The 60,948-nt window shown below is 36.6% G+C and overlaps 1 protein-coding gene across 1 annotated transcript; it reads right to left on the reverse strand.

The window, feature by feature from the left end:
* Nucleotides 1-26,222: 26,222 nt before the first annotated feature.
* On the reverse strand, nucleotides 26,223-52,166 carry LOC110613453. Its single transcript, XM_021754592.2, has 16 exons — nucleotides 51,939-52,166; nucleotides 50,839-51,558; nucleotides 50,110-50,316; nucleotides 49,700-50,005; nucleotides 47,785-47,910; nucleotides 40,587-40,675; nucleotides 38,767-39,104; nucleotides 37,941-38,643; nucleotides 36,385-36,523; nucleotides 36,118-36,277; nucleotides 35,089-35,252; nucleotides 34,347-34,432; nucleotides 33,869-33,968; nucleotides 28,685-28,746; nucleotides 27,491-27,650; nucleotides 26,223-26,536 (listed from the first exon to the last, which is right to left on the reverse strand). Exons 1-16 carry the CDS (start codon nucleotides 52,113-52,115, stop codon nucleotides 26,396-26,398), a joined length of 3,678 nt encoding a protein of 1,225 aa, XP_021610284.1. The 5' UTR covers nucleotides 52,116-52,166; the 3' UTR covers nucleotides 26,223-26,395.
* Nucleotides 52,167-60,948: the final 8,782 nt, after the last annotated feature.

Consider the following 60,948-nt stretch of genomic DNA (forward strand, 5'->3'; position numbering starts at 1 on the left):
TTTGAGCAGTTAAGGCAGACTGAAGAGATGAGTGTGGATGAGTTTACAGATAAGTTCTTGGAGCTGTTGCCGTTTGTGGAGCAAACTTATGATACAGATCAGAAGAAGGCCAAGAGGTATACCATGAGGCTCCACCCTAGGTATTCCTCCTTGATTCTTACAGCGGAGAGGGAGAACTTCCACACTATTATGGATGCGGCACGGAAAATGGAGGCTAGTGCCATCATTCAGGGGACAGTTAATCAGTCTGTGGCACAGCCTTCGGGTTCTAAGACCCCAGGTGGGGGAAAGTAGACCCTTCTTCTTTGAGTGCAGCAGCTTCAGGCAGTAAAAAGTGGGGCAAGCCCAAGCAGAAAAAGAATAAGTTCTGAAATCGCTTGAAATCAGGTCTAGGACTCAGTGGTGGCTCGAGCTCGGGTTCAGATGGTGCAGAATGTTTGAGGTGTGGTAAGCTACACAAGGGAGTGTGTTAGTTTGGGACCACAGCCTGCTTCAAATGTGGGCAAGAGGGGCACATGGCACGAGAGTGTCCTAGGGCACCTTTTATGGCACAGTCCCAGTAGACAGCTTCTGACAGTGTGGCTCAGCCAGCAGCTCCAGCCATGACACAGGGCAGTGGCAGAGGCCGAGGGAGAAGGGCAGCCTCTTCTTCAGTAGGTTCCCAAGCTGAAGGTCCATCAGCTCCAGCTCGGATCTTCACTACGACACAATAGGAGGCGAACACATCCAACACCGTGGTGTCAGGTAATCTCATCATTGGTTGTTCAGATGTGTATGCTTTAATGGACCCTGGTGCATCTCATTCTTTTATTGCTCCGAGAGTCGTAGAGAGGTTGGGTTTGATAGTCTCTGGGTTAGAGTGTCCCCTCTAGGTCAATGGACCCAAGTGTGACCCATTAGTGGCAGAGTCAGTCTGCCGATTCAGTCCAGAATTTGTTGAAGGTAGATGCCTTCCAGCTGACCTTGTGGTTCTAGATTTGACGGATTTTGATTTCATTCTAGGGATGGATTGGTTATCTACTCATGGTGCTACCTTGGACTGCAGAGACAAGGTAGTCAGGTTCAGAGATCTGGATGGGTCAGAGGTTGTCTTCAGAGGAGACAGGAGGGGTACGCCTAGAGGTCTGATATCAGCCCTACAGGCTCGTAGGTTGCTCAGGAGAGGTTGTCAGGGGTTTCTAGCTCATGTGAGAAAGCTGGATAGTCAGGTTAGGGAGCCCGCCTCAGTGCCCGTGGTCAGAGAGTTTCCAGATGTCTTCCCAGACGAGCTTCCAGGACTACCACCTGCTAGGAAGATAGAGTTTGAAATAGAATTAATGCCTGGAACCAGACCAATCTCTATCCCTCCCTACAGGATGGCACCAGCAGAGTTGAAAGAGCTGAAGGAGCAGTTACAAGAATTAGTAGACAAGGGCTTCATCCGCCCGAGTACCTCACCTTGGGGTGCTCCAGTGCTGTTTGTAAAGAAGAAGGATGAATCCTTGAGACTTTGTATCGACTACAGGCAGTTGAACAAAGTCACTACCAAGAATAAGTATCTGTTACCTAGGATTGACGATCTATTTGACCAGCTAGCAGGAGCAGGTTGTTTCTCCAAGATAGATCTGAGATCCGGGTACCACCAGCTGAGAATAAGAGAAGAAGATGTGCCGAAGACGGCTTTCAGGACCAGATATGGGCATTATGAGTTCCTAGTAATGCCATTTGGGCTGACCAATGCTCCTGCATCATTCATGAATCTCATGAACAGAGTGTTTAGCCAGTATCTGGATCACTTTGTTATTGTCTTCATTGATGATATCTTAGTGTATTTCAGAAATGCAGAGGAGCATGCCCATCATCTGAGGTTAGTTTTGCAGACCCTGAGGGAGCACGGCTTGTATGCCAAGTTCTCCAAGTGTGAATTTTGGTTGAGGAGCATTTCATTCTTGGGGCATGTTGTATCAAAAAAAGGAATTGAAGTGGACCCCAAGAAGGTGGAAGCTATAGCAAACTGGCCTAGACCCACTACAGTTACAGAGATTAAGAGCTTTCTAGGCTTGGCAGGTTACTACAGGAGGTTCGTTCAGGACTTCTCTAAAATTGTCGCTCCTATGACCAAATTGACTAAGAAGAACCAGAGATTTATGTGGTCTGATCAATGCGAAAAGCTTTGAAGAGCTGAAGAAAAGGTTGACGTCAGCACCGGTGTTAGCTCTGCCTACCAGTAATGAAAACTTCACAGTATTTTGTGATGCATCCCGTGTGGGACTAGGTTGTGTGTTGATGCAAAATGAGAGGGTAATTGCTTATGCTTCTAGGCAGCTCAAGAAGCATGAGTTGAATTATCCTACACATGACCTAGAGATGGCAGCGGTGATCTTTGCACTCAAGATGTGGAGGCATTACCTTTTATGGGGTTAAATGTGAGATCTTTACAGATCATAAAAGCTTGCAGTACATCTTGAGTCAGAGAGAGTTGAACCTGAGGCAGAGAAGATGGGTAGAACTGCTCAGTGACTATGATTGCAAAATTCAGTATCATCCGGGTAAGGTAAATGTTGTGGCAGATGCCCTAAGCCGGAAATCACTCGGCAGTCTATCCCATATTACAGCAGAGAGAAGATCGGTGGTGAGAGAATTCTATAAGCTCATTGATGAAGGGCTGCAGTTGGAGTTGTCTGGTACAGGTGCTTTAATAGCTCAAATGAGAGTGACATCCGTGTTTCTGGAGCAGGTAGCTTAGAAACAGCATGAGGACCCAGAATTGGTGAAAATTGCCAAGACTGTTTAGTCAGGCAAGAATGAAGAGTTCAGATTTGACAACAAGGAGATCCTCCGCTATGGGAGTAGATTATGTGTACCAGATGACGTGAGTTTGAAAGGAGACATTATGAGGGAAGCTCATAATGCCAGGTACAGTGTTCACCCTGGAGCCACCAAAATGTATCAGGATCTGAAGAGAGTTTATTGGTGGCCAGCTATAAAAAGAGAAGTGGCACAGTTCGTGTCCGCCTGCGAGGTATGTCAAAGGGTGAAGCTGGAACATCAGAAGCCGGCTGGAATGCTTAACCCACTACCGATTCCAGAGTGGAAATGGAAGAATATAGCTATGGATTTTGTGGTGGGGTTACCGGCAACGTCCAACAGATTGGACTCCATATGGGTGATTGTGGACAGATTGACCAAATCTGCTCACTTCATCCCTGTCAGGAGTGGCTACTCTATGGATAAATTGGCGCAGGTGTTTGTTGATGAAGTGGTCAGGCTGCATGGGGCTCCCGTTTCAATTGTGTCAGATAGGGGACCCCAGTTCACCTTCAGGTTTTGGCAGAGTCTGCAGAATACTATGGGTACCAGGTTGGATTTTAGCACTGCTTTCCATCCTCAGACTAATGGACAGTCAGAGAGGACCATCTAGACAATTGAAGATATGCTCAGAATGTGTGTGCTAGATTTTGGCGGTTCTTGGAGGCAGCATCTACCCTTAGTGGAGTTTGCCTACAATAACAGCTATCATGCTAGCATCGGGATGGCTCCTTATGAAGCTCTTTATGGGAGGAAGTGCAGGTCACCTGTTTGTTGGGAAGAAGTTGGAGAAAGGGCCTTATCAGGGCCTAAGCTAGTAGAGATCACTAGCAGGGTAGTGCCCATCATCAGAGAAAGGATCAAGACTGCTGTAAGTCGGCAAAAAAGCTATGCAGATGTCCGCAGGAAGCTTGTAGAGTTTCAGGAGGGAGATTTGGTATTGCTCAAAGTGTCTCCTATGAAAGGGGTGATTTGTTTTAGGAAGAAAGGTAAGCTAGCTCCACGGTACATCGGACCCTTTGAAATCTTGCAAAGGATCAGGAATGTATTGTACAAGTTGGACTTACCTGCATCAATGGAAAGAATCCATCCGATTTTCCATGTTTCCATGTTACGGAAGTTCGTGTCAAATCCGGGCAAGGTTCTTAGTGAGCCAGATGTGGAGATCCTAGGAGATCTCACTTATGTTGAACAGCCAGTGCGAATCCTAGACACGCAGATCAGAAAGCTGAGGAACAAGGAAATCCCGATGGTGAAAGTTCTTTGGAATCACCACAACATAGAAGAATGTACCTGGGAGACACGGGAGTCTATGCTTCAGCAATACCCTCATCTCTTTTAAGGTTAGTATCTATGTGTTGTTTTGTGTTATGCCATGTTATGCTTGTTTGGTGAACATTCGGGGATGAATGTTCTTAAAGGGGGGAGAATGTAATACCCGGCAAGACCCCGGCATCAAAATTCCTATTTTCCGGTGGAATCTCGGATGTCGGAAACCTCTAGAAGGGTAAAATATGTTTTTCTAAAATGTTTTCATGTGTTTTAAGCTTTTAAGTAAGAAAGAAATTGAGTTTTTGAAAGAAAAGCACCAAGGAAGAAAATCCAGGTTCGGCCGCCGAACCTCATGTTCGGCCGCCGAACATGGTACAATTTAGGGAGCACCTTTGGCCCCCGAAGGTGGTCTGGCCAGCCACCTATAAAAGGCCCCATGTCCGAAAATGGGCTAGTTTTCTTCTCCATTTTCGGGCAAAGGTGAGTCCATGCCCTTCCATGGTTAGTTTTGATGTTTTCCTTCAAATCCTTCAAGTTTTAACAAGTTTTAGCTTGGTTTTGAAGACTTTTAAGCAAAAAATCGAAGTTTTGAAGCTTGGAGACCCCGGAGCTCGATTTCTCCCATCTCCGAGTTTGGATCACCTCTCCTCTCGTTTTTCAAGAGGTAAGTGGAGATCCTACCCTTCTTTTATGTTTTTAGTAAGTTTTGAGGGGTTTGAAGGGAGTTGGATGCATGATTAGGTTAGTTATAAAATGTTAGGGTTTATGTGTGTTTAAAGATGAAATGTATGATAAATGTGTTGCTATGATAATATTGTTGGGATATAGGATAGTTTGAGACCCCTATATGCTTGTGTACATGTTTATGCATGTTTGGGAGTGTTGTGCATGAGTTTGGAAGGTTTGGGAGGCAAATGTGTGAGTGAGGCATGAGTTCTGCCATTCTGGAAGAACTCAGGTTCGGCAGTCGAAGCCATGTTCGGCCGCCGAACCTGCCTGGGGAGGCAGTTTGGCTGTCGAACCCTGCACCCGAAAGTTTGGACTTTCAGCTCTGGAAGGGAGTTTCGGCCGCCGAACCTGCCCCCGAAGGTTGTTGAGTTTCGTCTCTGGAACCACTTTCGGCCGTCGAACCTGCCGCCGAAAGTGGCTGAGTTTCAGCTCTGGAGGGACTTTCGGCCGTCGAACCTGTCGCCGAAAGTGCCCTATTCAGCCTTCCTTTGCATGTTTTCTATGATTGTTTTAAGGTGTTTTAGGGGGTTTTTGGGGAGATGTTTAGAGTCATGTTGATGTTTGTTTGGTCCCTCATTTGAGTCCACCTGTGTAGGTTCGGACCCGAGGAACCGAGGACCCCAGCAGTGAGATAGCTGCTTCAGAGTCTGTTCAGAGTCAGCCTGAGGTGAGTAGAATGGATCTTTATGTTTTAAAGTAAAATAATTTTCGAGCATGTTCATGCATCACGAATGCCGTGTTATATATTAAGATGTTTGCATTAGAATTCACGAATATGATGCATTGCATTAATTACTGTTGATGTGGATGGTTATTGGATGATCCATTAGTCCTCGATATGATATGATATGGTATGGTACGGAAGTCCAGGTCGAGGCCCATTCTACGCCCCTAGCATATTGGAATGTTATGTTATGTTAAGGGAAAGACCAGCGGCCCATTCTACGCGCTGGCACTATTGGAATGTGTAGAGGGCTATTGGTGACAATTCCATCCTTGACGTGATTTGTTTGTGATGTGATGCATTTCATGAAAGCATGAATTTTAATATATTATTTTCCTATTCTGCTCACTGGGCTCTTGTAGCTCACCCCTTTCCCTTAACCCCCAGGCTTGCAGGTTCGGGATAGACCAGGATGTCAGCAAGAGTAAAGGTTCTTTGGATGTAATAGTTAGTGGTGGACATGAGAAAATAATGAAAGACAATGTAATGTAAAAGTATTGTATTTAAATCTTATGAGGTTTAGTATTGTGTTTGACCCTAATGTTATGTAAATCCCCTTTTGTACATGATCGTTATAAAACGTTTTAATGTTAGGAAATGTTAGACCAAGCTTGATGTATGATATGATGTCCCTGCTCATCACTTTTAAAAACAGAGAGGCCAGCCCTGCTCATCACTTTAAAAAGTACATGGTCCATTTCACTTTGATTACACGACAATTATATATCCGATCTCAAATCATGGGTTAATCAACAGAATAAAAAATCAATAAGAGTGCCTTTGCGAGAATAGAAAAACTTATAAGTTAGAAGTTCAACCAATTATTGGAGTTTCAGGCCTGATCAGCTCTAGGGCAAGAAAATTGCTAACTGAACTGGTCAATCCAAGGTGGCTGATATCTTTGAAAAATCACTGAATAAGCGTATAGCTTAAAAATTTTATCCTTAATTTATTGGCAGATTGAGCAAGTTAGGCTTTTCACAGATTGAGCAATTTGGTGAAGTCAGAAAGATAAAGAAAAGCAAAAATAGTTCAAAGCGTAAACACAAATAAAAGGTAGATTTCATTAATCAAAAGAAAAATAGATTACAACCTAATCTAATCATCTATAACTATAGGTGGAAAAATTGTCCGTAAAGGACTTACACTCCTAGGAACATCATTATTTACATTATCAATATCTACATTACTATCTTTGGGGAGTCCAGCACCTTTCTGCTCTGACCCCCCGGGGACCACATAGGGCACTATCTCACCCCCAGCACCTTCTCCTTGAGGCCCGGCATCATCTTCTGCAGACTTCTCGTCCTCCTCTCCTAGCTCGGCATCTTCTTTTAGAGGTCCAGTGGCAGTGCGAGGAGTCCCTTTGGACAAGGGTCTGTCATCCTTCCCGTAACGCACCTCCTCGCCATCAGAGTCTACCTCAAGAGCTCGGAGTTGAGCTAGCGGGGTGGAAGGGGCATGCCTGGCTTCCCTCAAGCCCCGATTGAAACCAGAGATGAACATGCGGAAGCCCTTGTGCCATATTGCATTCTTCATCTCGTCGGAGGCTTTGAATTCCACAAGTCGCGCCTCGCAGGCCTCAGCTATCTTGGCCTTCAACTCAGAAGAGTCCTTATAACTTTGGAGACGAGCTTCACAGGCCTGCTCAATCTCGTTTTTCAACTATGCCGACTCCTTATACTCCCTCAGTCGCTCCTCACACGCCAACTGGACCCTGTCTTCTGCGAGCCTAGCATCCTCGAGCAGGGCTGAGCATCTCTTCTCCAAAGCTTTAACTTCTTAGCAGAGTTGTTGATTTTGAAGTTTAGACTCCTATGCCGCCAAGGTCAGGTCTTTGATACTATCAGCACGCTTGCTCAGCTCCTGCTCAAGAACCACTATCCGAGCTAGGGCTTCCTCTCCTTGGGCCATCACAGTATCATAACGAGCCTGGGCTATCTCAAAATCTGCCTTTAAGGCCTCGTATTGATGCCGGACCTCGTCCTTCTGGGTCACGGCCTCATCCCTCTCCCTCCGGATTTCCTCCAAGGAGGACAGCTGCTCCACTGCCTCATCACGGCGAATCTCTGCAGCAGCGGCCCTCTTATTAGCCCTCTCAAGAGCCTCTCTGGTATAGGCCAACTCCTCCCTGAGGGACTTCAAATGTTCCTGGGCTGCAGCGAGGTGACCCCAGGCATCACTGGTTACAGCCAGGTTCTCTTCAAGGCACGCCTCCGCGATCCAGTGGTCCACTGTGCTCCGAGTAGATTCGTCGCGGGCGTCTACCTCCATGAAGAGGCCCATCAACTGACACAAAGAGAGAAACATCAATGCATAAGGTGATGGAAACTAAGAAGAAAAAACCCCAAGCTAAGAAGCGCAGCTTACCATAAGAAGCATCTCCCTGATCGTGTCTCCTAGCCCCTCTCTGGTTCGAGCTCGGAAGGCCACCTGCTCTCGAGTAAAGCTGGCCAAGAGACCAGTAAGAGCCAACAGGCGAGGATTTGAAGCCTCCGTGACCCTACCAAACATCCGCTCTCGGAGTATCTCCGCAACCACACTCGCAGGAGATTGATGGGTGATGTCCTCTGCATTCAGTATGTCGTTGTCCGGAGCAGAGAGCAGGGGCACCACTGGAGTCTTCTCTTTTTCGAGAGGAGGCAAGGCTGGAGATGGACGCCTGGAGGCTCGAGACTTCTTGGGAACAGGGGCAGGAGCGTCCAAGGGAAGAGGACGCTTACTCGCAGCCCTCTCAGCAACACTCTCAGAGACGTCTGAGACCTTCTCCGAGGGAGGAACGTCATCAACCGGCCGAGACTCACCTTCCCCCCTAGGGATGTTCTCAGTAACAGAAGCGACCTCGACAACAGCTCCTGTGATGCCTTCGCTGGCTGGGGCGACCTCGACCCCACTCTCGGGGGCCCTTCCATCAGCTAAAGAGGCCTCAAGCCTCCTCTCAGGGGCGTCCCCGAAAGGCGAAGCAGTATTCGCCCTCAAGAGCTCGGAACCCTCAGCTGGCCTATCAGTAACCTGTGGAGCAACTACCGTCCTCGCGGAGGTGGTCTGACAAGACCCAGCGGTGCGAGAAGATCGAGGAAGTGTGCTCGAACTGCTACGGCTGGAGGGCTTGGAAGACCGAATGCCTCGGGAGCTTGGCCTGAGAGCTCGGGAAGAAGCTGAAACAGGATGAGCAGACTGACCTGCCGACCTGGAAGAGATGACCTGGGCCACCTCCTGAGTGGCTTCCGACACAGACCTCCCAGCTCGAAGGGCATCTAAAACAGCATTCATACTCTTTCGAGACAGGGTGAAGTTCCTAGGAGCCTTAATTTTGTCCATATCTACTTGAGAAGCTGCAAAAATCCAAAATCAACACAAGTTAGAAAAAAGCACATAAGGAAAATCAAGGGGGAAGGAATCATGCAATTAAAACGAGGGGAAATACCCGCAGCCCTGCAGTCCTGAAGACTGGACACAAACATACACTTTTCAACGTCATACTTCTTTTCAACAGAAGTCAGTCGAAAGTATCCGACCTGCTCGGAAATACTTAGCTGTGGCAAGTCGTTGCAGCCTAAAGGGACATCCTCCCAGGAGAGCTCCACCTCCCAAGACAACCCGGAGTCCTTCTTCAGCTCAAGCACAGCGAATCATTCCACCCAGCCCTTTATCGAGTCCTTATGACCCGAGAAGATGGACAGCCCTCCACGAGGGGCAAAATAGTAAAAGCTTTGGCTTGCCCTAACCAACCTAAAAAAGGTAACAAAGAGAAGCGTCGTGGGTGTGAACCCCCAACTCAGATAGACAGATTCGAAAGAACACATGAAAAGAATGGAATTAGGAGCCAGCATTCGAGGGGTTATCTCGAAGTACCGGAAGACCTCAATGAAGAAAGGAGAAAAGGGGAAGGTTAGACCGTATTCTCGTTATTTGACAGAAAAGACTAGACTGAGATCTTTCTGGGGGTCTATTAAGCCGGGAGGAGGAGGATCGGGAAGAACGATCCTCTCGTTTCGGTAAGGAGCTCGAATATGATAAAAGGGAGTGTCCAAATACTCCTGAGAAAAGAAATTTTTTAAAGTAGAAGGGGTGATGCTAGACTCTAGATTAATGACGTCAGGAAGCTTTGGGCTATCCATGGCGAAAGGAGAAGCGTACCTTGAAAAAGTTGGGGGCAGGAAGACAAAACAAGCAGAACGCGCAGATAACAGAGGAGAAGAAGGATTCTGTAAAAGCTAAGAAAATTCGAAATTTTGAAATAGTAAAGAGAAAGAGAGAGAAGAAAAGACATTTTAAGGGAAGCAGTCCTTAGGTCGCGCGGTCATAATGAGTCCTCGGCGTTTACCCTCCCATCATTCATGTAATAACTGATGAGAAGGTAAAGGAGCAATTAATGACCGCTGGGTTTCACTACCCTGGTGAGAGGCCGAGTCCACAGTGACAGGGCCGGCCCAGGACCCGCAAAGTCTCACGAGTGAGAAGGCCCAGCCCATTCACCCTTGAGGTCAGACTTTTCTCAGGATCCAGCCTTCTCTTCCGGAGCCAGGCATGGACACTTAGCAAAATGAGAATCACTGGCCCAGCCCCGAACTGCTCGGTTAATCCGTGTGCTAAAAGGGAGAATTAAATGGCCGTTACGCATGGAGCAGATATCTGATATTTTTGTACGACCGTATCCATATGGCAGAGACAGGTGGCCCAATGGCAGTGAGGCCATTACACGTCACTGACAAATCAAGAAAAAGAATAAAAGGAGAGGAGCACCCTCTTCTCAGACCAAGCTTACAAACCCCTTATAAAATCCTATTTTCTGGATCTCAAATCATTAATGTGGATTATTTTATTATATTTATATATTATGTTGATATGAAATATGATTGATTAGCCTCCGTAATGAGTTTTAACCAATAATTTTTTGCTAAGACAAAATTTAGAAAATGAAATGTTAAAAACCGAAATTTCTTATTGAATTCTTGAAAATTGAAAAGTATCTCAAATAGTTAAGGAAATGATTATTTATAATAACAAAAATCCTAATATGAAAAATTATAAAAAAAATCTAAAAAAATAATTAAAATATAAAATTGACCCCTAAACGATAGAATTTTATGAAAGTCGTGCGTCTTGAATTTTCTTTTCGAAAAGCTATCGTGGACCTCCAAAGGACGTCGGCAGCAGAAGTTAATCCCGGTCCAAGTCTGTCATAAAATTAAAGCTAATTACTCTGCATCATTCCCTTCCACTTGTAAAAAACTCGACCTCGAGTTGTAATTAGTGGGGTAATACTGAAATAGATCTGCCACGTCAAACGTTTTGAAAATTTTCATATAATTTGAAAAGTCAAGAATATAGGCATTATCATTAATCTTCTGAATGATCCGGAATAGACTAATCTTCTTTGAGTCAAACTTTTTATGTCCTTCACCACATTCCTTGCACAAATATACCATAACTTGATCACCGACATTGAAGGTCTTGAAACACCTATATTTATCAACTGCAACTTTATACTTGTCATTGACTTTCGTAAGACATTGTTGTACCTATTTGAAAACGTCCACATACTGATTTGCCAAGTTGGTTGCTATAATACTATTATGAAAACCTATAGAAAGAGCAATAAGATCAATTATATGAGCAAAATTTTCCTATACACAATTGCAAAGGGTGACATCTTTGTAGAGCTATGAACAGAACTATTGTAAGCAAATTCTACTTGGGCAAGAGCAAGATCCCAAGCAGTTTTTTTATCACTGTAGATGCAACGCAGAAGATTGCTAAGAGTACGGTTCACCACTTCAGTTTGGCCATCAATTTGGGGATGGGCAATACTACTGTATCGAAGTTCAATCTCAAAACGCTTCTATAAAGTCACCCAAAAGTGAGTTAGAAACTTCACATCTCTGTCAGAAGTAATGATATTAGGAATATCATGTAAACGAACAATCTTCTGTCTCAAAACACTTCCATAAAGTCATCCAAAAGTGAGTTAAAAACTTCACATCTCTGTCAAAAGTAATAATATTAGGAATATCATGTAAACGAATAATTTTATGGGAAAACAGTTTTGCAATATGAGAAGTATCATTAGTTCTCTTACAATGAATGAAATGCACCATTTTGAAGAACCTGTCAACAACAACAAAAATGGAATCAGATCCACATTGAGTACATGGAAGGTCAATAATAAAATCCATAGACAAGTCCTCCCAAGGATATTCTGGAATAGACAATAGAGTGTATAAGCCCGTATTCTGCGAATGACTCTTCTGAGTTTGATAAACTGGGCACTTCTGGACCATCTAATTTGTATCATTTTTCAATTGTGGCCAATAAAAATGCTCATCTAAACTAGCAATAGTCCTATTACATCCCAAATAACCACTCAAACCTCCTCTATGGACCTCTTAAATTAATTTTTTTTGTAGAGAAGAGAAGAGAATGCATAACTTGTTCTCTTTAAAAAAAAATCCATCATGTATCAAAAACCCATTAGCAGGCTGGCGAGCCTAGACCTTGGTCCATATATCAGCAAAATTATCATTTACAGCATATAAATCCTTCAGAAATTCAAAACTCACGACCCTCTGACCAACTATAATCAACAAAGCAGCCCTCTTACTCAAAGCGTTTGCTACCTTATTACTATGACCAACCTTATATTTTATAATAATATAATGAAAAGCTCCAAAATAAGTTACCCATCGAGCATGCATCTTATTTACATATTTTTTAGTCTTAAAGTGAATTAAAGATTGATGATCTGTAAAAATTCCCCATCAAATACTGTTTTCAAGTTTTAAAGCATATAATTTTGGCTCATAAGTAGACCACTTCTTCCTAGCATCATTCATTTTCTCACTAAAGAAAGCAATAGGCTATTAGACTATGATAACACACCACAAATCCCAACTCCACGAGCATCACATTCAACCTCAAATAGTTTATCAAAATTAGGTAGAGCAAGAATAGAGGCAAAAGTAAGTTTATCTTTAATCTCCTCAAAGCTCTTATTGGAAGTGTTAGTCCAAATAAATTTTTGCACTCTCTCTTTCTTCAAACAATCTGTGATAGGTGCAATAATACTGTTAAAATTTCTAATAAACCGCCGATAGAAAGTAGTAAGTCCATGAAGGCTACAAACTTCTAAAATATTTTTGGGAATGGGCTAGTTCTGTATAGCTTCTACCTTCTTCTCATCAACATGTATCCCTTCTGCACTAACAACAAATCCTAGAAATAGAATATGCTCCGTCATATAGATATATTTTTTTTAAAATTAATAACTAGCTCACTTTCTTGCAAGGCTGTCATGACTTGACGAACGTGCTGTAAATATTCTTCTTCGCTGCGACTAAAAATCAAGATATCATCAAAATAAACAACCAAGAATTCGCATAAGAAAGGACGCAAAACCTGGTTCATAAGTCGCATGAACATGCTAGGTGCATTCATCAAACCAAATGGCATAACCAGTCACTCGTACAAGCCTTCCTTAGTTTTACAGGCTGTCTTCCATTCATCTCCCTCCTTAATCCGAACTTGGTGGTAGCCACTTTTATGGTCGATTTTATAGAAGAATTTAGACCCTGATAACTGATCCAGCCTGTTATCCAGTCGAGGAATAGAAAATCAATACTAAACCGTAATTTTATTGGTGGCTCTACTATCCACGCACATTCTCCAAGTTCTATCTTTCTTAAGAACCAATAAGACAGAGACTCCGTAAAGGCTAATGCTCTCCCGAATGTGCCCCTTTTTTAATAACTCTTTAACCTATTCTTGAAGGATTTCACTGTAATGACCCGAAATTGGATCGCTACCGGCGCTAGGATCCAGATCGGCTTAAGGCCGCCGGGACCTGTAGCAAGCCTAACATACCTCCTATCACCTGGTCAAATCCCATACATGATCAAACATTAACACAAAAACTTCAAGATCTGATGTATATCCCGAACTTGACCTGTATGCGACATAACTGAAAACATAAAGAACCCCCTACTAGAGCCCTCATCAAATGCTCTAGCTGGGTAAACATAACATACATCAAGCTGGAATCACATCCAAAGGACCAAAACCCAACCTGTGCATGCATCAAGCCAAAAACATAAAACCTCCACTAGAGTCCTCATCAAAACTCTAGCGTGGTAAACATCACATGCCACAAGTTTGGTTCAAACTCAACTCAACATTAAAACATTACATACATCATGTACTAAAAAGGGACTAACCAAGTCTTAGGGCCAAGCACAGTACTAATACATAACACAACTCTACTATACTTGCATTACATTACATTTCATTATCTTACAATCCATTACATTAATTTACATTACATGTCCACACTAAAAGTACTAATCTATTACATAAACAAGACTTTTACCCTTGACGTCTTCCTGGACTACCTCTGACCTGCAAAACTGAGGTTAAGGGAGAGGGATGAGCTAAAAAAACCCAGTGAGTAGAAACAATAAAAACAGTTCATTAATTACATGCTTTTATGAAATGCGTCACAGCACAAACAATTCACATCACGGATTGGACATTACCTCCAAAGCTCCCTCTGTCGGTGCCCGGCCCCCAAAGGAGCTCACACAGGACTTTCATTACATAACATGGTGCCCGGCCCCCGAAGAAGCTCACACAGGACTTTCTACATGGTGCCCGGCCCTCAAAGGAGCTCCACAGGACTTCTCTTATCATGACAACACAAAAACTTAAAGATCTGATGTATATCCCGAGCTTGACCTGTATGTGACATAACTGAAAACATAAAGAACCCCCTACTAGAGCCCTCATCAAATGCTCTAGCTGGGTAAACATAACATACATCAAGCTAGAATCACATCCAAAGAACCAAAACCTAACCTGTGCATGCATCAAACCAAAAACATAAAACCTCCACTAGAGTCCTCATCAAAACTCTAGCGTGGTAAACATCACATGCCACAAGTTTGGTTCAAACTCAACTCAACATTAAAACATTACATACATCATGTACTAAAAAGGGACTAACCAAGTCTTACGGCCAAGCATAGTACGAATACATAACACAACTCTACTATACTTGCATTACATTACATTTCATTATCTTACAATCCATTACATCAATTTACATTACATGTCCACACTAAAAGTACTAATCTATTATATAAACAAGACTTTTACCCTTGACGTCTTCCTGGACTACCTCTGACCTGTAAAACTGGGGTTAAGGGAGAGGGATGAGCTAAAAAAACCCAGTGAGTAGAAACAATAAAAATAGTTCATTAATTACATGCTTTTATGAAATGCGTCACAGCATAAACAATTCACATCACGGATTCGACATGACCTCCAAAGCTCCCTCTGTCGGTGCCCGGCCCCCAAAGGAGCTCACACAGGACTTTCATTACATAACATGGTGCCCGGCCCCCGAAGAAGCTCACACAGGACTTTCTACATGGTGCCCGGCCCTCAAAGGAGCTCCACAGGACTTCTCTTATCATGACAACACAAAAACTTAAAGATCTTATGTATATCCCGCGACATAACTGAAAACTTAAAGAACCCCCTACTAGAGCCCTCATCAAATGCTCTAGCTGGGTAAACATAACATACATCAAGCTGGAATCACATCCAAAGGACCAAAACCTAACCTGTGCATGCATCAAACCAAAAACATAAAACCTCCACTAGAGTCCTCATCAAAACTCTAGCGTGGTAAACATCACATGCCACAAGTTTGGTTCAAACTCAACTCAACATTAAAACATTACATACATCATGTACTAAAAAGGGACTAACCAAGTCTTAGGGCCAAGCACAGTACTAATACATAACACAACTCTACTATACTTGCATTACATTACATTTCATTATCTTACAATCCATTACATCAATTTACATTACATGTCCACACTAAAAGTACTAATCTATTACATAAACAAGACTTTTACCCTTGACGTCTTCCTGGACTACCTCTGACCTGCAAAACTGGGGTTAAGGGAGAGGGATGAGCTAAAAAAACCTAGTGAGTAGAAACAATAAAAATAGTTCAGTAATTACATGCTTTTATGAAATGCGTCACAGCACAAACAATTCACATCACGGATTGGACATGACCTCCAAAGCTCCCTCTGTCGGTGCCCGGCCCCCAAAGGAGCTCACACAGGACTTTCATTACATAACATGGTGCCCGGCCCCCGAAGAAGCTCACACAGGACTTTCTACATGGTGCCCGGCCCTCAAAGGAGCTCCACAAGACTTCTCTTATCATGACAACACAAAAACTTAAAGATCTGATGTATATCCCGAGCTTGACCTGTATGCGACATAACTGAAAACATAAAGAACCCCCTACTAGAGCCCTCATCAAATGCTCTAGCTGGGTAAACATAACATACATCAAGCTGGAATCACATCCAAAGGACCAAAACCTAACTTGTGCATGCATCAAACCAAAAATATAAAACCTCCACTAGAGTCCTCATCAAAACTCTAGCATGGTAAACATTACATGCCACAAGTTTGGTTCAAACTCAACTCAACATTAAAACATTACATACATCATGTACTAAAAAGGGACTAACCAAGTCTTAGGGCCAAGCACAGTACTAATACATAACACAACTCTACTATACTTGCATTACATTACATTTCATTATCTTACAATCCATTACATCAATTTACATTACATGTCCACACTAAAAGTATTAATCTATTACATAAACAAGACTTTTACCCTTGACGTCTTCCTGGACTACCTCTGACCTGCAAAACTGGGGTTAAGGGAGAGGGATGAGCTAAAAAAACCCAGTGAGTAGAAACAATAAAAACAGTTCATTAATTACATGTTTTTATGAAATGCGTCACAGCACAAACAATTCACATCACGGATTGGACATTACCTCCAAAGCTCCCTCTGTCGGTGCCCGGCCCCCAAAGGAGCTCACACAGGACTTTCATTACATAACATGGTGCCCGGCCCCCGAAGAATCTCACACAGGACTTTCTACATGGTGCCCGGCCCTCAAAGGAGCTCCACAGGACTTTTCTTATCATGACAACACAAAAACTTAAAGATCTGATGTATATCCCGAGCTTGACCTGTATGCGACATAACTGAAAACATAAAGAACCCCCTACTAGAGCCCTCATCAAATGCTCTAGCTGGGTAAACATAACATACATCAAGCTGGAATCACATCCAAAGGACCAAAACCTAACTTGTGCATGCATCAAACCAAAAATATAAAACCTCCACTAGAGTCCTCATCAAAACTCTAGCGTGGTAAACATCACATGCCACAAGTTTGGTTCAAACTCAACTCAACATTAAAACATTACATACATCATGTTTTAAAAAGGGACTAACCAAGTCTTAGGGCCAAGCACAGTACTAATACATAATACAACTCTACTATACTTGCATTACATTACATTTCATTATCTTACAATCTATTACATCAATTTACATTACATGTCCACACTAAAAGTACTAATCTATTACATAAACAAGACTTTTACCCTTGACGTCTTACTGGACTACCTCTGACCTGCAAAACTGGGGTTAAGGGAGAGGGATGAGCTAAAAAAACCCAGTGAGTAGAAACAATAAAAACAGTTCATTAATTACATGCTTTTATGAAATGCGTCACAGCACAAACAATTCACATCACGGATTGGACTTGACCTCCAAAGCCCCTCTGTCGGTGCCCGGCCCCTAAAGGAGCTCACACAGGACTTTCATTACATAACATGGTGCCCGGCCCTCAAAGGAGCTCCACAGGACTTCTCTTATCATGACAAATCGTGGGCCATTGGGGTCACCTTGGTCCATCCACATCAACAGTAAATAATGCAATGCGTCATATTCGTGTAACTAGTGCAATCAACCTATTATATATAAACATGATGCATGAACATGCTTTAGGCATTTGATTTCGTAAAATAAAAGATTAAGTTTAGTTCTACTCACCTCTGGTAGACGCTACACTGACTTTGCAACAGCTAACACTGATGGCCTCCTCGGTCCCTCGGGTCCAATCCTACACAGGTGGACTCGAATGAGGTGCCAAACACACTCTAAACAACTCATAAACAACTACCCAAAAACCCCTCTAAACATCACTTAAACATGCATAGGAAACAACCAAGAAAGGGCTGGACAGAGCACTTTCGGCGGCACCTTCGGCGGCCGAAAGTCTCTTCCAGTGCCGAAAGCCATGCAGGTTCGGGGGCACTTTCGGCGGCCGAACCCTCTCTCCAGATCCGAAATTCAGGCACTTTCGGTGGCACCTTCGGCGGCCGAAAGTCTGCTCCAGATCCGAAACTCAACTTTCGGGGGCAAGGTTAGGCGGCCAAACCATGCATCCACAGGCAGGTTCGGCGGCCGAAACTACCTTCGGCGGCCGAACCTGAGTTCATCCAGAACTCAGCCTCTTATGCATACAAGCCTCCCAAGCCTTCCAAATACCCAAAACATGCATCCAACCTCTTAAAAAAACATGCATAACCCTTAATCATGCTTAAAGGAGCTTAAAACAAGCTTAAACTCCAACAAAGAACATCATAAAGCATACATAAATAGCTTATGACCCACATAAGCCAAAACCATCAAAACTACTCAAAACCTCACTTGCTCTCTCTCAATCATGCATACACTCTCCCACATGCATAAAGGAGCATAAACTAACATAAATTCCTCAACACAAATATCATATAACATACATCGGGTATAAAACTCACATAAACCTAAACATGCATATCTACCCATACTCAACCATCAAAACATCTTTAAACTTACTTAAAACTTCATTAAAACATAAAGGAAGCAAAGATCTACACTTACCTCTTGAAGATCGAGGGGTGGTGCGATCCCTAACTCGGAGGTGTGGAGGATCCAAGCTCCAAAAGCCTCCAAGCTCCCAAAACTCCTATTTAAGCTTCAAAACTTCAAAACAATGGTAGAACTCATGAAAACTTGAGGGATGGGTAGAGAAAGCATGAAAACGACTAAAGGAGTATAAAAACTAACTTGAGCTCGAGAATGGGGAGAAAACTCGCCCATTTCCGATCTGAGGGCTCTTTATAGGCGGCCTGGTCAACGACCTTCGGCAGCCTAATGTGCCCCCTAAACTCATGCATGTTCGGCGGCCGAACTTGAGGTTCGGCGGCCGAACCTTGGTTCGTTCAAACAAAGCTTTCGGAGGCCAAAAGCGCTCCCGAAACCTTCCCATGTTCGGCGGCCGAACTTCACTTTCGGCGGCCGAACCTGGCAAATGCCTCCTTGGTCTTTTCTTTTCAAAACTAAATTCTTTTCCATTTAAAACCATGAAATCAGTAAAAACATTTTTTGAAAACACATCTTACCCCTCTAGAAGCCTCTGGCATCTTCAGAATTCCCGATTCCAACGGAGATTCCGCCGGAAGGTAGGGCTTCCGATGCCGGAATCTAGCCGGGTATTACATTCACTCTCCTTTGGGCTCATCTTATAATGAAGTAGATTCGATAATTTGGATTCAGGAATGAGATCAATCCGATGTTGATATCCTACAAAGGTGGAAGCTTTTTAGATTCCTCCACTACCCTAGAAAACTCCTTCAACAACTCTTTGACGAGTGGTGGTAAAGATGGTGTTTCCTCTACTTTATCTTTTGCTCTTACCAATAAAGTCAGTGTGCCTCCAGATTTTTCAATTGCACTTAATAGCCTTTGCACCCCTATAGAGACAGCAACAACAGTTTTTCCTTCCACTTTAGAACATTTCACAAAACCAGAAGGCAAAATAATAATTTTCTTTCGATGCCATGTAAACATGTATAAATTCTCCTTCCCTTTATGCAAAGCATCAATATCAAACTGCCAAGGATGACCTAACAAAATTCCGCAGCAATCCATATCCACAACATCACAATTAACAGATTCAGTGTAAAATTTACCGATCGAAATAGGCATGCTGCAGATTTTATTGGCTGCAATTGTCGAACCTTTCTTAATCCATCCAACTTTGTATGGCGAAGGGTGAGGCTGTGTAGGCAACTGCAATTTCTCCACCAATTGCTTAGCTATCAGATTCTCACAACTGCAACTATCTATAATTAGCTTGTAAATCGTTTCTTCCACCCGACACTTTGCCTGGAAAATCTTCCTCTTTTGCGTCTCCTCCTTCTGTTTCATCAAGTATAAAATTTTCTTCATGATATAGGTAACCTCTCTATCTTTAGAACCGGTAATAGACCCATCATCTCCGTCCACTTCCTCCTTAGATTCAACCACCTCTTCAACAACATTAACTTGTCGAAGATCATTATTAACTTTTCTGCGTTCTGGATAATTATTCGATCGATATCCAGGTTGCCTGCAGCGATAACATGTCTCTAGTTGGTTTCTAATAAGGATTGGTCTTGCCTCCTTTGTCTGTTGTATTGATAACTACCTTTCTCTTATTATCTCTCCTTTCTTCTACAGTATTTTGATGATTGTCAGAATTTACAACCCTATAAGGCTATTTGTTGTAATTACCTCTATACTGCTGAGTTCCTATCGAACTAGAATTTCTATAATTAAAATTTCGATTAGAATGTTGTCAAGGTTACCATTAAACACGTTTTTTCTGCTCTTTTCGCCATCTCATTGGCATCTACCAAAGTGAAAATTGCAGCTACTCCCATCATACAATGAATTTCGTGATTCAGTCCCCTTTGATAATGAGCAACCTGTTGGGCTTTGTTCTCACAGTTATCGCACCTTGCCTGCAACCTCAAAAACTCCTCTGTATATTTATCCACCCTTCGACTCCCTTGAATACAGTCATGATACCGGTTACGCAAAACCTGGGCATGATCACTAGGCAAAAATCGTTGTTCAATTATCTGCTTTATCAATAGCCAGTTTCGTATAGGTTCCATCCTTCGGCAATAGTGTTCATTTTGAACAGAATTCTACCATGTTGCTGCACCACTCTTTAATTTATAAGCCACAATCAGAACCTTTCGATATTTTTCCACGTTCATAACTTTGAAAAACCGATCAACCTCCGCTAACGAATCAAGGACAGATTCTACATTCAACGAATCAGAAAAGTTTTGAAAGTCTATCTTTATCTTGTAACCTTCTTGATGATCCTGTTGGGGATTTGCAACCACAGGATTTGGAACGGGCTGTAGGTGTTCGGCTGCGGCGGATTGGCTGTTACCCCGTTGTAGGGCTAGTTGTTCAATCATCTCCCTCAATTCTATCAAGAATGCTTCAATTGCAGTGAGTCACGCCTCTTGGTTGTCGGCCATGGATGAAATTAACTATAATACCAACTGAAATAGGACTGATTAAACTTCGTTAGAAGTTTTAACTAATAACGTTTAGTTAAGATAAAATTTAGAAAATGAAAGGCTAGAAGCCAAAATTTCTTATTAAATTCTTAAAAATTGAAAATTATCTCAAATAGCCAAGAAAATGGCTATTTATAATAGCAAAAACCCTAATATGAAAATTATGAAAAAATCTAAAAAATAATTAAAATGCAAAATTTACCCCCCTAAACGATAAAATTTTCACCTTGAACTGTGACATTGAAAGTCATGCATCTCGAGATTTTCTTTCGAAAAAGCTATCGTGGGCTTCTAACGAATATCAGTAGCAGAAGTTAAACTCAGTCCAAATCTGCCGTAAAATTCAAGACTAATTACTCTACATCAAGATAAATGCTATTAATACAAAAAATTCAAAACTTTTGACTATCTTGTAATTTAATCCAAAACTTTAAAAATTAAAATAATTTAACTTAAAATCTCTAAATTTATTCTCTTTCACTAGTAAATCTTTAGAATTCTATTATTATATTTTATTTCTATCTGTTTGGTGAAAAAAAAACTATAATAGGACTTCTTTTTATTTTTTAATTTTGATTCTCTTAATTATTTTGAGTTTTAATTATATCTACTCTTAATACAATGTCTCTGCTTGTAACTCCAAGTGTTGACTTATACTATTAAACTGTAACAAAGTTAATAGCACAACTACAAACAATAAGACTATAATTTCTATTTTTTATTATATTGATATGATTTTTTATAATAAATATAGTGAAATTTATTATGATGGATATCTAACAAGGTATTTAAAAATAAAAAATTAATAAATATGAGACCTATTGCAATTTTTATTGGAATTAGTGGTAAATAGAAAGAAATTTAAAATTATGATTTCTTACATCAGGCCAAACGGGGATGAATACAAATAAAAATTTAGAGATTTTAAATTGAATTATATCAATATTTAAAGTTTGAATTAAATTATAAAATAGCTAAAAGTTTTCAATTTTTTTTATCAATAGCATTTATCGACGTGACATATGAATATAATAAAAAAATTCACATCATCTTGCCACATTAGCAAGACACACTCTCCAAAATTTAAATTTTAAGTTTGGATATATATTGCAACAAAATTTACAATTTTGAACAATTTTACCAACTTTTGGATTAAATTATAAAATAGCAAAAACTTTTGAATTTTTCATGCAAATAGGCTTTCTTCTCTTTTTTTTTCTGTTCTCTTTCTTCTGCTTCTTTTAATTTTCTATTTTTTTTACCGAATTGATCAAGAATGAAACTTAACTAATTTAACAACCAAAATTAAATCAACAAACACTCAAACAAATTAGGACAGTAAACAAATTAAATTAGTACAAGACAAAAACTCCAAAAAGAAATGCAAGAAAACTCAAATTTAAAACTCTAAACTAAGATAAATCAGAATTTATCTTAATTTTTAGCTCTGATACCAACTGATGCAGAACTATGTGAATCAAGTTCAAGAACTCTATGACGAGATGAAAAAGGCTCAAGTTCAAGAACTCTATGCCGAGATGAAAAAGCTCCAAAGATTAACAATAGACTCCCCTCTATTACACCCAACGAAAAGGACAACAAAAATATCAATAATTGAGAATTAAAGAAACAAGACAAACGCCACAATTGAATTGATAAGTTTACCTTGATTCTTGATGTAATTGGAAGAATGCAACTCACACACTCATAGCATAAATAATTCTGATTTTTAATTAAAAGTTTCCTTACGTAAAGGACGGCTGGAGTTTATATAGAGAAAACTAAACATAACCCTAAAAGACTAAGAATAAACTAAACCCTAAAGTGTTAAACAAGGCTGGACGAAAATAAAAGCCCATAGCAAGGGAGCAGCACACTAAGGCCCAAACTACAACAAAAAATATTAAACTATCTAATTAAACAAGCCTAAACACAAATAGACTAACTTATGATGTATGGCCCATTAATTAAATAGCACATACTCCTTATACAATATCTAAACCAAATAAAGTAATAAAGGATAGATTATGAGCAGTAACAAACAAGCTCACAAATGCCAAACTATGCTGCAACATTTTCAACACACACCTCAAGCAATGAGAGTAGCTTAGGTATGCCTTCATGCTCCACATAGCATTTATTGGAAACAAGTTCATTAAGCTATTGATGCGGAATCTAGGACCAATATGTAATCAAAAAATCATCACACAACTTGACAATGAACAAGGCAAAGATATCTTTCAGAGGTTGCTCTACCACACCCCTAACTAACTAATGTGATTAGAAACGAAGATTATGGAGTGAAAGTTGCTCTACTATATCCCTAACAACCAATGTGATTAGAAACATAGATAATGGAGCGAAAGTTACTCTATTACACCCATATTAGAATGCCACAAGGTTGAACCTTGATAAGTTGCTAAATAATAGAGAAAAACCAAAATATTGTTCATAACATCATTTTTTATTCATTGGCTAGTTGTAACTGTCACCTTAAAAGTGTTTTTATGGCTTCCAAACTCTAATTCTAGTGTAGGAAGGTATAATTATAATATAGGAAGGGTATCTAGTCAAATAGTCAAACCTAAATTAAATAAAAGATCATTTTCCTAAATGAGAAATCTCCTTCCTAAATGACCGCACGAATTTAGCTTATAATTTAAGCCAAATTAATTTAAAATAAATTTCACAAAATACTAAAATACTAAAAATAATAAAATTGGCCTAAGTGCAATTCGGCCATACATAAATATAGTTCTCATCTCGTCTCGTAAGTCTTAAATTAAACGATGGTAACTTGATTTGTCATGATTTGAAATTTTCAATATTAAATCTGTATCATTTTTTCCTTCCTCAAAAAGATTCATCATGGAATCTTCAACCATAATGACAAGCAAATGATCGACATACATGGGATTCTCTTTGAATTCAATCTGAAATTTCACGAATGAAGCACTAAACTTTGAAATCTCTCCTTTTTTTTTTTAAATCAAACAACTGAAATGATTTTTTTTCACTCTTTTTTGTACTTTTTTTTTATAATCTCACACAACTGAAATGAAATTCTGTTTTTTCTTCTTATTTTCTTTTTTTTAAGGGAAGTTATAAAATAAACTGAAATAACAAAATAATGAGATAATTTTAAAAAAAATACGAAATAAATAAAAATAGATAAATAAGAATTTATCTATCACCGTGTTCTGATATCAACTGATGCGGAATTTAGAATCAACTCATGATCAAAAACCCCATCACACAACTTGACAAATAACAAGGCAAGATATTTTCTAAAAGTTACTCTACCACACCTCTAATCAACCAATGTGATTAGAAACGAAAATTACAAAGCGAATGATGCTCTACCATACCCCTAACCGATCAATGTGATTAAAAACATAGATAATCAATCGATTCCAGTTAGAGAATGTTATTAGAAATTCTTGATAAGTTAACTAAGTATGGAGGAGATCCATATTAGAACACTATAAGGTTGAACCTTGATAAGTTGCTAAATAATAGAGAAGAACCAAAATATTGTTCATATCATTTTTTATTCATTGGCTAATTGTGATTGTCACTTTAAAGGTGTTTTTATAGCCTCCAAACCTTAATTCTAGTGTAGAAAGGTGCAATTACAATATAGAAAAAGTATCTAGTCAAATAGTCAAATATATACTACATTAAATATTATTTTTCTAAATTGTTTTGGAGAAATCTACTTCCTAAATGGGCAGCACGAATTTAGTTTCTAATTTATACCAAATTAATTTAAAATAAATCTCATAAAATGCTAAAATATTAAAAACAATAAAATTGACCTAAGTACAATTCGGCTATACATGAATTACGCAATATGAAATTGTGTTGCGCATCCAAGAGTGTGTTTTTTATTTCCTTATTCTCCCATAAGTGCAATTCAACTATACATGCATCACGCGATATGAAATTACACAATATAAAATTGTGTTGCGCATCCACATGTATTGAAAAGTGTGTCATTTATTTTCTTATTCTCCTATACTTTCCAAATATAGTTTTTATCTCATAAGTTTTGAATTAAACAATGGTAATTTAATTTGTCATGATTTTGAGCTTTCCATCTGTATTAGCTATTGTGTAACTTGTTCTTGAATGAGTAAGGACATGGCTGCCCTATATTTCTTTGCACGACTCCTTGTAATAGGTCCACTAGAGAGTACCAATGCTCCCTTGAGCTCCATGAATAAGTGAAATGATCTGTATCAATGTTGATTTTCAATGATAACAAGTTTCTTTCTTGCACATAATGGGTGAATATTCATAAAAACGATTGAGCATATCAGAAATAAGATTGTCATGGCTTCTTTGTTGTGTATTAAAACGCAACTGAAGTTTGTATTTCATTGGTCTGTCATCTCATTTAAAATATCACAATAAATTATATTGTGTATCTTCTAAATATGACTTAAAAATGAGTATAAAAAATAAAATAAAATAAAAGGTTAATCTCTCTCCATTGATAAACTGGGTTTTAGTGTTAAGCAGACACCAGCTGAAAGAGTCAAAGCCAAAATGAAACTTCAGCTTAATGAAACTGGTAGGAAATTGACATCGTCGAGAATAAAGTTAGTTAGTATGCTAAGGAATTCTGGAATTTGCTGTTTTAGTTAGAAGTCATTGAATTACGCTAAAGATGTTTTTGCTTGAAATTGTAAATAAAGAATAACATAAATGGCACATTTTTGTTGGGCAATCTTGTACTTGTACTTTCAAATCAAGTTAGTACCAAGTGCTGAACTGAAATTTTTAAGTACTTGTCTTGGGCCATCACAATTCATAAGCAGCATGTCAAAACTAAACAAAAAATATATATATATATATTTTTTTTTATAGATACTAATAAATTATATTTATACACTTGGAAGGATTTCCCCACTTTTGTTATTGATCATTTTTTTTCATTTTAATTCACATCAAAGCTTTTGAAGGAGAAATAATATAAGTGCAAAAAAAAATGATTTATTTTATTTTATTTTCATTTGCTAATAAAATTAAATAATTTGAAATATTTTAGAAATTTTAAAATAAAAAATATATATGTATATTTTAATCACATTTTAATTATTTTTATTATTTAAACCAACATCATATTTAATAAAATACAATCTCATTAAGGAAAATATTGTAATAAATTTTTTTTTTTTTTTTTTTTTGCTATATCATCATCTATGCTTCTAGTTATTTAGAAGAGGATGCTTAGGATATTATGGCGGGTGTATTGGATTCTCATGATGACATTTCAAAAATTGTAATTTTAACTTGGAATGGACTCCTACGTAAACTAATCAAGTTCTTTATAGTTAGAGCCTTTAGATTTGAGATCTTTTCTGAATGTTATTTCTAATTATGTCATCTTTTTCCACTAAAAAAAATTTGACGAAATTAAAATATAAATAAATAAGGTCCACAAAAATATGTTAACCAACAACAATTATCGGCGATGCCCTTCTGATATCTAACTTAATTAACTGGACTAACTCAACCACATTTCTCATCATTGTTAAGCATAGTGCAAAGCTTCAAACCTAAACGGCAGGAAGGTCCATTTCGTTACCTTTCTGTGTAATACTCGTTGTAGTTTAGATAACCCCAGAAACAAGAAAGCCCAAACTTTCCATGCCTGGGTGACTTGAGGTAACATAGATGCAATTCTTTCAGATTTTTGTCGAATTTCTGCTTTACGTCAAGCACCTGCAAAACTAAAGCATAAGTAGTCTACTATGAACTATATCCTCTCATACGTAGTTGTTTTTTAATATTTGAGGGATACCGTAACCTTAAATAATAGGAAACAACTGCAAAACTCCAATAATCTAACTTTCAGAGAATCTGAGTTCTTGGAAGTGTTTTGGCAACCATCTTATGCAGATATGTGTAGCTATAATTCAAGCATATATCACAATGACTGAATTTCTACAAGCTTAAAAAATATTATTTTGCAGAAGCAACACATGAAGAAGATAAACTTACAGACACCATTGATGCTTCCATGTTAAAGAGCTCCATGAAAGAAAATGCAATGATTTCCATGTGAAACTGAACCCTGAAGCTAAATAAGGATTGTGCAATCATGTGGATTTTTTACCAAATAATGATCCTTTTATCCCATTTACTACACAATATTGATATTTCGGAACAAAGGAAAGTATTTCCTTCAATGTTGTTATTTTTTTGTTCATCTTCATCAGAAAAATATATATGCCTGGGATGATGTTTAATGGCTTTTGTTGGACACATGCAGCAACATATTTGTTGACATACTCCAACTTGCACAGTCAAACAAGCATTACCAATAGTACCAGCAGGCATTCAATAATTGTTCTCATCAGTAGTTAGTACTACCAACTTCAACCAAAATATATGTTGGCTTTTGATGCTAAAAGACTGGGACATGCATTCAGCAATCAGCAATCGTGATTCTTTTACATAAATGCAAGCAAGCAAATAGCTGGATCTGAGTGTTTTCACAAGTAAACAATTTAACAAGGAGAGAAGGCTCCTTCATATTTAGCAATTTGTTCAACTTCTCATCCCCATGCTTAAGATCATATCCATATCCATGCATGCTATTCCCAAATGCTTGTAAATATGAATCAACTTTTCATGTTGCTATTCAACACATTGGAGAAACAAGCAAGAGATCACCTGGGACATGTTGATTCTGGAAAGTTTACCCAGCGAGTCTTCTTGATCCAGTCCTACATCCCACATGCTGCAGGTAAGACAAGACCGGAGGTCCAAGGCGCATTGCAAAATACTTTCTATGATGCTGGCTACAGGCCGTGTTTCATCAGATAGAAAACATCTGTGAAGTTTTACATCCACCGTTAAATCATAACTACCAAGGAGGAAGAAAAAAAGGCCAAGATAAACATAAGTACACAAGGAATAAAAGAGATTCCTTGTCATAAAATTCATGACCTTTCATATCCTGTCCATCCCAAACCTAAAATGGACCACATGAACAAATGTGGCAATGAGAAAAGTCAAAAAGGTTTTAAAAAAACCACTTTCTACTTGAGAATTTGTCAGTAGATATAAATTGTGTTAAAAAAAAAACATGATGTCAAAGACACCAAGGACGTCGTCTCATTTAATTCTCTAGGGTCAGCCAGGAACTAGCTACAAAATCTATCTTTTCATGATAAAAGGGTTTGGGGAGAATATTTTCTCCTCCACAGTAATGAGGACATACATGCCTAACTGGGTTGTTTAATTACATAATCTATACTTTCCCCTTCGAGTATTCATGACTCAGATTCTATAGAATTAACCAAACTAAATTGCGTTGTTGAGATCAGTTTTTAGTTTTAAGAAATTTGGTCCCTTTTTTTATTCATTTCTGTGGTTTTCCCAAACCAAATAATTTACTACAAATGAAAACAAACAAATATAATTAATATTTATAAGAGAGGATATGAGAGTTTAAGTGTGCACAAACACACCCACACACAATATAATAAACAAAACCAAATCAGACCCAACTAATCAATTTGATTCAGTTTCCTTAGTACAGTTTGGTTTGATTCAGTTATTATATTCTTATAATTCCAGTTTCAGTTTTTTTTAATTTGATGCAGTTTTAACTGAACCAACCGAATGAGCACCCCTACTGTCTCCTTCCACTTCTACTTCTACGACTACATCAAATTCCATTTGGCACTATCATTGCCTCTATCATGTGAACTTCGCAAACATTGTTAATTTATGTATACCTACATGTATAAGAAGGAAAGATTCAATAAAACGTCAAAAGTTTCATTATGAAATTCACTGATTATATTTTCTTACTAACAAATTATGGCTCATACATCAAACAAGAAGACAAATTGAACTTACATGTTTAGGGAATCAGTTAGATATTCCATGTGCACTGACTCCAGATCCATCATGTCTTTGACCTAAAAGAACGACAGCCAAGTTCCAGAAGATTTAAATGAGAGACTAAAGAAGTGTTCTTTTCCCTCAAAAAAAAAAAAAGGAGGTCATCAAAGAAGAATAAACTTCAGACTTAAAATAACAACACTAGCAACCTATATCTGCATCTGTGGCTACTCATGTTCCTCCAGCCAATCATAAAAACTACAACATCATAGATCGTGAAGAATTTTGGGAAAATTTAGAGAATTCTTGTATTTTGACTCTTAATCTTTACAATTGGTTTATATGACTATTTAGACACAAAGAATTATATCTAAACAGGAAGTAAATAATCAAATAATAATTACAGAGATAATTAAGGATCCTAATCAAATCAAATCATATCATATCCCTAGAATCAGTTAGGATCAGCAAATAAGTCAACACTCCCCCTCAAGTTGGTGCAAAGATGTCGCACATGCCCAACTTGCAAATCAAATTACGGTAGATCTTGTTGTTGAGCCCTTTAGTAAACACATCCGCAAGTTGCCCAGTAGAAGTCACATGAACTAGGCTCAAGATACCGTCTGTTAATTTTTCTTTAATGAAGTGCCGATCAATTTAATTGTGTTTCGTCCGGTCATGTTGGACTGGATTTTGTGCTATACTTATAGCAGCTTTATTATCACAATATAAAGATATCTTGTCTTTCTCAAGCAACCTCAACTCCTTCAATAACTTCTGTAACCATAAGAGTTCACACACACCTTGGGCCATTGCTCTGTATTCTGCTTCAGCGCTTGACCGAGCAACAACACTTTGTTTTTTGCTCCTCCAGGTGACAAGGTTCCCTCCCATAACTGTGCAGTAGCCAGAGGTAGATCTCTTGTTATCGAGAGATCCTGCCCAATCTGCATCTGTAAAAGCTTCAACTCGGAGGTGACCCTGTTTGGAGTAAAGAAGCCCTTTCCCTGGCGCAGACTTTAGGTATCTTAAGATACAAAGTACAGCTTGCATATGAGTCTCGCGAGGGTCATGCATAAATTGGCTGACTAAGCTAACAGCATAGGCTATATCCGGTCGAGTGTGTGAGAGATAAATCAACCTTCCTACCAATCTCTGGTATCTTCCAATATCCACGGACTCACCGGTTCCTGCTTTCAACTTGTGATTACTTTCAATGGGAGATTCTGTTGGTTTACACCCCATCATACCAGTTTCTTCCAACAGATCCAGAACGTACTTTCTTTGAAAGATGAAAATTCCTTTTCATGATTTTAAGGTTCAAATTTAATTTTTTCCTCTTTAGGATTTCAAAACCCTAGATCTACGTTTTTTGGTACTAACCCATCTAGCAGCCTTTCCTCCTCTCACCACCGGCACCAGAACTATCGCCGACCGATCGCCCAGCTCCGACGTCAAAAAAGCCCGCACGTGAGGCTCACGTGGCTCCCTTTCCCGGCGCGTGACCAATCGCCTGACGCTGCTTCGCGGCTCCGATCACTTCGGCGACGATTCCGACCATCTTTCCGGCCTTCCCGTGCCGCTACCCGGTCTTTTGGTGAATCGGTTGGGCTCTCTTGTGTGTACAACCTTGGGTACCTCCTATTTTTTCACGGTTCACAAATCTTTACCATGGCAAAAGGTAAAAGGGTCTCGATTCCTAACTTTGATTCCTCGTCCTCCGGTGTCACATCTAACTTTGTAAAGTCAGGTAATGCTTCCTCTCTTAATAATATTCCATGGATTATCGATTCTGGTGCGAATAGACAGATGACAGGCTCTTCTAAAGGCTTTCTCAACTATTTTCCTTCTCTAACCAAAGATAGTGTCAGAATTGCTTATGGCTCTTTTACTCCCATATCCGGAACAGGTTCTGTTATTGGCACATCCAACATTAAATTATGATCTGTCCTTCATGTTCTCCACTTTCATATCAATCTTTTATCTGTCAGTGCTATTACCAATGCCCTTAATTGTAAAATTAAATTCTTTCCTGATCATTGTGTTATTCAGGATCTTCGCACAGGAAAAAGGATTGGCAATGGTAGGCTGCATGATGGCTTATATATGTTGGAAGGTGATCCAGGTTCTTCGATATCTCAAGCCTGTTTTGGAGAAAATAACGATGTCAATCAGGAAATAATACAGTGGCACAAACGGTTAGGGCATCCATCATTTTTCCCTTAGAAAAACTTTATCCTAATTTGTTTGCTAGAACTCAGTTTGATTCTCTATTTTGTGATGCTTGTGAGTATGCTAAACACACTAGAACATCCTATCCTTTGAGTCATAATAAAAGTCAAATTCCTTTTGCGACTATTCATTCTGATGTTTGGAGGCCTACTCAAACTGTCTCCTTGTCTGGTAATCGATGGTTTGTCACCTTTATTGATTATTGCACTCGAATGACTTGGGTCTATTTGATTAAAGCTAAAAGTGATATCTTTTCTTGTTTTCAATCCTTTCATAAGATGGTTTGTACTCAATTTGATACTAGGGTAAAAATTTTGAGAACTGACAATGGAAGAGAATACATGGATAGTAGCTTTTCTGCTTATTTGGAGAGTAATGGGATAGTACACCAGACCAGTTGTCCTTGTACTAGTGCTCAAAATGGTGTTACTGAGAGGAAAAATAGGCATCTATTGGAGGTAGCTCGATCTCTTATGTTCACCATGAATCTACCCAAAGCATATTAGGGAGATGCAATTCTTGCATCTACTTATCTTATCAATAGAATGCCTCTCAAAACCCTTGACTTTATGAGTCCTTTGGCGGTTCTACAAGGGAAGAATTCATACATTGTTTCACCAAAAGTATTTGGGTGTGTTTGGTTTGTTCATACTAGGACGGCAGGAAAATTGGATCCCAAGGCCCTTAAATGTGTGTTTGTTGGGTATTCTCCAACACAGAAGAGATACAAGTGTTATCATCCTCCCTCTAGGAAATACTTAGTTAGTATGGATGTTACCTTCCGAAAAACTGAACCCTACTTCAGTATCACCCACTCACCTCTTCAGCGGGAGAATAACGAGCAAGAAGAGATGATCCCGAATTCTGTAATTCTGAATGATATGGCTCAACTAGAAAGTTTGAGTTCTAGTAGACACGGGGAGATGTCCAATCAGGGAGAGAGAACTGGTCGTTTGGACAAGCCAGATTTGAGAAGGTATTCGAGGAGAGACAAGGCAGAAGAAGCCATTATGCAGTCTACTCAGAGTCAAGAATCTTCTCCTGGTGAGTTACCCAGTCATGAATCTTCTTCTGGTGAGTTACCCACAACTCTTTCTTCTGGTGAGTTACCCACAACTCTTGAATGTTTCAATGACTTAGATAAACCTATTGCACAAAGAAAAGGGGTCAGATCTTGTACTAAACACCCTATTTCTAACTTTGTTTCTTATGAATCCTTATCTCCTTCCTATAGAGCCTTTGCTTTGTCTATTTCCTCTGTGTCTATTCCACAGGATTGGAAGAAAGCTCTTGCAGATCCTAAATGGAAGAAAGCAATGATTGAAGAGATGAAAGCATTGGCTAAAAATGAGATTTGGGAGCTTGTCACTCTCCAACCTGGGAAGAAACTTGTTGGCTGTAAATGGGTGTTCACAATGAAACACAAAGCCGATGGCACAATTGAACGGTATAAGGCCAGATTGGTTGCTAAAGAATTCACCCAAACCTATGGTTGCTAAAGAATTCACCCAAACCTATGAAGTGGATTACTAAGATACATTTGCCCCAGTTGCAAAAATGAACTCAATCAGAGTTTTGTTATCCTGTGCAGCCAACTTGGACTGGGACTTGCAACAGTTTGATGTGAAGAATGCTTTCCTCCATGGAGATTTAGAGGAAGAAGTATTCATGGAAATTCCTCCTGGGTTCGCTGATGAGAAGACACAAGGAAATGTATGCAGGTTAAAAAAGGCTTTGTATGGACTAAAACAATCTCCTAGAGCTTGGTTTGACAGGTTTAGCAGAGCCATGATGTCCTTTGGTTACCAACAAAGCAATGCTGATCACACTCTGTTTATCAAACATCATAAGGGTAAGATCACCCTTCTTATTGTTTATGTTGATGATATAGTGGTGACAGGCAATGACAAAGAGGAAATGACTCAACTAAAGAGGTTAGCTCAGGAATTTGAAATCAAAGATCTAGGAAAACTGCAATATTTCCTAGGTATCGAGGTGGCTAGATCAGAAAAAGGAATTTTCATCTCTCAAAGAAAGTACATTCTAGATCTGTTGGAAGAAACTCGTTGGTTGTAAATGGGTGTTCACAGTGAAACACAAAGCTGATGGCACAATTGAATGGTTTAAGGCCAGATTGGTTGCTAAAGGATTCACCCAAATCTATAGATTGGATTACCAAGATACATTTGCCCCAGTTGCAAAAATGAACTCAATCAGAGTTTTGCTCTGATTCCATGTTAAATTTGGGTCAGGCCTAACTCACCCCAAAAGCTAGCTCAAGGGGGAGGAGTGCCTATGGCCCATATAAGGGGCACATTACCCCTTTCCACAACCGATGTGGGAGTCAACACACCCCCTCACGCCCAGAATTTTTACTGGTGCGTGACATATTTATAGGACGCCCAACATCGGATGGGGAGACTCTGATACCATGAAGAATTTTGGAAAAATTTAGAAAATTCTTGTATTTCACTCTTAATCTTTACAATTGGTTTATATGACTATTTATACACAAAGAATTATATCTAAATAGGAAGTAAATAATCAAATAATAATTATAGAGATAATTAAGAATCCTAATCAAATCAAATCAAATCATATCCCTAGAATCAGTTAGGATCAGCAAATAAGTCAACAGTCGCATAAGAGGAGAATTCTAGTTAAGATTGTAGCAATTTCGCTAGTAACAATGAGTGCTCAAATACCATGGTAAATAAGTTGATAGGCATCTTAAAATTAAGATATATTATCTTATTTTACTAGGTAGTAGGAGAGAGTTAAATTATTTGGTTACCAATAGCAGTTATATGCATGAAAGTTCAACTAAAATTAGCACTCATTGACTACAAAAAACTAAATAAGCAGTACCAAACACAAGATTACTAAACCTATTAAGTACAAACAGCTAGCAAAAGAAAGTTACCACATGTTAAAGAAAATAGAGTAAAAAAGCAGTGAGGTTCAAACCTTGTACTTAAGGTTGTGAAGAAACCTGCACCATGATATGTGAGACAATTGTGACTGCACATACTGTTGTAAAGTAGAGATAAAATGATTGACCTGGTGCCTGTCATATGTTACAGAAATAAAACAATTACAATCTCCCGTTTAGAAATATAAAACATTCTTGTGTAGACTTTAGACACATTTATAACCCAGGAAATTACAGCTATCTGAATTTTAAACTCCACTGGAAGTTAAATTACATCAGTCTCTGTGTCAAACAAGTAAAGCCTTTTTGACAGTGTTCAGTAAGTTTTGTTTCTTATCATTGACAAATCATGCTAGTTACTCATGACCATCAGGTAGTGTTAAAATAATACCAGAAGTATTTATACTGGTGGGGACAGAAAAAGTTTCCATTGTTTGTTAATATTAAAGGACATGATGTAAAAGAAGAAAAAAAGGATGTGACAATATGTACATATAAAAGGAAATTTCTTACCTCATCTTGATAAACATATTAAACTGGTTCATTTCCCTCTGACGTGTGGCAGAGCGACTCATTTTACTAATAAAGTGAATCAAGTCCTGTAAAAGAACAAGCACCTCAATATAGGACAAAAAAAAGTCAACAGATCTCAGCTTTAAATCAAACTATCAGACAGATGTTGGATATTTCCTTCAAGTCTCTAAATTGCAAAACTCCTGATACATCCATCTAAAACATTTTATACAGGGTCTTCTTTCAATTCAATCTAAGAAAACGAGAAGGTCCAAAATAATTTTCTAACTGGTGCTTCAAAAACTGAATCCTCAAGCAACAAAACAAGGAGAATCAGCCACAAGAAGTGACCCAAACAAGCAACATTCAAGAGCTAAGGAACTCAGATCAGAGCATCCAGTAAATGTTTAAGATGGTATTGCATTAATTTCAATTTTAAACTATAACTGAACCATAAGAGCTTCAAGGCAATCTGCATCCAAAACTAACTATTCTTAGATGGAGACGGATGCATCAAATCACTGAAATAATTGTTGAGTAGTAGCAAAATGGCAAATTTTGAAGCCCTACCAATGAAATTCTGAACTACACGTTTTGTGCTTATCTCATAAAGTGAGATTGTGCATTTCAAGTTCATTCATCTGCCATCTTTAAAAAACAATAATTACACATAATGGGAAGAAAAGATATGATACTAATACATATGGAAAATATATATACAACATTATCTACGGATCAGTACCTTTAATGAGGACCATACATCAGTCAAAGAGAAAACCGCAAGCTTCACTTGAATCAAAAAATTGAATATATCAGCATAAATTTTCAATGCAGTAGGTGTCAAAACTATACTGACTGGCCAATCCACTTGATAACCCAAACCCAAAAAATCGAAGGAATGGACTCCTGACACATTGACAAGCTCATTATTAGTACCGGATAGACACTAAAAGGAAAAGCTGAGAAACTTACTTTCTATGAGTAGAGAGGAAAGAAACACACATCATAGTGGCAAGCTATACCATATTCAACTGATATACGAAAAAATGCTTACTAAAAGAGTGGAATTGTTTTCTGCAATGCAATTCAATTTATCTTAGAAACAAAAGGACAGAAAAGATTATACAGTTCAATCATCAGTTTGGTACCAATTAAATTACCATGGAGATGCCTACCAATATTTTGAATGCAACAAATTCGATATTATGATTGCTTATCAGCAAAAGGTGAAAAAGAAAAGCCACATGTAATGTAAGATTCAGTGGTTGTAACGAACTAAGGATGTACTGAGGATAACTAAAGCTACAATCATTGCCACCACCATCAGCACAACTATGCCAAAGTGAGGGGGGGGGGGGCGGGCGCACAGAGGGTCGATCCAGATTTTACTGAAAAACAGTTGGGATTCACGTTGAAGAGTTTTCATTTGTCTGGCAGTGTATAAAAGCTAATCAACTAGAAGGTACCCAGTTCTGTTGAATTGTGGAGGTAAAGGTTTACATGTTAATCATTAAGATTGGCCAGCAAAAAATGCATTGATATTGACAGTGTTAGTTTTTAAAAACAAAATGCTTTATATACAATAAGATGCAGAGATGAGAAAGTAACTAATGAAAAGTTCTTTCGCATTCTGGATATAAAGCAATGGTCTGTCTCAGGAAAAAGGTGTAAGTTCAGCCTTATAGCCATCGGCTCCATAAATCTAGGGTTTTTCTTGTTTCTCGGCACAGTAATAACTATGTTTGTACTAACAAGGAAAAGAGAGATTCACCCATAGCAGATATTGAAAGAGGCATTGCAGAATTTCTCTTCATATACACATACAACCGATCCTTGTTAGGGTCTCGTTCACATGAAGACCTCTGAATTGACAACTCAAGGAACCCTTGAATCACAGAAACTCTCTGGTTTGCCTCCAAAGCACACCATTTCTGTTGTTTTAAGCATTAAAAAAGATTATAAAAAAAAGCATGGATTTAGAAAGAGTTACAAAAACATTTCCAGCAGACAACACATTAAAGTGATTAAGAAGATGTACATGATGCCAGAGGGACGAGATAAACAAATCTGTCCAATCTGCTACTTCCATAAAATAGTACCGCCGCAGTGCCAGAAAATGTTCATATAAGTCAAACCCTTCAAGCAGCTTGATAGCTAACTTACTAACATACTTGTATCTAGGCATTGTTAAGGAATAAATAACTTCAAACACGATTAATATGCCAAAAAGCACCATATTGAGTACAGCAGCAATATTTTGGTTAAGTATGCTGTGAGACAGAGAGAAGAACAACATTAATAAAAGATTTAATCAAGGAATCCAAGGGAACCACCAATTCATGATGCAGAAATATGTATGATGTATTTTGATTTCTGAAATCCTCAGTGTTTTAATAAAATTGTTCAGAAAAAAAGAAAACGATCACTTTCAACAAGAAACTTTCTTAACAGTTCAATCCTTGATTCCTTTTTAATTGACAAAAGGTTCCTGATTCTTCCAGAAGAGCTGAAAAACAATCATTGAAAAGCTTTCTTGTGATTGTCACAATCATGGACAGAGACGAGAATCAAAATTGAGCTTCTTAGGCAGATAACTTGAAGACCTACAAGCTCTAATTACTGGGCTTTGACAAAAATTAAAGAAACTGATAACCTGCCCATTTCCAGAATAAATAATAGACAATAGGATACCAATTACCAATTAAAGCCCGAAGAAATATAGAAATGAACTTCACAATAGGTCCTATACAAAACTATATTATCAATTTCCCATGTGAAATGAACAAAAGCAAATGAAAACCTCTTTGGACCATATCAAATCCCAAACCTCACAAATGGATATGCTGATGCTTAACAAATTTTCATAAGAAAAGAGTTGGTCAAAGGAAGAAAAAAGGACATTGTTCGTGTGCTGAAAGCATATAAGAATCTGAAACAAACAAAAAAAAGGACAAAAATTAAAAGGTCTACATATTATAAGTGGTAATATCAGATAAAGGCACTCCAAACATGCTTCTAACACTGGATATTAGAAAATTGGCAGTGGCATACCCTTGCACGCATAGCATGAAGCCATGGTGCAACAGAATTAACAGAATTTTTGCTCGATTGTGACTAAGAGATTATAGGTTCAAACCACTAAATCACCCATTGCATTGCAAATTCCAAATCCATGTATCTGACCCATCCTGGAACACTATATGCATGAAACCTTGTGTAGTGGAACACCACTTTATATCCTCAATCCACATTACCTGGAAATTGTTCACCTAGTCTAATGCATTAAAAATTGAATCACACTTACCCATTTTCCATGCCATCTAGACAGCAAAACTGAGAAATCTATGGCCAATAAAAACCAACCAACATAGTGAATCCAACAATGTCACAGATATATGTCTCTTCAGAAACCAACTATCTCATGTATTAAAGTCATGTATGTACCATTAAATAAATACATAAAGCCAAAAATACCAAGCATTAGGAGAAAAATATTTCCTCTACATTGCACATAGTTGCATATAAAAGTTAACTCATCTACATGCATAGATACATACAATATTCTAAGGGAAATGAAGAATGATAAAAGGATACTGTAGCAAAATTTCTTGCAGCAGGCATTTATCAATAACGATATCAAGTGGAATCTCAAATAAGGGCAACAAACCCTCCTTGTGCTCTAAAACACTTTCCTTTTTAGTGAAACTATAATTATTAAGCAAACTCTCCCAATTCCTCCCACCTATAAGCTTTGTTGAAATATGACCCTCTTGGCCTTGTGCCTTCAAGTCTAATGGTGAGCAAGGCCAAGACGTTCTGCCTTTATTGGTCAAGAAACCATCACCACCATACTCTTGTTCATTTTTGTCTTGGCTCTTAGTAGTAGGATCAGGGGAAGGAAGCTGAGACTCAAATTCTTGTCTTGAACTGTGAGCTAGCCTCTCCACAGATAACTTGAAAGGGATTTCCACAGCTGAAAAGTCAAAGCAAGGTAATGACTGTGCATATCCTGAGCTGCATTTCCGTCCAGGTTTGTCAGTTGAGTGAAAGAATGAATATTTGCTCAGCATTGGGTTTCTACTGAAAAAATTGCTGTGGTAATTATCCTTCCATGGTTGCAACACAGATGAATTTGAAATATGACAGCCATTTGCAAGTTGATTCTCACCCAAGGGCTCATCTATCATGGAAGTTATTTTGCTAAAATATGGTAGACCTTCATTCATGGATTCTGTATCTCCTTCATTCAGTTCAAGGGCCAATTTGCATTGATGTGACCTCCAGTAAAATCTGTAACCTTAATCATCCAGACAAATATATACATATATATATATTAGGAAAGTCAAGTGAGCAGCATTTACTAGTTATCCAATCTGTATTTGACTATTAGACATGCACGAAAAGTTTGATTCCCTCAAACCTGGTGGCACAAAGATGTGACTGGAAGTTTTTTCCTTATGATAGGATTGCACGAAGTGGCTAAGAGCATAATTCTTTAGACCATCTGCAGGTGAATTGCTTTTCATATCATGTGACATATCATTGTCAATGCTGCAACTAATGGAAAACCTCAATGAAGATAAATATCTTTGATCCTGCCCAACCAAGCTATTAGGACACTCAGAAAGTTGCTCAGCATCAACAAGCTCTTCAGAACCACTTAAAGATGAACAATCAGACGCATCAGGTTCAGGTGTATCCAACCAACAGAATTCATCTCTAGTATCAGTCTCATTAGAACCTGTTCTATCAGCAGCCCTGAGAAGCAGAGAAATCTAACAATAAGCTAGCATATCGTAGAAATAGAAAATTGAAAATAAACCACAGAAAACACCATGATAACGGAAGAAAAATTTAGTGAATAGATTCACATCCAGAGATAATTATGGCGAACTACACACCAAACTGTCAAGCTTTTTCTAGAGAAAATAAAGATGTCAACCAGGAAATAATACAAACATAGACAGTTAAGACATTTAGCTTTTTTTGTCTTACAAAAACTATATTCCAATTTATTCTCTAGGCCTCAATTTGACTCTTTATTTTGTGATGCTTATAAGCATGTCAAGCATATTAGAAACTCTTATCCTTTGAGCAATAATAAAAATTCAATTCCTTTTATGACTATCCATTATGATGTTTGGAGACCTACTAAGACCGTCTCATTATCTGGTAGTCATTGGCTTGTTACCTTTGTTATAGTGTGAATAATTTGTCTTAATTAGAATAGATTGCAAAATGATAGAGCTAATTGATTGATTAAGGATTCTTAGGAGAATAATTAGTTTTCTTAATAAGGCATTGTAACCTGTATATAAACACCCTTGTTCAATAGAAAATACACACAATTTCTCCTTACAATTACAACTTTTATTGATTGTTACACTCAGATGACTTAGGTTTATTTGATAAAAATTAAGAGTGATGTGTTTTCTTACTCTCAATCATTTCACAATATGATTTGTACTCAATTTAATGCTAAAGTAAAAATTTTAGAACTGATAATGGAACCAAATGGAACCGAATGGAACCGAGTACATGGATAATAGGTTTCTACTTATCTGAAGACACATGGGATAATATATTAAACTACTTGTCCCCACACTAGCACCTAAAATGATCACTAGCGCCTAAAATGATGTTGTTGATAGGAAAAATAGACATCTATTAGGGTAGCTTCATCTGTTTTGTTCACTACGAATCTCCCAAAATATTGGGTTCTACAAGGTAAAACTTCCTACACCGTTCCTCCTAAGATTTTTAGTTGTGTCTGCTTTGTTAATACAAAGAACCTTGAAAAATTAAAACCTAGAGCTCTTAAATGTTTGTTTGTTGGATATTCTCCTGTACAGAAATGATACAAGTGTTATCACCTCCTTCTAGAAAGTATTTTATTGTTCACTTATTTGCTGATCCTAGCTGATTCTAGGAATATGATTTGATTTGATTAGGATCCTTAATTATCTCTGTAATTATTATTTGACTATTTACTTCCTGTTTAGATATAATTCTTTGTGTATAAATAGTCATATAAACCGATTATAAAAATTAAGAGTGAAATATAAGAATACTCTAAACTTTCCCAAAATTCTTCATGGTATCAAAGTTTTTTCCTGATTTTAGGGTTCAAATTCAATAAATAACACAGGACACAGCAGAAACAAAAGTATAATAGGAAGGAGACAAACGATGGTAACTCATAAAATTATAAATGGGATGAGGATTTCGAGAAGAGAATACTTTTTCGAACAGCAAAAGGAGGAGTAGCTATTGCAGAGGCATGACCGAAGTAGGTGATGATGAAACGGGAGATGAGTCATTAGAAGTACCTGCATTAGAGAGAGAAATGTCATTGTTATTAGCAAATGGGTGAGGTCGATGTGTGTAGACCTGAAGAGGTGGTATAGAATTGGGAGATGGACACACTTGAGGCAAAGGAGATTAAGAGTCGGAGGTACAGGCCTCTAGGAACAAAGGTTTTGTGTGCTGAATTATAAGAAAAATAAGGAGAGGTTTCAAAAAAGTTGACATCTGCAGACACAAAATATATGTTATTAGTATGGTCATAGTATTTTTAACCTTTTTGAAGCCATGAATAGCCAAGAAAGACACATTTGATTGATTTGGACTAGAGTTTATCTTTGCCAGGAATATGATCATAAACAAAGCATATATATCCGAAAACACGCAGAGACAACTGAGTGAAATTCTAGTTAGGAAATAGAACAGAATGAGAACATTGATGCTGCAAAATAGAGGACAGCATCCGGTTAATCAAGTAATAGACAGTGAGGACAACTTCCCCCAAAAACGCAACGGAACATTGTGATATAGGAGTAAAGTGCAGGCTGTTTTAATCAAATGCCGATTTTTCGCTCGACAACTCCATTTTGTTGCGGGTGGGGTATGAAAACAAGAAGTTTGGTGAGTAATACCTTGAGTAGACAAGAAATGAGTGAATGAGAAAGACAAATATTCTCTTGCATTGTCACTTCGCAATATCTTAATGTGAACACCAAATTGATTATGAATTTCAACATAAAACTTTTGAAAAATAAAGAACAATTCAAAACGATTTTTCATCAAAAAAAACCAAGTGCAACGAGAATAGTCATCAATAAAAGTAACAAAATATTGAAATCCCAGAGTTGTACTAACCCGACTTGGACCCCAAATATCTGAATGAACAATGTCAAACATAGAAGTGGCTCTATTATTGACTCGCCTAGGAAAAGAAGCTCAAGTTTACTTCCCAAGTTGACAAGACTCACATTCTAAAGAAGGCAAGGAAGAGAGACTAGAAACCACTTTTTGTAACTTGTTCAGACTTGGATGTCCCCAACAATTATGAATGAGTTCAACGGAGGTGGAAGACACAAAAGCAGTTTGGAGAGTTAGAAGGGAAAAAATAATATAATCCTTGTGACTCATATCTTGCTCCAATCATCTTCCCAGTACTTCGGTCCTACACAACCACAGATTCAGTAGTAAAGATGACTAAATAGTGAAAATCTTTAGCCAATTTGCAAATAGAGATTAGGTTGTATGGACATTCAAAGGTAAATAAAACATTAGTCAAGGGAATAAAAGGAAAGAGATATACATTACCGATCCCTTTAACTTGAGTTTGTGAACCATTAGCTAATGAGACTTTAAATGGTGTAGAAGGTGAAACAAAAGTAGAGAAAATATTGGGATTACCAGAGATATAATCAGAAGCACCAGAGTCGAGAATTCATGAACCAACGAGCAAAGACTTTGTTAAATAAGCAAAAGAATTACCACAATGAGCAATATTTGATTGGGCCATGGGTACTGAATCTAAATCTGCCGAACAAGAGGATCTATGTCTGTGAACAGTAGCTTCGGATCTACTACTCACAAGCGACGGGTGATGACGAGCTGGGTAGGTGACCGGACCTAGTGTACTAGAGTCGCCGGCGTCGGGCGATGCTGGAGAAAGGGTTGCCGGCATGAAAAGGTCGCCGAAGAAGGGTTCACGCGCCGGCACGTGTACCGAAGACAGACTGCTTGAGGTGCATGGAGGCAGTTCTGGTGGCGGCGCTTCACTGCATCACCGATCGGAAGCCAGCGAGAAAGGTGGGCTAGATGGTGAGATCAACTGTTTTCCAAAAAGTCTCCAAAGTAAGGTGGCAGATCTGCCACTCACAGTTAAACCAAGTTTCCTGGCTCTGACACTATGAAAATGATAATGAAAAAGAAGAGGGGAGCAAAAGCTTTGAGAGAAAAATGTTTGATGGTTCTCCTCAAGCCAATTGGGATATATATACTACTTACAAGAATACATACTAGATAAGAAAATAAATTAATTTCCTAATTATAGTCTAATCATATCCCAATCGTATAACATAATCATATCCCTAATTACATACATAATTACTACAAATCTAAGCTATTTACAGAAAGTATCTCAACAAGGGGAAAGAAACTCAATGGTTGTTGCTCTCCTTAAAGGGCTCCTCCACAGTTTCTGCTAAATTAGCTTGAGTTCTGGAGCTACCTCGTTTTCCCCTCACGGCCTCTAGTGGGACGACCATGAAACTTCCAACAAGTGTCCTTGGTATGCATCGGTTTTCCATAATAGTCTTAATGCAGGTGATCTTTCACAGAATTAGGAGGTTGCGGTGTGCTCAAACTAGTAGCCAACCTACCCTTTTCAACTGGTGCAGTATAGAGCATAGCATATCGACGACTTCACTCTTGTTGAATATGAGCGTGGGTCTCTTCTGGAGATGGAAAATGATTTTTTCCCAACACTTAGATCCATATTGGATCATATTCGTTATTCAACCCTGTAAGAAAATCATAGACCCGCTCCTTTTCAATTATTCTACGAAATTTGACTGCATCTCCAGTACAGTCTACCTGGAAGTCTTGATAGTAATCAAGTTCCTGCCATAAGCCACATAACTCAAAAAAAAATTGGGAGATAATCATCTCTCCTTGCTTAGTACTATGAATCTTATTTTGAATATTATAAATTTGGACATAATTCTCAATTTTGGAATAAATTAAAGCCTTTCATATTTTGCAGCAGTATCAATTAACAAACAGGACCTAGAGATATGAGGTTGCATAGAACTAAGTAACCATATCATAACAAAATAATTATCCGAGTCCGATTGAGGAAAATCACTTTCATCTGGTTACTTCTTCTTACCAGTGACATAGCCTTGCAGTCCTCTAGCCATGATAAACAACAAATAAACCTTGAGCAAGCAAGATAATTGGTTCTATCAAATTTTATGGAACTAACTTGCAGGGAAGGATTATCAGAATTAGGAATCGAGACCCTTTTACCTTCTGCCATCAAAACCTTTTTACCTTCTGCTATGGTAAAGACAAATGAACCGTGAAAGAATAGGTGTATCCAAGGTTGTACACACAAGAGAGTGCAACCGAATCACCAAAAGACCGGGTAGCGGCACGGTAAGGTCAAAAAGACGGTCGAAATCATCGCCGAAGTGATCGTAGCAGTGAAGCAGCGTCGAACAATGTCTCACACATCGGAATGGGAGGGCGCGTGAGCCTCATGCACAGGTTTTTCCGGCATCGAAGCTGGGCAGTCGGACCAGCGACGGTCCGGCGATTCTCTTGGTGCCAGCGGTGAGAAGTGGGAAGATTCCTAGATGGGTTAGTACCAAAAAGGTAGAACTAAGATTTTAAAATCCTGAAGAGAAAAAACTGAATTTAAACTCTAAAATCAGGAAAAAAAAAACTCTGATACCATGAAGAATTTTGTAGAATTTTAGAATATTCTTGTATTTCACTCTTAATCTTTACAATTAGTTTAAATAATAATTACAAAGATAATTAAGAATCATAATCAAATCAAATCATATCTCTAGAACCAACAAATAAGTCAACACAGTAATTGGATGACACTGAAGAATGACTCGACTGAAAAAGCTTTGGCTCAGAAGTTCGAAATTAAAGATTTAGAAAAACTGCAATATTTTCTGAGAATCGAGGTTGCCAGATCAAAGAAGAGAATATTTATTTCTCAAAGAAAATACCTTATGAATCTTTTAGAAGAAGCTAGTATGTTAGGTTGCAAACCAGCAAAAACTCCAATTAAGAGCAATCACAAGCTACAAGCAGGGATTAGTGAATCAGTGGATATGGAAAGATATCAGAGGTTGGTAGGCAGACTCGACCAAACATAGCATATGCAGTCAGCTTAGTCAGTCAGTTTATGCATGATCCTCGTGAGTCTCATATGCAAGCTGTTTTTCGCATTTTGTGATACTTAAAGTCTGCTCCTGGAAAAGGTCTCCTATTCTCTAAACACGGTCATTTTCGCATATATTTATTCACAGATGCAGATTGGGCTGAATCTCTTGACGATAGAAGGTCGACTAGTGGTTACTGTACACTTGTGGGAGGAAACCTTGCACTTGAAGAAGTAAAAAGTAAAGTGTTATTGCTTGATCAAGTGTCGATGCAGAATATAGAGCGATGGCACAAGGTATTTGTGAACTCCTATGATTGCCGAGATTGTTGGAGGAATTGAAACTATTGGAGAGGGACAAACTCCTTTTATACTGTGACAATAAACTGCCGTTAGTATAGCTCACAATCCGGTTCAACAAAACCGAACAAAGCACATAGAGATTGATCGACACTTCATTAAAGAGAAGCTAATAAATGGTGTTTGGAGGTTAAATCATGTGATTTCCGATGAACAACTAGCTGATGTGTTTACCAACGGGACCAGCAACAAGACCTATCATACCTTGGTTTGCAAGTTGGGCATGTGCGATATTTATGCACCAACTTGAGGGGGAGTGTTGACCAACATAAAAGGTTTCTAATTAGGAGAATTCAAATCTTTGGGATCCTAATTAGGCTTGATTTAAGAGATTTTATTCTTATTGTAAATATTTCTAATTTAGATTAATTCTTTATGTACAAATACTCAAACCTTGTAAAGATCAATTCAATTGGAATAGAATAAAAAATTCCTCTAAAAATTTTTTGCCATGGCTACAGAAATTGCTAGAAGAATTGTCGTTAAGGAAATATAGTTTTTTCTTATTTTGTGATAACAAATCTGTCATTAGTATAATTCACAACCCGTCCAACATGATCGAAAGAAGCACACAGAGATTGATCGCCACTTCATAGCCACTTCATAAAGGAAAAAGTGATAAATGGTTCCTTAAGTATACTACATATGACATCTGATAAACAATTGACTGATGTACTTACCAAAGGTCTAAGCAACATGATCTTCCACACTTTAATTTGCAAGTTGAGCATGTAAAATATCTTTGCACCAACTTGAGAGGGAGTATTGACTAAAGTAAGATTGCAGGACTATTCAGCATAATTTATTTGATTTAATTAGCTTAATTTCTATAAGATATTGTGATCGAGTAATTAATGTTAAATTTGGGTCAGGCCTAACTCACCTCAAAAGCTAGCTCAAGGGGAGGATTACCTATGGCTCATATAAAGGGCACAATACCCCTTTCCACAACCGATGTAGGATTCAACATACCCCCTCACGCCCAGAATTTTATTGGTGCGAGACACGTTTATGGGAGGCCCAACATCAAATGAGGAGACTCTGATACCACGTTAAATTTGGGTCAGGCCTAACTCACCCAAAAGCTAGCTCAAGGGGAGGATTGCCTATGGCTCATATAAGGGGCACATTATCCCTTTCCACAACCGATGTGGGATTCAACAATTAGTATAGTTTCTTTTTTGGGCTAGAGAACATATATAAATACTTGTAAATTTCGCACTTCAATATACAATTTATACCCTATAAATCTTTAGTTACCTTTCAAGAAACTGAACCTTATTTCACTGCCACCCCTCAAGGGAGGAACAATGAGAACAAAGAGGTGATATCTAGTTCTATGACTTTGAATGACCTTATTCAGGAGAAGAGTTCTAATGAACAAGGGGAGAATTCTGATCCAAGGGAGGAACTTGAGTGTTTGGATAGGCCGGATTTAATGAGATACTCCAGGAGAGATAAGGCAGAATAAGTCATTGTGCAGCCTGCTCAATGCCAAGAGTCTTCAGCTTCTCCCACTTCGATGAGTTATCTTTAACCTCCTAAAATGTGTCAAGTCTTGCAACAAACATTGTATTTCTAACTTTGTCTCTTAAGATTCATTTTCTCCCTATAAAGTTTGTCTTGTCTATTTCCTCTATGTCTATTTTACAAAATTGAAAGGAAGTTTTTAGAGATCCTAAATGGAAAGGACCAATGGTTTAAGAAATAAAAACCTTGGCAAAAAATAAAACTTAGCAATTGGTCCTCCTCCATCTGGAAAGGAACTTGTTGGTTGCAAATAAGTCTTTACTATGAAACACAAAGCAGATGGGTCAATTGAAAGATTCATGGCCAAATTAGTTGCCAAAGGATTCACTCAAACCTATAGAATGTATTATTCAGAAAAATGATACTCAAAATAGAAAAAAGAAACAATGAAAGAAATGAATAACAAAACAATCCCCAGTTCCTATGCTAAGTGCTAACCCAACAAGCTAGGCCCAGCAACACAATGTTGAAATTGTAGAAAATCACTGTTTCCCTTCCTCTCTTGTTCTATGCACATTTTTAATGAAGAAAGGTTCACTCCTCTACTCTCATTCCCATGTGACTTCTTCTACATTTCCTTCTAACAACTCTGCTATCTCAGCTATTGAATTCTAGAACCTTCCCCTTCCTTTCCATGTGCTTATAGTATCTTCTATAACTAATTGTTTTGGGCCATTAATTTCACCTTCTAGACTTTAGTTAAGTACCTATCAGTGCATGTGACTTCTAGAAGATCCATTATTGGAGATAATGGCCATTACCATTACTTAATGACAAATAATTGTCTTTTACTGAAATGTAATGGTAGTAATGGTCGTTATCCGTATAACTCATAAAATCCCTATAACTAAACAAGGTACTTACAATTTTCAAAGATCCTATAAATAATAGCCATTATCTTAAACTATTTTCTCACCCATTTACCCTCTCTTGCATCTTGATATTGACATATTGCTTCAAACGCTCTTCTGATGTTGGTAAGGTTAGTTAAATACACATATACTCATTAAAATCTCGCACTGGTTTAGTAGTAATAAGTTCCTTATAAAACTATGGATACTCCTTCCCCTTTAAGCAAGCTTTTGAGGGTAAGTTAGGCCTGACACATGTTTTTAAGATAATATTAGAGCCTCCCAAAGTTATTTCACGCTCCAAGTATTTGATATTGAGTGTAAGGGGGATGTGTTAAATTTCCACATTAGACCCCTCCCTCCCCTTTCCCATTTCCCTTAAACTAGCTTTGGAGGTGAGTTATGCCTTTGCACATTTCCTTAAGAATACTCACACACACATCAGACGACACACATCCATATGTGCATAAAAATAAATAGAAACAGAGAAAGAGAGAGATTACACATTTGAGCCCCGTTTGTCTGTTGTTGGAGGGACAATCAACCTATCATTCAAAGCGAATGAGACTTCACTCTTTAAGCTGCCTCCACTATTGTCAAGAAAGATAGGCGCGGCAACATGTGGAACTACCTGAAACATTGAAATCATAATGCAAGAAGTAAGAAGGCTATTGAATAACCATGCAAGGTTGGCACCAAAAGAAAAAAAGAATGTAAATGCAAAAGTACAAATCAGTCAACTATTGATCATGAAAGAACATTTCCAATTTCACAACACCAGGTTCACTCATTAGTATAGCAGACAAAGAGCATCTGTGAAGAAAGAGTGTTGGTGAACTGGCAACCAACAACATGATTTAACAAGTGCAAAAGTGTCACAACATCATAGCATGAATGCTGATCTTCTATAAAAATCACTTCCAGGAATAAAATAGCATGTAATGCAAGGTTAAACGAGCAACTCTTATAAAGAAACCAGAAAATCTCAATGCTGAAATTAAAATGTTATTGTAAGTTTGTAAGATATTGAGCATCTAATAGGATATTGGCAGCTTGTTTCCTTCAAAAATGGTCAAGGAAAAAATAATCATAACAACAAGATAATGCATTGTAATTGTAAACAGATAAAAGATTATATGGATGCAAACATACGGAAAACATAACAACTTATAAGAAAAACAGTGCCTTCAGCTAGAAAGCAACAGTTTTGTAGTTTGTTTTCTTGGAGAAAAAAATTGTTCAGTTGCTCCTGACAAAAATTCAACATGCTGATTTAAATGCTATAACAGCCCAGCTAGACATCAAAACTCCAATAGATACACTGGAAACTTTAAGTTTGATAAATATTCAATGATTGAATAAATTGCACTGGTTTTATGGTTCATGCAACTGGAATCAACTAAAGCATTATATCACTTGCAAAATTGATGATAAGGGGATAATTAAACATGCATCTAGCTAAAAAATAAAAGATCAAGGTAGTACGCATGGTGGTAAAACATGTTATGGTAAAAAGGAAGTGAAAAAGACTTCAAACTTTTGTGTGATGGAATCAACTAAGGTATAGAATATATTAGAAATTCTTGTCCTAAGGAATAACAATCCAGTGCTTTTGGGGGAGAAACATGAGGAAACATCAAAGGAGTAAAGAGGAACAGAAGTGTGGAAAACTTCTCCAAATCAAGCCACACGCACAACAGGTTTCACACACCCACCTAGGGCATGTGTGCGTGTTCCAGGAAGTACCACATGCCCATGGGCATGTGTGCTTTGATCAGTAATGAAAGTCAAGTTTAACAGCCCCATAACACGTTAATTACATCTCCAATTAGGTCTCAAGAATCCTAACATGATCCAACATGTTTTGGAAAAGCTTCCAACTGTTCCAGCACTTCTTCACTACCAAATTAAATCATTTTAGGTCTCTTTCTTCAAATAGAATTAGTTATTTAAGCTCCTATTTTAGTTTTCTTAGTTTAGATACTCGAAGTATTTTAGCTCATCTAAGCTTCCTAATTAGGAGTTTCATTTTCCTATTATGTTTAGGAGATCAAAATCTCTATAAATATTAATGTAACTGATCTATTCAAATACAGCAGAATATTCTCTCAATTTTTCATTATATGTGAGCATGTATACCTTTGTGAGCTTCATGCTGCATCAAATAAAATTGTGCATGGCCTCATCCTGGATCATAATTTTAATGGATACAATGAAAATTTTGGTCTTTTATTATATTGGTCATTAGTTAAAAATTGTACTGAAAATTGCCATGCCAGCCAATGGCCAAGTCCATCAGCATTAGCCTTTAGAAAACAGCAATATATGACAACAAGCGAGAGTATGTCAAATTATTCAGATAGTTAAGTATAGCAGAAAACAAATAAATGTTAAAATAGCCTCTAGCACAAAAGGCATACCTGTTGATATCTAAAGTCCAACTTAGTCAATAAATTTCCAAGCTTTTCCAACATTTTTCTGTAATAGTTGTTCCTTGCAGTTACCATAGCTTCTAAATTTCCTTTGGTGAAAATCATTGGAGATATACAAAACAAATCATCACTTAAATATCCACTGCAAATGGGAAGAAAATCCTCATAAGTATAGTCACCAGGGCCAGTATAATTGCACAATTCAAGCAACTTCTTTAGAACTTGAAGCTGCTGACCAGCCCTGATAATTGGAATCAAAAAGTCCTTCAGAAAGCAAGGAACAGCAACACCATCCTGCTACCCAGCCACATTATGAGAATCATTATTAACTTGATATAGTAAGAATAAAGCAAATACAAAAGAATCTTGGAAATCAAACGTCAATATTGAAAACGTACCCTAATACTTGCCAATGGGAAGTCAAAAGGGATACCAACATTACAATGTAGATCAGGTGGTGGATCATCAACATATTCTACTACGAACTCCTTATATGGATCACTAATCTCAGCCTTAAATATCCATGATCTTATAAATTCACAATATGGTTCAGATGAGCGAAGAAAGAGGAACTTGAGTAGAGCATGGTGAGCAGGATCAGCAACCTGCAGTATAATAGCTTACAATGATAATAAGCAATGAGAAAGATGAAACAAGTTTTAAAAAAGAATAATAATAATAATAATAATAAATAACTCGAACACACTTAACTATGACTTGCAAGAAAACAGAACTTGAATCTTTTAAAAAAAATGGAAGAGCATGACAACATATGATCCTTGACATCATAGCATTTAACAAATGCAACATTTGTGATTGATGTTGCCCATAGATCTCCTTATTACAAAGAAAATGGTATAAAGAAGTGAGTGCACTTGATTCATCCTAACCTTGTACACTTCTCCAACAGATGAAAGTAAGTATGTTGCCAAAATCTGCTAGTTTGAATAAAAAGAGTAAAAATTTCTATCAAACCATACGTGAACATGTGAAAAGTTGTAGAGATTCCATGACTAAAATAACAACATTAATATAAAAAGTATTGCCAATGATCATTACTTTTGTGCATCAAGATAAGAACAGGCGAGAGAACAATAAAAAGAAGAAACACCAAAGTTTAAGCAGACCTGCAGTTGCATATATAAGTAAGTAAGAAGATGTCCTCCTCTATAGAAGTTAGAAATCTCCAACGCTGCTTTAGCAGTTAAATCCTCTAGAGAAGTCAATGAGAAGGAATGTGCTATATTATGCAGGTTGCATATGTTTCCAAGAGCTTCAATCTGAGTCCTCAATTCATTTGTGTGCGTATACACCTCCAACAGCGTAACTTTAGAATGCACTATGCTTGTGAGGCATGCTTCCTCATACGACTCTTGCAAAGCCACATCAAAAATTTTTGACGGATGCCTCAATCTTGCCGATGCATACAGTGTATTCAGAGCGCGTATGTACCCTTCTAATACCTTCCCTACAGCTACAGCAAATGCCTGATTAACTAGACTGTAAGAAAGACGCTCTCCCTCGTGGATATTGCTGTCATTTTGGCTTTCATACACTGCTTCAGGATGTTCATGCCTGTTTCCTGATGAATGCACATCCACATTTATATGCGAAAAATTATCTACAAATTTACGGAGAAGAAAGACCAGAGAACCCAAGCAGCCTATGGAATTGAGAATCTTTCCTAATGCATGAGTGCTCGAAGACCGGTTCCATAGACTACTAATTTGATGGTTGGACCTATCAGCAGGATCAGAACAAAATGCAGCAGAAAGCTTTTGGATGCTAAGAAGAGCTGATTGCATCCCTTGCAGTGCATTCAACGCTAATCTCACTAAACTTGCCTCCTGAGACCGAAAAGAATAAAAAGGGGGGGAATATCATGTATATGACTTAAGAGATGCAGTACACACTACACTGACATACCCCTTCTGCTAAAGAAGTAAAACCACCTCAGTTGCCAATTTAACCACAAAAAATGTAAAATTTGGGTCACAGACAGCATCGTCTTGCAAAATTAACACAAATTTACGTAAAAATCAAAGAAACCTTCACTTTCCAGAAATGGCTGAATTTTATCTTCAACTGGGATTTTGAAAATTGACGAAGCATTCAAGCTTTCAACAATCAACCAAAAAAAAATTGAGAAACACATTAAAACACGAACTAAAAATATGCTTATAAATTTTTGCAAAATTAAAAATGCACACTTCTTGAAACCACTTACGGAGACGGAGGATGGTCGATGCAGAGGCGGCTGAGGAGGAGAGGAGTGATAGGGACGAGGAGAGGAGAGACGAGCTCCATTTTGGGAAGGGATGGACTCCCATGTCGTAGGAGGAAGCCATGGATCTTCGACCTTCAGATTGTCGAACAAGGAAGCGAAGTTGGTATCCACGGCCATTTTCACTTCGAACAAGGAAGCGAAGTCGGCACTAAATTTCTTTTTGATTTGTTAAACTTTATCCTTTTTCACACATATGGTAGCCCCACAGTAACAGTAGATTTTTTCGTATTTATTTCAATTTAAATATTTATTTTAATTAATTTTAAATAAAAAATTTATAATCTAGTGTCATAAAAAATTAAATTTTTAAAAATTTATTCAATAAAAAAATATAAACATTTACATTAATTATATCTATATTCAAAATTTTAAATTTTATATAATAAAATAAATCCTTTCTTGATTAAAAAGAATAAATTAAATTTTAAAAAATTAATAATAAATTATGATATAATTTTTAAAACTTTATATTAATAAATATATAATTCTTTAATTTAAATTTTATATTAAAAATAAATTTATTTTATATTTATTATATATAATATTAAATAAATATTTAGTATAAATAAATTTTTACTGCATATAATTCATATATAAATATTATATATTAAAATATTTTATTGAAAATTTGTTTTTAAATTTATAATATTTTTATATATAAATTTTTTTATTTTATATTAATAATATAAAATATATAAAACGTATAAAGCCATTCTTTTATAATTTTTATAAAATTTTAGATATATTAATCATATTTTTTGTAAGTTATTTAAAATATTTAATTTTTTTATTTTGCTCATTTATATAATAATTATATTTTATAATATATATTAATTTATTAGTTCATCCGATAAAAGACTATTTTATATTAATAATATTAAATAAAATAAAATATTATATATTAAACGGTAATATGTATATAAAAATGAGAATTAAAAGTAAATAATAAAATTAATTAAAAAAATTATTTAAATAAAAATATATATTTTAAATATAAATATGAATTAATATAAATATTTTAATTTTTTAATCAATAATTTTACAGTATACTTATTTTTTTGTCAAAATTAATTAAAATAAATATCTAAAATTAAGATAAATATGAAAATATTAATTTTATTATATAAAATTTTAAAATTAAGATATAAATACGAAAAAGTGATACATGTTTAAATTTTTTAATTCAATAAGCCATTATTTTCAATTTGTTTCAGATTGTGAAGTGAAAATGTGGAGAATACTTTTTGAAAGGAAGAGTAGAGGAGTTAGAGCGGAGAATATAAAATAAAAGAAGTTTTTATTATTAAAATATTGTAATTTACAAATTTATTTTGGTTTTGAATATTTCACGAAATTAGTATTTATTTAAGAAAATATTTTATTTAAACAAAAAAAAAAGAAACTTTAGATATTTTAATCATAATAGCTAAAAATTCTAATTTTAAACTATCAAGTTTCAACTTTTAAATTAATCCTTAAAAATGAAATCACATAATTCTTTTAAAATATATATAAATATTTACCTAATCTTACTCTAAATTTGATTAACAACTTTTTTATAAATATGCATTTCTATTTCTAGAACCCTTGTACTCCCGGTCAAAGCCAAAGAAAATAGATTCTCAAAGTGAGAAATTAGTTGTATTTCTATTCATGAAAATTCAGCTGCTATTACACAGAATAAATAGGAAAGGAATGAATAACAGATGCACACCTATTCTAAAGGCAACAAGTGCATTATTCTAGCCACTATTGTAGAAAGATCTCAACAGCTTTGACTAATTATTAATGAATAAAAAATGTCAGAAACCAAGTAACTATAGCAGCATAAGTAATGAAGATTTAGTCAAAATATTTCCTATTTTTAATAGGAATTCTGGAACTTCTTCGTGGTCTATCATTGCATCCCCCATTAGAAGGAACCTTGTCCTCAAGGTTCAGAGTTGGAAAGCACAAATTGATGTCATCGGTGCGTTCCCAAGTAGCATCCTCAGCAGGCAAGTGCTTCCACTGAACTAAACTTTCATGAACAAATGTGGAACCCGACTAAATCAGCCTTGTTTTGAGTATTGTTTCTGGCTCCAAAACAACATCCCCAACCGCAGAAAAGTAAATCAATAGAGACAGGTACAGCAGGACCAACATGTTTCTTGAGAAGTGAAACATGAAAAACGGGATGGATCCTTGAACCAGTAGGAAGCTGTAATTTATAAGCCAATTTACCAATCTTCTCTTCGACCAAATAAGGTCCATAAAAGCGGTTGGACAATTTATGAGAAGCTCTGCAAAAAACAGAATGCTGGCGGTATGGTTGGAGCTTTAGATAGACAAGGCCTCCAACTTGAAATTCAAAATCACGGCGTTTAGAATCAGCAACCTGCTTCATATAGTTAGCAGCACGCGAAAGATGAATTTTTAATTCCTGTAAAATTTCATCGCGCGATGCAAGCATCTGATCCACTTCATGAAATAAGGAATGACCAACTTCATAACGGGGTACTGAAGGTGGTGGCTTGCCATATAAAGCCAGAAATGGAGTCATACCAATGGAGATATGGAACGAAGTATTATACCAATACTCTGCCCATGGTAAAAATTTACTCCAACGACGCGACTGCTGAGAAGCAAAGCAGCGAAGATACTGTTCCAGACAGCGATTAGTGACTTCAGATTGGCCATCAGTCTCTGGGTGGTAAGAAGAACTCATATTTAGCTGGGTACCCGAAAGCTTGAAAAATTCACGCCAGAAATTGCTCATAAAAATGGGGTCTCTATCGCTGATTATGGAACGAGGCATGCCATGAAGTTTAACAACCCCTTCCACAAATTTGTCAACAATAACCTTTGCGGAATATGGATGAGACAGCGGCAGGAAGTGTGCATATTTGCTGAGTCTATTAATCACCACTAGAACGGAATTAATCCCAAAAGAAATAGGAAGACCATCTATGAAATCCATTGCTATGTCCTCCCAGACTTGGTGTGGTATTGACAATGGTTGAAGGAGACCGGCTGGCAGAGATGTGGATGATTTGTTTTTCTGGCAAACATAACATTCAGCAATGTAACTTTGAATTTGTTTCGGCATTGAGGGCCAATAAAATTGCAGGACAATACGTTTATAAGTGCGCAAGACTCCAGAATGCCCTCTCCAAGGTGAATCATGGAATTCCTACAAAATCTTAAAAGTCAAATAAAAATTAGGGGTTGTAAAAGATCAATCCATGCCGCCAAGAGTAAGGGTCTCCTGGTTTGTTTGTAGCCAAGCCGCCAATTTTAATCAAAATCAAAATGTGCATTAAAGGCTCAGCATGCCCATGACAAATTGGACAAACATTCAACAAAAGGACCCTACTCTGCTCCAATAAATCCATGCAGGACAGCAGCGTTACAAGCTCTCTACACCAGATTCAAAGCTTTTGCTAGTACATGAATTGGCCAAAACTTCTTCCAAAATCCAATGACGGCAGCATTTTGCTGCAAAACATCAACACGGGTCATGGCCAAATAAGCGCTTTTAACAGTATACTTACCCCTGCTATCCCATTTCCAAGCCCAACTATCATAACACCTGCGATAGCTCAACGGAATTTATAGAATAGCAGCACCATCCTCTAAATGCAGGTTAGTAAAAGGAGGCTTACTCCCAGGATAACCAATTAATTTTCACATTCAATACTTATTTATCTCCCTCTATTTCCTTATATTAAATAAATCCAAAGTTCTAATATTTTTGCTTTTATTTAATTTTATAAATATTGCAACTATTCAGAATTTAATATTTAATTAGCTTTTAAATTTTGGTTTTTAATTATCACTTTTTTTTAAATTAATCATTTGCTATTAACGTTATATCTTTAAAATATTTTTATTTTTTTTATCATCATTGAATTTCAAAATTAATTTAAGTATAAAGATATACAAATTATATTAGAATTAAAATCTAAGTTATTTAGAATTGAATAAAATGTTTCATTTGATATATATTGATTTACTAGCTATATATAATAGTAATTATCTTTTGTCTTTTTCTCTTTTAAACTTTTATGCACTGTCTAATTAAAATGATTTTATTACTAAAAATAAATATAATTCGTCTGCATAATAATTTTAAGAAATAATCGAAAGTTATGGATATTATTTATTAGAATCAATTCAATAAAATAATATTCTATTTTATTTATTTTATAATTTTTATTTATTTTATTTTTTATAAGAAAATTAATTTTTTATTAATTTTTTAATTATATTTGTAATACCCGGCTGGAGTCCGGCATCGGAGTTCTACTTTCCGGTGGAGTCCGGGATGTCGGACGTCTCTAGAAGGGTCAAATGTATGTTTTTCTACAAGGTTTTGCTATAGTTCATCGTTTTAAAGTATAAGGAAGTGAGTTTTTGAAAGAAAAGAACCAAGGCAGAAAAGTCAGGTTCGGCCGCCGAAAGTGACATTCGGCCGCCGAACATGCATGGCTTTCGGTTTCACGATAGGCCGCCGAAGGTGGTCTGGCCAGCCACCTATAAAAGGCCCTCAGTCGGTTGAAAGGATAAGCTTTGCCGCTTTCTTTCACTTTCTGAGGTGAGACTCTGTCTTCCTGACGTTTTCTTCATGTTTTCATCAAATCATGCAAAAATTTGATTGATTTTTATGGTTTTTTTGAAGGTTTTGAACTAAAAACACAAAGTTGTGAAGTTTGGAGAGTTAAGAGATTTTATTTTCACAGAAAATGTATGATCATGTATGAGATTTACAGGTACACAGAGAGTAGAGCAGGCTTGCTACAGGTGCTGGCGGCCTTAAGCCGACCTGAATCCTAGCGCCGGTGACGGTCCATTTTGGGTCGTTACAATATTCATTTATAAATATTAAATTTTATTAAAATTTTTTAAAAATAAAATAAAATTAAATAGAGTTATAATAATTAATTTATATATTATTATATTATAAAAAAATAATAATTTTGATATAATAAAAAAATAAATAAAAATTATAAAACAGAGCAAATTTTATCTCTCCCTGTAATGTATGTTTTATTTATATGCAAAATTTATATATTTCTCTAAGTTAATAAATGTGAAATTTAATTTATCTATAAATATATGAGTATAAAATGTATTACTTTCATATGAATTACATTTAATAATTTGTGTTATTATGATGTGATTTAATGTAAATTTTATAATTTTAAAAATATTTTAATAACACTTACTTACAGACATAGTTTGGTGGTAAATGCATTTAAATAAATTTAAGAGATTTAAAGTTCTACTCCCCTTATCTCTAATTTTCATTTAAAAAAAATATTTTAATATTTTTTAAATAAAATTTATTATTGAAAATTTTGTTTAAGAAAATAAAGAAAGTTGTGATTGTTATTATTTGTTTATAATTATAAATTATTTAAATCCTAGCTAAGTTCTTTTAATGGTATCAGAGCCTGTGAAGAATCTATCTATCTTAAATAACTCAAATTAAAGTTTTAGGGTCAAAACTGTGTCTTGATTGTCGTAAGTCAGGCAGAGAGAGTGTAAGTCCTGCGGAAATGTTTCGAGAAGGAAGCGTATGTTGAAACCCTAGAATTTTATGATGAGTATGTTTAGGAGAAATAGATCTTCTAGGTCCCGAACTCCAGAGGATGAACTTATAAACGATTTAAACATTAATACAGATAATAACAAGACAATTTTATCTAGAGAAAGTAATTGGAATACTCAACAATTAGCTAATTGGAAACCACCTAAAACACCAATATCTAGTATATACAAGAAAGGGATTTTAGATTTTAAATCTGCCAGAACAATTAAAACAAAAGAAAAAGTAGTACCATTATATTCTGAAAACCAATCAATGAGTTTATTAAGTAAAAAGACAATAATAAAATATATAAACCAATGTTATAGATTTATGCATATATGTTTAGTACAAATAGCAATAAAATCATTAACAGTAGAAGGATTAAATACTAGTATGCATATAGTTTTAAGAGATTGTAGACATATAAATTATAAAGATTCTCTATTAGGATTATTTGAAACCAGTTTAACAAATGGACCAATATATTCAAACTGTTTTCCAAATTTTACAATATCTTTAACAGATCCACACATAATGAAAATATTGACATTAGATATATTAACACATAATTATAATATGTTAAAAGGATCACACATATATGAAATATTTTATAGGTTAAATTATAAAATAATTAACACAGGACTATGTCCAAATGCAATAGACCATAATAGATTAGAAGGAGAAACAATATTTTGGGAAATTGACAAATCTAAAGCAAATATAACAATTCCTAAAACTATACAATGGAAAGATGTAAGTTTACCAGAAAGTTGGAAATATCCCATGAAGACAATACCTAATGTACCTTTCAAAGAAAATAAAGAAATAGATTATATTATACAAAATGAAGATGGTTCAGTAGAATTAAAATTTAAAAGATCAAATTTTTTTAGGCAAACTAATCCCAACCTTTACCAACCTTCTAGACATTCTTTAGAATCCTCAAGACGACGACAAACTATAGAGATAAAAACAGATACTAGTATTTCAGAGGAATCAACTGTTCCGCCATACCAAGGACCCTTTTTTGGAGAAACATCTGGTACCAAACCTATAGAAGAAACCTTTGACCAACAGACTAAACCCCAAACTACGACAAAAGGTATAAAATTACAAGAAGGAATTTTTAGACAAGGCCAGTTTAGTCAACCATATGAAGATAGTGATTTTACTTTGAATACTCTGACACATAGGTTTACTATAGATAAAGACCAAATTCAAGCTGACTATATGTCAGATCAAAATCGGGGGAAAAAGGATATATTTTTACACACATATTCACGAAAGGACCAAAGTTTAATTAAGAAAAACTATTTTCAATTCTTAGAACAAGTAGAAACAAACATACCATTTTTTACATACTTAAAATATTTTCATGAAAATAGATTAAATGTTTTAGAAAAGAAAATTCATAAATGGAACAAAGTAAATGATATAGGAGAACCAAATGATCAATATTATGAGTCAGAAAGACCACCAATGAACAGAGCATTCTTCAAAAAGGACCATATGTATAATGGTTTACAACCAATAATACATACAAATAATATACAAGATAATGAAATGAAAGATATTTGTTTACAAAATAATTGGACAAATGTAACATTACATTTGTTAGGAAACCAGTTAGATAGAATAGAAGAAAAAATAGAACAAAGTCATGAAGCCATAACAGATATAGATCATATAGAAATACCAAAAGCACATTCTCCTATAACATATAAACCAAATACTACATATATCTCCCAAAAATATACTAATGCAAAATCATATAATATAGACCCTGCGAAAAAACAAATAAATAAACCTTTTACAAAAATGATACCTTCATCACAAAATCCCATAGATATAGTTACAATAAATCCAAAAACAGAATTAAATGATATGTCAAAATTATTACAGAAAATAATAAATGAACAAAATAGCTCTCCAAAAACTAGTACCTCAGGAGGCATTAAAATAGAAGAACCTTTACAACAAAATACAAAAGAAGAAAATACCAAAAAAGACAAAGGTAAAATTACCATTTTGACAGAATATAATGAAACCTCTTCTTCAGAAGATGAAACCATAGAGAACCCCTTAGAAGCATCAGACTCTGACCAAAATTATATTATTCCTCTAAATAATATAGAAAGACAATATAATAAACAACCAGATGATCTCAAAATTTTAGACAGAAAACAAAAACAATATAATGCAAAGAATATATACGAGTGGAATATAGATGAAAGATCAGAAATAGAAATTATACAAATTACAAAAGAAATGGTAATAGTGGGAAACATATATAAACAAAGAGTAGGAATTACTGAAAAAGAAGCCGCAGAAAATATAATATTAGGATTCACAGGAGAATTGAGAACTTGGTGGGACAAATTATTAAGTAATGAAATAAAAGAAAATATTTTATCAGCTAGGAGAATCAACACAACCACAGGAGAATTAATTATTGATCCTTCAACTGGTCAACCACAATCTTTTATTTTAGCATATTTAATTTACAATATTATATCACATTTTATAGGAGATCTAAATTTATATACAGAAAGAAATAGTGAGATATTACAAAATCTTAAGTGTAGAAAATTAGAAAATTTTAGATAATACAAAGACAATTTCTTAAAAAGAGTTTATGCCTTAGCTGATCCAAATGCATACCATTGGAAAGAAAAATTTTTAACTGGATTACCAAGATTATTTTCTACAAAAGTAAAAGAAACAATTGAACAAAGATTTGGATATCTCTTATGATGATTTAACATATGGTGATTTAATAACATGTGTAAATTTAACTGGAATTAGATTATGCAGAGATATGAAATTACAAAATAAATTAAAATTAGAAAATAAACAATCTAGAAAAGAGTTAGGTAATTGGTGTGAACAATTTGGATTCGGTACTGTAAAAAGAACAAAACAAAGAAAGTTTAAGTCTTTTAGAACAGATAAAATTTACAAAAAACCTAATTATCAAAGAAAAGAATACAATAAAAAACCGACAGAAAAAAGAAAACATTTTAGAAAATATAACTACAATAGAAGGAATAGTTTTAGGAGAACAAATAATAAAGACAAAATAACTTGTTACCTATGTTACCAAAAAGGACATTATTCAAAAGAATGCTCAGCCAGGAAAAAGATTCATGAATTAGGAATAGAATTAAAAATAGATAATATTGAACAATTAATAGATAAAATTGACCAAATCAATTTATCCTCTTCAGAACTAGATGATGATTATAATAGTGACAATTCTTCAGGATTAATGAGTGATACAAATAGTGACCATAATTGTAAAGGAGAAATATATGCTTGTAATAATAAAATGAATGTATTAACAGAATACAACCAAATATTAGAACAAATAGAACAAGT

This window comes from Manihot esculenta, chromosome 4 (genome assembly GCF_001659605.2).
Source record: "Manihot esculenta cultivar AM560-2 chromosome 4, M.esculenta_v8, whole genome shotgun sequence".
Taxonomy (NCBI): domain Eukaryota; kingdom Viridiplantae; phylum Streptophyta; class Magnoliopsida; order Malpighiales; family Euphorbiaceae; genus Manihot; species Manihot esculenta.

Excerpts from the sequence above, each read along its gene's own strand:
- LOC110613453 (XM_021754592.2), bottom strand. The coding sequence starts at position 52,115 with ATGGCCGTGGATACCAACTTCGCTTCCTTGTTCGACAATCTGAAGGTC. Across the intron at positions 38,644-38,766 it reads TCACATCTTTGTGCCACCAG|GTTACAGATTTTACTGGAGG; the intron begins GTTTGAGGGAAT and ends TGGATGATTAAG. Across the intron at positions 36,524-37,940 it reads CTGCAAGAAATTTTGCTACA|ATACAAGTATGTTAGTAAGT; the intron begins GTATCCTTTTAT and ends AACAATGCCTAG.